This window comes from Podarcis pityusensis (assembly GCF_964106645.2).
Source record: "Podarcis pityusensis genome assembly, chromosome: 4".
NCBI classification, from domain to species: domain Eukaryota; kingdom Metazoa; phylum Chordata; class Lepidosauria; order Squamata; family Lacertidae; genus Podarcis; species Podarcis pityusensis.
In genome coordinates, this window is record NC_138027.1 from 38,750,237 (window position 1) to 38,822,325 (window position 72,089).

Genomic DNA, 72,089 nt, shown 5'->3' on the forward strand with positions numbered 1-72,089 from the left:
GTTCAGAGGGAAGGAGGGTGTGAACCAGCATCACAAAGTAATTGGAAGGTTTACCTCTTGTCACCACTGTAATATATCTTGATTGGTAGAGACCCATGTTATTTACCATGTGGCTTGCAAGCAACTTTAAAATATCCCATAGGCTACATTAGTCAGTGTCTCTGATGTATTACGCTATGCAATTCTAAGCACCCAGCCACCCAGAAGGATTGCATTAAATTAGTAGGGTTTCTCATGACTGAAAACATGCAATATCTTAAAATTCACGTGGAATTCTGTAACAAAGAAATATAGACTGCATTTAAAACTTGTGCTTCACTTTTCCCTACAGGGAGCTCTGGATAGTATGTGTGGGATTGCACTCATTTATAAAGAGCCGGTTGGAATCAGGCCAATGGCCCATCTTGTCCCCGCATCCTGTTCTCACAGTGGCCAGCCAGATGCCGGTGGGAAACCTGCAAGGAGAATTCAAGCAGAAGAGCTCTCTCCCTTCATGGAATTTCCATCAGCTGGTATTCAGAACAATTAGTGCCTCCAAGTGTGGAAGCAGAGAATTGCCATAATGGCTGGTAGCCATTGATAGCTCCCTCCTTCATGAATTGGTCTAATTCTCTTTTAAAGTCATCTCCGCTGATGGTCATCACTGCTTCTTGTGGGAGCGAACACCATAATTTAAATAATTTAATTTAAATATGCACTGCATGAAAAAGTACTTCTTGTATCTGTCCTGAATCTTCCAACAATTTTGATCTGACAATATCTCTGCCTTGAAACAAGGCCATAATTCTGTCAAACACTGTCTTGACATATTCGTCTTTTAAGCATTTCAGTTGATTATATGTGATAGGAAAGTTAAGTAAACTTTGCTATTGCATGTATATTATGGAATTACAATTCTTATTATTATTATTTACAGAAACAGAACAAAAGAAGTGAATTTCTCAAGGTTATTAAGCAAGTCAACAGATTATCATGATTTCTCTGTTAATGTTTAAATCCTTATCCACTGAAATTCAACATTAAATTATCAACTTTCCTCAGTCATTCAGCTTCTGTAAACAAATCTTTATGATGTTTGGAGTGGATCATTGTTAACACTCTTGCACCACAGAATTATGAAGTGTGGCTAGAGTTGTATAGCATGTTCTCCAATGCTTAAATTATTTCATCAAATGATCACTACTTTGTATATGAGAATAAGCTTCCAGGTATCTGCTTTTAAAACTTAAAACTTTTTTTGAACTTATCACTTAGCCAGCAGTATACATTAAATAAGAGGAGCAAGTAGGAAGGGAATACTTCAATTCAAAATATAAAGCAATTAAAGAACCAATTAGTGTATATAAATTAATAGACTCAATCCACAAATAGTTAAATAGTGAGGTTTCAATCTGACCCTACAATTAAATTACTTGATTCACATAAAGCAGAGATAGGACATTTGGCAGGCTCAGTTAACTTCAGGACTTCCAATATGTTTTATGGACTACAAACCCAGCAGTGATATAAAGGAAACTTCTAGCCAACACAAGAAGGTGAACAACTTCTGGAGCCCACCAACACTGTTCTTGTTACTCTTGAGATCTTCATGAAAAGGAATTTGCTATTGTAAACTTAAAAGGATGCCAATTGTCCTCTTTGGTTTTAGCAGATTTTCTTTTTAACCGTAATGGAAGTATTGCTTTTACTAAAGGAAATGACATTCTGCTGGAAATAAGTCATACTACTTTTACATATAGGGACAGCTGTTTTGTAAGAATAAGTTAGGAAACAGAACAAACTGGCAAACATGCTATGCTATGTTTCTTCTTTTCAAGGATTTTAAGGAAGGGCAGGAATGATATCTGCTGGGGGTAGTAAATCTAGCCCATGATATCCTCCAAATATCAATAGGCAGCAACTCCGATCGTCCCTGATCATTGATGATGCCAGCTAGAACTGATGGAAGTTGACATCTAACAACATCTGGAGGACCGTAGATTCCCCATCCCTTCCTTTTCACACCAGCGTTGTGGAAGCATGGACCATGCTGAGGGGCAGAGGAGCTGCAGCATCAGTTCCTGTCATTTTTCTCTTCATGGTAAAGGAAGAACCTGAAGACTCCCTTTTAACAAGCATTGGGTTATACCACTTGCAGGTAAACTTCTTAGGTAAAGCAAAACTTTTCAGACTGTTTATCTCGCATGTATGTTGTTCAACCTTTCCCCTTGCTTTCGTCTGACCTTCACTTCCGTTAGCTTATTAAAGATGAATTGATCTCTTCTGTATCTGACATTTTCTGAGTTTTAGGTTACTTATTGAAAAACTTCAAGTTGACTGCAAGTTCTTGAAACACAACACACCTTTGACACACCAGTTTAAGGTTACTCAGTGATGACACAGAGGGTATCTATCTATCACACTAGTGACAATACTCAAGACACTTGACAATTAAGAAACAGAAGGGGAAGGGCCATAGTTCAGGGGTAAAATAACAGAGTCTCCAGCTCATATGGAATGAGTTATGAAGCAAAATGTGCAGGTACCATTCTAAGTAATTGCATTATGAGAAATTTGCCTGCTCCTGCTTTTCAGTGATTTTACCCAGTAAAATCAGTGGGTGAAATAAAAACCTGCTATTGACCTGTGCTAAAGAGAAATTTGGAGTCATAGAATGCCCTCCAAAGGGGTCAAAAATGAACCAAGAAGCCGCGTCAGACAATGGAGAAGATCCTCCTTGATCATTTTGAGGTTAGTACATGTGTCACTTCAGATTATCTCTCTAGATTCTGACAATGGAGCACAATTCCCTGATTCATTTTGAAGTTGATTCCCCCTGCCCCAATCTTCCCTGCCAAATATGTCCTATATTTGTGGAATGCTCTCCCCAGGGAGGCTCACCTGATACCAATACTGACATATTTTTGTCAATAGACAACAATGTTCTTGTTCTTCCAAGCATATGGGCACTGATACTGTGTTGGTTTTATTCTTTTTCTGATAGATATTGGCGTTCACCCTGTTGATAGGTAGGGAAGGGTTTTCCTGTGTTGTCTTTGACTTCTGCAGGTGAACTTTTTAGTGTACTGGATTTTTTTTTCTTTTTAATTGAGTCACTTTGGGACTTCTCTGTTTTGTAAAAAGTGATGCTTAAAATAAATAGCTAGTTTCATGGAACTTATTCCTAGGAAAATGGATGGAGGATTGCAGTCAAATTTACTAAAAAAGAGGGAGGGCTAAAATTGAATGAGCTACCAACTGAAATTGAATCAGCAGTCAAAACTCTCAGATTAAAAATAAATACTCTGTCCTCATCCTAACTGAAATTCAAGATCTTTGCTTGCTTTTTCCACTGCTGGCCACTGCTGATGTAATCTGAACAAATAGTCATCTGGCACCTTGATGTAAGTATGGGTCAGATTGCTCTATGTCATCTGCCTCTGACTCCCAACATAGAATAGTATTATGTATGGAAAACAATGAGTCAACAGCACACAATAGACTATATACTATTGGAGAGTCTGCTGCCTTCTCCAAAACATGGGGCAGATAGAAATAAACTTTACAAAAATGTTGCGGCATGCCATAATGTTACTGCCACTTACAGATTAACATATGATTTCAGAGAGGGTACTACTGCAACAGTCTGAAAATGATAGGCATTCATTTTATTTATTTGACCACAGGCCATAACAATGTTTGTAAATGGACTCGTTGCGGGATTAGCAATGTGCTAATGGATTTATCATGGAGTTCTTATATCAAAAACGTTGGAGGATAACTTCTTCTAAAGCTGTTTTTAAATACAGCAAGGCAAACCCTATGAAACCAGAAGAATTACAGTAATCCTTTTAGAATTAAGTTCTTGGCCATCAAAGAATAAATATTTCAGGAAGAGGTACTGCAGTCGTCCTTGTTAAGTGTAGCATGAGTACATTGCTGGCAAACAGCCACTGCAGCGTTGGTCTAATTACAATATGCACTGCCTCCCTGGCACTGTAAAAGATGACCGACACTAAAGAGATCACGGATCACCTAAACCAATTTAGCTCGTATGTAATCTGAGAGTGAAAGTCTTTTAGGAGAATAGAGGTGTCACCTGGGGAGATGAAGAATTAGCATGGGCTTTATGATGGTTGGGAGAACCAGAGTAGAGGTGCTCGCCATGGAGGGCTAAAGTTATTCATACTTTCAGTCTCCTGATAATATCTGGCATATGTAAGAAGTAGGGTCATTGTCTTCCTGGAACGGTGGAAGAAGAAGGTGGGCATGAAATTGTAAAATACCTCAACTTTTATTTAATTGTAGGACAGAACAGCATTTACTGTTCACTCTATAAACCTGAGTACAGAAGCAGAAAAGCACAGCATGGGAGAAGAGCCTTTGCTCACGGATATAGTGCACATTGTGCATGCATAAATTTCCACATTCAGCCTTCAGTTAAAAGCTCTAAAGTCCCTCATGGAGTTTGAAGAAACTGAACAGCACTTGAACAATGATGCAGAGCTTTGGTGTATGTGAGGTTACTAACTCAGCATACCACCCCCAGCAAAATAGGCAATATACAGTAGAGAAGAATGGGTGCAGCTTTAGAAATTAAAGCAATATGCTGCAGTGGATTGAAATTGGAATTTTGTGCTGGGTCATCTCTTTTAAGTGAGAACTCATATCTCACAGCTCATGCTTTGCATGTGGAGGGTCTCAGGTTCAATCACTGCTATCTCTAATAAAAGTATCTCTGGTCATAGTCATCTGCCTGAGACCCTTGATGGCCACTGTCTAGTGCATGGGTAGGCAAACTAAGGCCCGGGGGGCAGGATCTGGCCCAACTGCCTTCTAAATACAGCCTGTGGACAGTCTGGGAATCAGTGTGTTTTTACATGAGTAGAATGTGTCCTTTTATTTAAAATGCATCTCTTCGTTATTTGTGGGGCATAGAAATTCATTCATTTTTTTTCTTTCAAAATATAGTCTGGCCCCCCACAAGGTCTGAGGGACAATGGACCGGCCCCCTGCTGAAAAAGTTTGCTCACCCCTGGTAGTCAGAGCAAACCATACTGAGCTCAGTGGCTCCATGAGCTTATTCAATATAAGCCAACCTCACATGTTTATATACTTAAGCTGAGTTAAGTTGGCTGTATTTTTCTTTCTGACCTTCTTCAAAATGTCCAAACTCGCACAGTTCTACTGATCTTCTATTTCCACAGAAAACGGATTGTAGTACTGATCTATACTGTTTCAAAAGGTGGCAGATCAAAGTATTTCTGATCATAATTTCATGGTCACAAGCTTATTTCCTATTTCACAGAGCTATTTGCCCATACTGAGTGTTACGGATCAATGTTCATGAAGGCTGATTACTTCATTCCACCAACAAGCCTTGTGCTGAATATTGGCATCCCAGCAGATCAATAAGTCAAACACTGCATGGAAATAGATTATGTAGCAAGTCTGTGCAACACAGTGCATATGGTCTACACAATGAATGAAGCCTTTTTCAGGGTCACATGCAGCCTTGAGTAAAGTCGACCTAAACTGCAGTAGGGTCACAATTATCTTTGTTTACCACTAGCATATATCTTCTGTATTCTAAGTTAGTCCATTCTGGGTATTGTCTCAGGCTGCAGTTTTTGTGTATTTCAGCTGTACTACACATAAGGCCTGAGAATTCTCCCTCACATTTGAAAAATGTGTGCTGATACAATACTTTATAAAATGGCTGGAGACATGAGACTTTGAATGGTAGAATGACAAAATGTGAAGGATATGAATTTTGATGAATGAGCAAGGAGCTTTTATATTCGTCCTCATCAAATAAAGAATATAAGAAACATTTCCAATTTCTCAGGTCATTTATGTGGACCTATTTATGTAGTGTTCTTGAATAGTGTTCTCTTTGGACAGTGTTCTCGAAGCTACCAGCATGAGTTTGAGCAGACTGCGGGAGGCAGTGGAAGACAGAAGTGCCTGGAATGCTCTGGTCTACGGGGTCACGAAGAGTCAGACATGACTAAACGACTAAACAACAGCATTTATGTAGTCTCTTGGCTCATTCATGTTGATTTCCTGTCCTTCATTTCTCCTGTTGATATTTTCCAGTCCATGTTGTTGCATGGCAAGTTGCTGCTATATTTCTTGTACATTTCATGGTTAACTTGTTTCCCTCCAATAAAGATGCAGACAGCTGAATGTTAAATACAAACATAGTAGGACAAAGGACTCAACAACTGCAAACAGAGGTTGGTGAGTAGCAAGAAGGAATTGGTGTCCTCACCATGAACCTTCAAAAAGCACATTGGTTTATGCCAAGTGAATGCAACCTAGATGTTCCAATGTTTTGCACAAATAAGAACATATACAAGTCCTAAGACACATTGCATTCGAAACACCTATTGCTAGTTGTATAAGTCCTTTTCCATTTATAGAAGCTAAGTCAAGATGAGGGACAAATCCTAAAAGTGAAAGCTCTCCCTCTCTGGGTGGGCTATCCTTTTCATTTCCTCCCACAATCAGTCAGTTACCATTTGACAAGGGCGTCTACCTGTTGGCTTTAGCAGTGTTGTACTTTTAGCTATACCACTTCCGTTGGAAAATCCTGTTTCCCATATATGTTCGAAAGATCACACAGGTTTTGTTCCAACAAGCCTTGATGAGTTCAGTGGAAACTGCATGGCCAGGTTTTCTCAGACAATCCCACAACGGCGCTAAGCATCTTTAACTCACATCTGTTTTAATCAAAGCTTCAGGTTTAAGCTTCACTTATGGATTATCTCTATGGAACAAGAAGCAAGGCCAAGGCATTAAAGTGAGATATTGTGTGAGTGTCTTGACTATCACATATTTATGCCAGCTATGAATGAACCAATTCCAAGGTGTTTACTTTGCCAATTCTCTCTCTTTAGTTAGTTTATAATGAGTCAGAGAAACAGCCAGATTGTAAATAGTCTAGCTCGAATGTGTTCAGTACTGTATTAATATGCTCTATATTGCAGATTTCACTTCATCAAAGCGTCAGTTCTATATCTCCTGTTTGTCAACAGTGTTACAGCAGCTATCTTCATATATAAAATGCATGATGATCAAGGGCTTATCTAGAGACATGGAACAATTCCACAACTGTATTGTACAATATTGCACTGTACAACTATTGTATTGTACAACTGTATTATACAATAATACAACTGTATTATTGTTGGCATGGAGACAACGGAGTGTATCTCTGGAAGTCAAACTAACTGTAGAATCACAGCACTTGCTTTGGCTGGAGAGATCGGTAACTCAGCTGTTGCACCTGTGTTGCTTTTGCTGCATTAGCAGCACCAAATTGACCTCTCTGGGGTGCAAGCCTGGGCAGTATGCACGGAGGTCCTGGACTGCCCAGACAACAAGACCCCCCTCTTGGTCTCACTGATGTGGTCCAAAAGAAAGCAAAGCAATACATTTGGCACCAGCTTGGCTGCAGGTTTCAGAGGGAGGCATGCAAACTGTTACCAAAGGCAGTTAATGATGCATTTCCCACTGTTACATCTTCCTGGGCATCAAGTCCAGTCGCTGTCTCAAGACAAAGACTGAAGTGTTCATGGCAAGTGTCTTTTCGATAAAGGGAATATTCTCCCATCCAAGTACTAACCAGGCCTGACCCTGCTTAGCTTCCGAGATCAGACGAGATCGGGCGTGTTCAGGGTAGTATGGCCGTAGACTCGATAAAGGGAATATTCACTTCATGTGGAGTACTCGGTTTCATCTCCCATGTCAGTCTGCTAAGGATCATTAGGAAGAATTCAAAAGCTGTGTTGCTTAACATAAGTGATGTTAATATGTGTTAATGCAATGCATACAGCCACATTCTTCGCAATACTTAAGAAAGAAAGAAATATAGTGGCTCTGCTCAGTGGAAGAAACAATAGGATTGTCACAACAAGTCCTATTACAGCTAGGCAGATATCCAAGGGAAGAACTTCCATAAGAGAAAACTGAATCCCACGTAACTACTGCACATTTGTTGCACTAAAAATCCCCTCCCTGCTGCAAAATCACATGCAATTAATCTTTCTTCACTGTCCTGGTCTCTTTCTCTCTGTTACACACATTCTCATAGTCACTTGGAAATCTTAGAAATGTAGGTGTGACCCTTACTAATACATTCCCATATGTGTCTAACACCTTTGTTTAACAGCCACAGACTTCCTCATGCACAGCCCTCCATGGAAGTGTGGATTTATTCTCTTATGAGCTCGTACAAAAAGCTGCAAACCGAAGTGTAAATAACATTCATCACACCAAGTCAATTGGAATGTGGTTGCTGCTGTTGTTAAGGTAGATTGGAGCTTAGGGGAAAGTGAAGGATTTCTAGAAAATAATTACCAGACTGGGTTTTTTTAAATGGTGAAGTCTGATATGAGCTCCAAGCTGGCAAAAAAATGCTCAACTTATACTGTGGTAGTGTTGTTGTTTTTAAGATAAATAACTAGGAGACCCTGATATATCCCATGAGCTTCTGGTTCTGTTTTTCATCAGAAGTACTATGCCATGTGTACCCTGCTTCCTATGCACAGAAATACAAAGCAAACACTACATTTGTTCAATCGCATAATCCAGTTGTGCAATACAGTTGGGGGGAACATTCTTATCACATAGAATGTCAGAGGCACACAAAAGATAATGCAGTCAGGAAAGGAAGAAAGGAGGCTTTCAGCAGCTGTTCTTTGAGTCTTTCCTAATTTTCTGCAAGGGAAACTGTCAAAGTAATATGCAAGTTGGTATAATATTTGACATTTCCTGGTGTCGTCCCATTGTCTGGAATGTAGTTTATGTGGTTTTACCTTTTTAAAGCCCTAATGTAATAGCGGCCAGTTTTTCAGACCTGGGCATCAATATGCATTTAGTATGTCAAAGGCTTTGTGTGCTGTCTATTTTGTCATGTGGGCCAAGTATGATCAATATGTAATTGTAAGGAAAGAGAATGGTGATTTTGGAGAAAGCTTAGAAAACTCTGAGTGGTGAAGCTGCAGTCTGCAAAGCAGATCAGGCTGAACCAAGCCATTCTCAATGGCCCACCAGCCTCTCTCTTTCTGTTACAGGGCTGGGAGGAAGGGTTATTTTCTTCCTAACCCAGTTAGGAAAAACACTCTCCCTGCAGAGATAGCAACTGCCCTCCCCATTGCAGCACTGGGCTGGGTGCAGTATGACCGCTCCCCACATCAAATGGGGGGCGTACTTTGTGTGGTCGCACGCAGCACCCTGATCCTACACGGCTCCCAGCAGTATTGCCTGGCATCCCCCCCCCCCAGGCTGGATACCTGGAGGTTCCTGCCCAACCTTGGACAGTCAGCCAATCCCGGTGGGGGAGGCGTTGCCAGCTGAGTTGACCAGGTAGGGGGTGGGACTTCCCTACCCACACAATACAGCATGGAACTTACCTGGGAGATCATAGTCGGCTCCAGAGCTCCTCCCACCCCACCCTCCCTCAGTTAAGCTTTCTTTTGCAGGTTAACTTCTTCACAAGTATGCTGGCACTGCTACATATTGGTCGCTGTTAAAGGGCCGGAAAGGAATTTTCCTGCATTGGCAGGTTTTGCCTTCTCTGTAGGAAAACGTCACAACTTTGGCAGTTTCAGGCCTTGGGTGGAATCCTTTAGTCTCTCTTCCCTAAAATGGGGGGGGGGGATGAAGCAGTGACCCATGGCCCCCCCCGATCCCGAAGTTCCCCATTAAAAGGGTTGTTCTGAGGGGAGTCATTGGACATAGGCTGAGACGTTGTCAATGGTCTCCCCTGTGTTGTGGCGAATTGGGGGGTGGGCTCTCTGCTTGAACAGACGTTCTCCAGAGCCAGTTCAATCCCCACTCAATCTGGATAACCCTGATGTTCCCCAGATCCCCGGCTGGGGACTGGGAGGGATAAACGCCCAAGGCCTAAGCCAAGGTCTCCCTACATAAAGTTGTGGCCAATTTTAATCTCATAACACAGTGTCATGTGTCTCTTTTCCACACGGGAGCCAGCCTGGGGTTGGGGGGGGGGTCTCCGCCTCTCCCCCCAACCCAGCAATGCAATAGGGATCCATGTGTTGTGTGTGTGCACACACACACGAAAGAGACAGTGAGATCACTGGGCTTGAATGCTGTGGGTGGAAACAGAGGTATCTATGGGCAAGATCTGAAACCTCTCCCCCAGTGCTGCAGCCCCAATCCAATTTGTGGATCCTATGGACTTAAGAAAAACAACTGCAGAAATCTCTTATCACAGATCTCCTGCACTTCATCACATCTATTAATGCTCCAGACAAAACACCTTAACCATCTGGAGACAAAAGATCCAGGTTCAGCCAAATAAATTTCTTTGGGTTTGATGACATGAGATTTGGATCATCACCTTTCCAGGATGAAACTCAATAAAAACCCGAGTATTTTGTAGCCTGAGATGGGGATAATCTTTTCTCACTTATTTATAAGTGCTTCAGAGTAGTGATTGCCAGCTATGAGGTTAACTGTGAAAGGTATAGTGTATTACAGGATGGGAAAATGTCACAACATTTGGTTCTAATTGAAGCTCAGCTTGGCCCACCCAAAGCTTGTTGGATTTTTTCCTCTCATCATTTGCTCATATAGTATTTAGTTTCTTCCTATAACTTGTCATTGTGTGATGATGTACTATTGCATGAACATGACCCCAGTGCAAATGCCAATTTCCGAAAGGAAGTCCAAAACATCTGTGCCCTTGTGGGAAGAGCTTCTGTGCTGTGTGCTTGTAGAAGGGGAAAACATTGTCAATATTTCACCAAATATAATGATTTAGACAAAGTACATATCTGGCTATTATGGTGTCCTCCTACCATTGTGCTTTGAAAAGCTCTATTATTCAGAGGTCATTTGTTTTATTTATTTAAAAATCTATATCCCAATCCCATTTCCCTGAGATATTAATGGCCAAGGTAACTTAAATAAAATTCTTGAGGTTTTTTTTTTGGTTTTTTTTAATGCAGGGAACATGCACCAATCTAATACAAGCCAGACCACCAGCAGCAATAAAGCAGATATACAAAGACCAGCAAGAATTAAATGCCATCAAAAGCTTTCCCTGTTCAGCTGGCATCAAAAGTGTGTTGAAGAAGGCACCAGAAAGTGCCATGGTATAAAGGTATATAATATACAACTATATAACACAGTCGCTTTTATTGTAACTCTGAAATTCCATATAGTCATTGCACCGATCCACAATTTTAATGTATTTTTTTAAAGGCACCACATATATACAAGTAGGAATGACATACCCAGAGGGCCACAGCAAAAAATACTTACCCCTGGTAGCCATCCACTCAGAATACTTAGGGCCTCAGCTGTCAAGGTCAATGTTATCAAGTACCTGCAGGGGCTCATAGCCCAGTGAGACATCTGAAGGCAGCCCTGTTTAGGGAAGCTTTTAATATCTGAAGGACTATTTTAATATTTTGTTGGAAGCTGCCCAGAGCAGATGGGGAAACCCAGCCAGATGGGTGGGGTATAAATAATAAATTATTATTATTATTGACATCCTTGAAGCTCCCTTACTCTGCTTCTCAATCTTTGTCACAATGATGGCAACATCTCCATATGAAGTAAAGTGACCTGTGCTTTGGCACATCTACCCTGTACATGCTAACCATTATCATGGCATCCCTCGAAAACTCTAGATATAGTCCCAGGGTTCCTTGGTGGTTTTCTGAGAAGAGGATGATCACCATCATTGGTTGCTCCACTGGTCCTCTTATTTGTTCACTAATCTTTTGCATTCATGCCTCAGAGATGGGGAGAGTATCTTACATATGTATGCTTAACAGCAATCCTTTTTATTGCTGCGTGTGAGTGGTTTATTTCTGAGCGTTCAGCTAATAGAATGTTTGAGATAGTGAATGATTGTTGTGGTTGCATGGAATGGATAGTGACTGAGATTGGGTACTCATGTGAATAATGTGTGTTATGTTGGTTGAATTTTACATTATGCTGCCTTCTAATTCTCTGATATATATATTTTTTTGTTACTGTTTATGCATATGGATATTGTTTATGCATTTGTTCCATTACTGTATATATAATGTATTTTTACCTATTGTAAACTGCTTCGAGTTCTTCCAACAGTAAATGATCTATAAATGCAAATAAAAAACAAATGAACAAACCAATAAAGCTGATTTTAAAATAGGTGGGCAAATAAGCATTTTTACTTCCTGGATAAATACAGATGTAGACGGAGTGGAAAATAAATGAAAGCTCACACCTGCCAAAACATCTGTCTCAGCATCTTTAAGAGAGGCTTTCTTTAAACCTGGAGAATTGTGGTTCTGGTGAATAGGATCTTTGCACAGAATTCAGGAATAAATGAGACTGCTTTGCACAGAACTAGATTTAAGGGCAGGCAGGAGTTAAAAATAAGCCAACATCTCCATTACTTTTTTAAAAGCAGAGGATGTGCTTGATGTCTAAATTTTCCTTTACTAAGCAGGAAGAAGGTAATAGTACAAAAGTTTAAAGTTTAAAGATTAGGGACCATCAGCCACTTTAGCATTTCCTGTCCCTGGGATCTGTAATCTCCCATTAATTACTAATGTGCCAGTGTGATGGCAAACAAAGGATGATGAGTGTACCAAGCTAAAAGTGAATTCCTTGAGGAGTTTGAGCCAAGGTTGATGGCTGATGCTATTATTTTATAGCAACTGCATAAGAAAGGGGGGGGGGATTCTGAAACAGAACAACACTGTTTTGCTTATTTTGAAATTTCTCTAGGTTTGGTCCTCTAGGAAGCAACAGTGCAGCAGTAGCAGATAACTGGTTCACAGGAGTGAGAAGCAAATCTTCAGGACCTAGGAGAGCTCCTATAAAGCTCAGGCTTTGCCCTGGCAATAGCCAGAGCTATTGAGTATTAAAGTTAGCCAGATCACTATCTAAGCCAGGGAGAGGGAACTTGTGGTCCTCCAGTTGCTGTTGGACTTCATCTCCCATAAATCCAGCTGGTTGTTGGAGATGAGGATATGATGTGGTCCAGCAGCACCTGTAGGGCCATAGCTTCTCCATCCCTGAACTAAGTCTTGTCATTTAACTACAAGCTATTATATAAATGAAGGCTATTAGTTCAGAGTCTTATGTTACAATGTCACTATATGACTTCTGTAAATACTTCCATCTCAGACCAGGACTTACAGGGTAATGTGGTATTTGAAGGGGTATGTCTGCTGATTTTGAAAGGGGTGAAGGCTCCATACTGAAGAGGTCTGAGTAGTGAGCTTCAGAATAGTGATGTGTGGAATCGCCCCAGTCTGAATAATTTGTGGCCTGTTGTTACCAGCACATTATTGCATTGCTTATTGGAATTTGCAGCTCACTTGTTGAGGTACATTCATTGAAGATATGTTTCATGGTGATATACAGAGAGCATCACAAAGTAGCATCATCCCACTATTGGTTGCATATTAATGGGAGTAAATTGAAAAATGCTAGATTTTGCTATCAGGATACAGCAATGTCATGCTTGAAGGGGGCTGAAAAGCAACTGAAACAAACAGCAATTCTAGTGAATTGTGTGAATACAGAGTTCTCTCACACAGAGATGAATTATATAGCAATTAGATATACTGAGGCAGACCAATGTCCTATCTACCTCAGTATTGTCTTCACTGACTGGCAGTGGCTCTACGGGGTTTTAGAAAGGGAATATTTTGTAGCTTGAGAATCTGGGGTATTGGAAGCAGCACTTGATGGAAGTTTATTAAATGATTAACTGTACAGACAGAGGGAATAGGAAGAGGGACTAGAGAATAAAGAAATGTAATACTTCATGCAAGACAGAAATAGTTTGTGGAAGTAATTGTCACAACATATGGCAATGTCTACAAAGAAAGGTGGTTTTAAAATAGATTGGAATCTAATCATTAGATAAGCTGATTAGAAGATCCTCAAGGAATCCAGTTTCAGCTTGGCACACTCATTGGCCATTATACGCACGCACACACAAAAGACATTTGAACACAATATACTTCTAATTAAATAATGCAGGGGATCAAAAAAAATGGATTGACCATCACCATATTGACTTTCTTTTGAGTTTCCTGGGGTAATCTCTTGTTCCAGACAGACCACTGGCCTAGAAGGAAGTTTGGTTTGTGGCAATTATGATGCATGATTAGAATGATCTGGTCACAATGGTGCTTTAAAATGAAGAAGTATACAAATGGAAAATATTAACACAGTCTATTGAGTTTCTGTGACAACTTACCCAACACACTGCAGACAATTTCAAAGATTATTTTAACAGTGCAATTCTATACAAGTCTAATCAGAAGAAAACCTCTTAGGGTTCAATGGGATTTACTCTGAGATATATGTAGAAAGAACTGCAGTACTTCATGCTTAAAACTAGTGATTTGTTACTCAAGTATCTGCCTAAGTTTAATATTAAGCACCGATATGAGCACGATCATTTCAAGAACGATAACCATGTAATAGTTTTCACTCAGTCCCCTGATTATTATTCTTATTTTATTCTTTGAGTAGTAAGAATTGTGGACAAATTTATTGGGTTTGCATTTGAACCTACCTGGTTTGCACTTCCATAACCAATACACGAACTAAACACAGGTGTCTTTCAAAATTTGCGAATTTTGCTATACACTTCTCTGACCAAAACAATAAGTACAAAAATGCATATATCATGGAAAAGTCTGCACGTATACTAGTAAAAGTAATGTAAAAAAAATCAATTAAAGGGACAATTGCTTGCAAATATGTGCATATTTAGCAAAGCCATTTACAAAATAGGTACAAAAATGAATATGAATTTTCCTACATACTTTTTTTTTTTTTTTAAATCACAATTTGTAGTGGAAAGTGTCTTAACTTAAGACTGGACAAATGACAGATTGAGAGAAAGTGGAACTTAAGACTGGACAAATGACAGATTGAGAGAAAGTGGAACTAGAGCCATGATTAATATGTATTTTTTTAAAAGAGAGAAAGAAAGAAAGAAAGAAAGAAAGAAAGAAAGAAAGAAAGGGCAACTTTTAGATAGTTATGTTTAAAATGTCCACCAGACAAAAATAATGAAGTCACCGCACTGCTTCTCTTTTGTTGCAGGCTGGCATCTCCCCTCCCTCTTCCTTATCTGAAGATATTCACTTCTTGTGTAATCTGTGTAAACAGGAATTAATCTCACGGAACATGCCTGGAACAAAGAGAGAGACAGACACAGACAACACGCAGGCAGAGCTGCCCTTCTTTGGAGAGACACTAATTAATAGTCTAATTACTTTCTAGCGAAAATGGTGCTCCTTTGGGGGAGGGAGGTGGCAATGAAAAGTAGAAGGTCTTGGATAATATAACAAAAGTAGGGGCAAAAGAGAGAGATTTGGCTTCTGAGGATGTTTGTAATGCATCAGTGTGCCTGGAAATTGCTGCTGATGTAACCAGGAGCTGAACCAGAGACCAGTGCCAGAGGTGGCACATTTATAATGAGACCAAATGAAGAGCCTCATTAGTCTCCCAAATGGGAACAAGCTGCCCATTCCTCCTCTCATTATCTCCCTCCCATCATTACTTGAGTGTGGGGTGGGGAGAAGCGGGAAAGCGAGTGCTATCCTGCTCAGGATGCAAGCTGATCTGCATAGACCTACTGGGAAGCCCCATCCTTCCCAAACCCGAAATGTTGCAATTTGCAAGAAGACAGGGCATCTACGGAATGCTTTATCGGGGCAAGGGAGAGGCTCTTTTCCTCCACTGTAAAGCATTCTGCTTAGCCATCACTTTTGCTCCATGTTGTTACCAGTACTCCTCTAAGCCTTTATTCCTTCCATTTTAATACAAAACAGGAACTCGCCACGGGCTTCTGAGCTGTACCGTGGAAATATAATACACAGCAAAAAAACATTCTTTAAACATTTGAGGTGTTTGCTCTTTAATTTAGATGGCTGACAAAGCGGAGAGGTGTGGGACAGGCTGCAACGTGCAGCAAAGTCACACTCGGTATGTTTTACCAAAACAGAAATGAGGCTTGACCCAGAGTGATTGGAAGGCTGCGTGCATGACCCTTGGATGTGTCAAAGCAAAATAGCACTCAATAAGCAATTGCAAGGATTTTTCCTTCTATGACTATAGACCTTCCCACAGACACACACACACACATACACACCTCAAAAGTCAAGCAGACACTCTGAACAGCAATGAACAAACTCCAAAAGAAGCCTTTTCTACAGGACACTTCCAAATTCAACCGACGAATGACTTCCTAATGAAAGATAAACAAGAAAATAATCACACAGAGACACCTTGGTTAACCATAGCTTAGTGTTGCAACACTGAGACAGACCATTGGTTCATCTATTTTAGTATTATGTTCTCAGGCTGTCAGTTACTTTCTAGCATCTCAGGTTTTCCCGTCAGCTGATATTCTGAAGGGCAGAAGATCACTGAGGTTGAATCTAAATGCTTCTTCATGAAAACGTTATGGTTCACATGGCAAACCATAGTACATTATCAAATATGTGACCTACCGCTAGGCTATGTCTGTTCCCCAGACATACTTTATTTTTTTATCTATAATTGTATATGATGTGTGTGACTACTCTATGCAGTTCAGAAACATCTTATTATTTTTTTAAGGCAAGGATAATTGCAACATATCCCATCCCACTTCCTTCAGGCCATCTGATTATGGCATGTGGGTTGGATAGCCCTTTAGCAGATTCTGCTACTACAGAGAGGAGGAAACCTAACCTGAGAATTCTTATTTTGCCATTAGGGTTTGACCACAGGCTGTCAGCCAATAGGCTTTAGAATTCAATTAACTGGTAAAGGCAGCTACAATGCATAAAAAGGCAAAAAGAAAACCTGGGTAATGGAAAGCGGAGCTTTCTCCTGTACTCTTGGCAGATGTAATTAAACTAAAAATACCACTTCCTTTGCAGAAACACGGGTGAGGAAATTGAAATTTAATTGGCAGAAGCTTTGTGACTTCTAGCAATGTCTTGATGATAGCTGAGAGGGCAATTCGCATGTTACACGCAAGACTGCCATGTTATGCAGAGTTAGGAGTATGGCTCATTGAAATCAAAGGGCCTCACTTCTGCGTTAGCGTGTTGAGAACTGCCCTGCAATTTTTGTATTTAGCAGCTGACATAAATGGCCCACTCGTGTAAGCAGAATAACACGGGAGGACATTCGTATATTTTAGCAGCAGCATCATGCCACCCAACCCATTTTGTTAGTGTTGGCCCCAGTATACATACCACAGAAAACCAGAGGTTGAGAACCTTTTTCAGTACAAGAAGGTGCTGAAGTCACAAAGCAGGGCTGGCTGGTGAAGGGTGTGTCCTGGGCAGAGGTGTGTGGCTTACAGAGTCCCAAGGACTGTTTACAGAGGCCTGGAGGGCCACAATTTATTCCCTAGGCCTAAGGTTCTCTACACCTTTGGTAAACTATAGTTAGTGGTTTACTGTGAACATACTGATCTGAACCTCTTTATTCCATATCACTAGTGCAAAGAAGACATAAACCATGATTCCTGGTTTAGCATTGTGTCTGGACCAGGGATTACAGTTTGTTTCTTTCAAACAACTCATGAACTGGAAGAAATCTTGGCTACACATCATGGTTTGTTTGGAATGAGACAAACCAGAATTCCCAGTGTGGATGTAGCAGTAAACCAGAGAACATGGTTTATTTCTTCAGTTCACTAGAAGGAAGGAGCAGAATGACCCATACTGGCACAGATGTATTCTGTTGTGAACTGCCCAGGAACCTTCAATAAAATTAAATTAATAACAACAGATTAAGATTAAGATTAAATTAATAACAACAACAATAACAACAATAACATCTACAGTAAAAATATTAACTATGGTTTACTATGACCTTTGAATGAGGTCACTGAGTTTAAAAAGTCATTGTAAAGCATCTGTAGATTACAAAATTTCTTAAGAAGTCAAAAATTGATGGAAAGCACCTTCATAGACACCAGTTAGATATTGGATGTTTATAGTATTCATGAGGATATATAAATTCGCTAGGTTTACAATAATAAAGAAATCAGGAAATACTGTATTTCTTGGCATAACTGTAAGGCTTTTATAAAAGTTCCAAACGATTTTTGCTCACTAACCACAGATATATGATATGAGCTAGAATCTTGTGAATCACAGGACTAAGTAAGTATTCTCGTCTGTGTCTTGAGGTTTGCTACTTCCCCTTATGTATACAAGTTGATTTAATATGGGTCTTGAACTATTCCTTTGTGATGTGTTTATAGCAATTAGCCCACTGCAAATCCTGGTCCAAGACCCAAGATGGCCGAATGTTGGCCTGCTGAGCTGAATTTAATGCATAACACACTTATTTGGTTTGCTCTTTCTAGGGCAGGGGTGGTTCTCAAAAAGTTGTTACAAGTCCTGTCCCTAACTATTGGCAATGCTGTGAATCCTCAATTTGTCATCCTACATGAAGCCCAAATTCTCCTCACTTCTACTATTATACATGCAAACGTAGATTTTTCCCCCCAGTCCATTTTTTCCTGCACAATGAACTATATGTTGTTTTTGCGCTGTTCTTCATGCTCCCTCAATCTGGGCTTGGAGTGGATAGACATTTATTCGTCAATATTTGCTTATCTTTTGGAGTCTTTTAAGGCAGGCTTCTCAGCTCTACTGGCACCAGTGTACTGACAGAGCATTGATCAAGTCAGCATCCTTTCAAATGTGTCATCAAGAAAGACAAGAGCATCTGAATGCTATGGGGGGTGGGGAAACAAACCTATTCCTGGAGGAGGAAAAAATATTGCACTGGGTATTATGTACCTATAAGATAAATGGAAGGAACAACAATGGGCATGTTGAGTTTGACACCCTGACTGTCAATCGTAGTTGCATAGTTTTTGTGCTGTTGTTTTTGAAAAAGAATCCACAAAACTTTCTGGTTCAGTTTCACTGCACAGAGCCGAGCAGTTCCCATTAAAATGAACAAAAGACCAATTCCTAGTTGCTGCTGAAAGGACACTAAGAAGGAAGGTTTTTAAAAATCCAGGAGTGTGCTTATTTTATTGAATCTTAGAGTCTTAAGAGATGGAACGGACCCCAAGGGTCATCTAGTCCAACCCCCTGCAATGCAGGAATCTCAAATAAGCATCCATGACAGATGACCATCCAACCTCTGTTTAAAAACCTCCAAGGAAGGAGAGTCTGCCACCTCTCATGGAAACCTGTTCCACTGCTGAATAGCTCTTACTGTCAGAAAGTTTTTCTGAATGTTTAGTTGGAATCTCCTTTCTTGCAACTTGAAGCCATTGGTTCAAGTCCTACCCTCCAGAGCAGGAGAAAACAAGCCTGCTCCTTCCTCCAAGTGACAGCCCTTAAGATATTTGAACATGGCTATCATAACTCCTTTCAGTCTCCTCTTTTCCAGGCATACTCAGCTCCTTCAAGCACTCCACATAAGGCTTAGTTTCCAGACCCTTGATCATCTTGGTTACCCTCCTCTGCACATGCTTCAGCTTGTCAACATCCATTAATGAGTACAGTGGTACTTCAGGTTAAGAACTTAATTCGTTCCAGAGGTCTGTTCTTAACCTGAAACTGTTCTTAACCTGAAGCACCACTTTAGCTAATGGGGCCTCCTGCTGCCGCCACGCTCCTGGAGCACAATTTCTGTTCTCATCCTGAAGCAAAGTTCTTAACCCGAGGTAATATTTCTGGGCTAGCGGAGTCTGTAACCTGAAGCGTATGTAACCTGAAGTGTATGTAACCTGAGGTACCACTGTACTCTTTGGGTTTGGTCAGTCAACCAGCTACAAATCCACCTAACAGTTACCTTGTGGAACCTACATTTGACCAGCTTCCTCATGACAGTATCATGGGAGACTTTGTCAATACACTATGTCCACAGCATTTCCCTGATCCCTCAAGTTTGTAATTCCATCAAAAAAGGAAATCAGATTGGTCTGGCATGATTTTTTTTTTTTTTAAGGAACCCATGCTGGGTCTTAGTAATCACAGCATCCTTTTCTAAATGTTCACAGACCGATTGTTGAATTATCTGTTCTACGACCTTTCCGGGAATCAATGACAAGCTCACTGGATGGTAGTTACTTGGACCAACATTTGCCTGCCTCTAGTCTGTAGGGACCTCACCTGTTCTCCAAGAATTCTCAAAAATAATAGACAAAGGATCTGAAATTACATCTGCAAGCTTCTTTAGTACCCTTGGATGCAGCTCACTAGGCCCTGGTGTAGTTAGGTGTTCCCCTACCACCTCTTTTCCTATCTTGGGCTGCAGCTCCCTCCTTACATCATTTATTCTGTTATCACCAGGCTGGGCATCACTTTATTTTGGGTGAATGTTCCCCATGCAGAGGACCTACCACTTGTTTGTTCTTCCTCTTACTTCAGACATAGCCGAATAAACCTTTTTATTATTTTTAACCTATCTTACAAGCCTGAGCTCATTCTGAACTTTAGCCACCCAGCAATTGTTGCCTACTCATGTATACTCCTCTTTTGTGATTTCCCCTTTCTTCCATTCCTTATACATGTGCTTATTAACTCTCAGCTCATCTGTAAGCTCCTTATGCAGCCACACTGGTTTCCTTAGATGCTTCCCACTCTTCTTTCTTGTTATTATTGTCTGCATTTGGGCCTTCAATATTTCTCCTTTTAGAAACTCCCATCCTTCTTGGACTCCCTTCTCATTGAGTATTTCTGACCATGGGATCACAACCAATAGCTCCTTCAGCTTTTCAAAATTAGCCTTCTTAAAGTTCAGAGTGTGTGTCTGACTACACTCAGCTTTCCCTTGCTTATGTATCCTGAAACCCAGGAGAACATGACCATTTTCTGAGCACTTCCACTTCATCAATCAGTTCCTCCCTATTGGTGAGGACCAGGTCCAAGATAGATGATCCCCTTGTTGGTTCTTCCACCTTCTGGGAAATGAAACTGGCAGTGAGGCAATGGAGGAATTTGTCAGACTTCCCAACAGATATCGGGGAAGTTGAAGTCCCCCATGATTACTATTTCTCTCCTTTTTGAATGTTTGGTAATCTGCTCTAGTAAGGCATCATTCAAGACTTCAGTCTGGCTTGGCAGTCTATAGCAGACACCCACTGTAAGGTCAACCTTTTTCCAAAGCAATCTGTTGTATTACATATGAAGAAATAGAGCAATTCTGCAGCCTTCACAAACAGCCAAAAGCAGCAGGTAGAGCATTGTTAGAGCAAAGGTTTGTGGAGTTCATTAGAGAGAATTCTCTTTGTACATAAAAGGCCCCTTGGTCCGCTTTCTTGCCTGAAAAACTGATTACCCATTTTTGCACAAAGTATATTTCTCTCAATGGCATCAATCTCTGTCAACCCTTTTATACATCTGAAAAGTATTCCGTAAGCCACCAAGCGACGGCATGGGTTAAAGGGCTGAGCTATACAGAGGTATTGGGATGGAAAGATTGTGTAAACACTGCACTGAGCAGTGTATTCTTAAAGGGGTGCCCAAGAACCCCTCACTTCAAAAGAGTTCAGTCTCATAACCAGGCTCATTATGCTGCAGAGTTCTAAACCTATATTCTGATAAGTGGAAAGTCGCCCTACTAAGTGATCAGCAGTCCAAATTTAGCAAGTTCAAAGCACACAACCAAAGGGATATGATTACAAGGTGATCTTGGAAGGCTTTTTAAAGGGCTGCTTGTCTGGTGTTATCATTAGAAGTCACTGCTATAAAATAATAATTCCTAATTTGTATGTATATGCCTATTACGTCTCCAATCATACTATCCAAACTGGTACACCAGTGATTTATATTGTATCTATTAACTCACCTGGTGCCAATGATCTCGTATGCCAAAGAGGTTTCAATGACCACAGTGGTACACAAGTGTGGGTTGAGAGTGATCATGTCTATTAGGGCTGATATAAGTCAATTCCCAAAGCATTTTATGGTGATACATTCAAGAGGCCTCCATTGAAGCTTCTTTTTATTTTATTTTTTATTTTTTTACAAGATGGTCTTCAATGATGTTTCCAGGGTAACTGACAAGGATACTGTACACAGAAAGGCAAAAATGTCTCATCATTAAAACAGCAGCAACAACAACCTGTTATGGCAACATCTCTAGTGTGGTACCCACAGAGTCCTCAAGGACCCGTCTCCTTCCCTCCCCCTGCTGAAACTAGGCTTGAAAGAAACTAGACATATGTGAACAATTTTGCTCTTGAAGTGTTCGACAAATATGTCATAATATGCTTCTGAGAACTCTTTCATATCTTCTGCGGGTCAAATTTGGGCATGCCCCGAAATCACTCAGTAAAGCTGCACTGTATGACACTTAAGCAATGCAGTTTATTTACTTATTTAAATCACAGTTTCCCTGCTTTTTTCCTCCCAAAAGGCTCTCAGAATGGCTAACAAATGTCCTTGATAAGAGAGTCCTGCTCTCAGGCTATAACATAAAAAGACATGTCAAAAAGGGGAAATGAAATGGGAGAGGGAAGAGGAAATAAGCCAACTCAGATACAAGTTATTTCATTGCAAGTTCTTCTAATGCAGGGGTGGAGAACGTTTCTAGCTAATGGGATGGATCTTAAAGTCCCCTCCCCTTGTGACCAATTTCGATAACTTTGACCTAATGTCAAAGTAGTGTCAGGTGATACTGTGCTCTGAAGCCCCTGTCAGAACTTCAAATCCTCTGTTGTGATGCTTCAAAGTGCAGCATAGTCCTTTGTAAACATTGCTCTTTAAATTTGAAGGCCCTGTGGTGCTCCTTAAAACTAAAAAAAAAAAAAAAAAAAAGGCACCTGGGTTATTTGAGAAAGAGCTTTCGGACAGCCCAGGGCTGCTCTTTGAACCTGTATCCCTTCTCTTCCTTTCTGAGCTACTTTTGCCTGATGCCCAACTCTCCTGCTGCCTGCTGCCCCATCCCCAGTCAGTCCAGATCGTTCTGGACCATCCAACCTGACCCATAGCAATCTGTGGCTGTCTGAACCCAACTCAACTGATGCCCCACTCTCTTCAGATAGGCCTGATTTGTGGGTTGGCTGAATGCAGTGATTAGCCCTGCTGAAATAGCATCATACATAGAGCTGTCCTACTTTTTTGTTCTGGAAATTCCCAGACTGTTTGGATGAATAAGGTTCCAGCATTTCAACTTGTTATTGAGCACATACTCCCCACGTCATCGCTAACCTCTCCAGCCTCTCCCTCTTTTGCCAGCATTCCTTTTTGGACAGAGTTCATGCAGCACATAACCTAGCGAAAGCCTTTTAATGCTAGTCAACTCCAATCTAGAAATAAAATCCAGGCATCTCATTTTTCAGCAATACATAACATTAACCCCATGGCTATGTGTAATTTATTTAGCAGCAATCCTGAAAGCAACCCAGTCTTAGGCCAATTTAAAAAAAAAAAAAAAAAAAAAACCAAATAGCCAAGTTCAGAAAAGGCAGACGGGCATGTGACCCTTTCAAAGGCACACAACACCCCCCCCCGCCAAAAAAACCTGCTGCCTATTTTTATCATGTAATTTATTTATCCAGTTAAGCTCATCACCGATGAAGTATTTGATAAGGGTAAAGAGGTTGTTGTTGAACACTTGACTGAGGCACAAAGAGGGCAAACGATTTGCTCAAGGTCATTCAGTGAGTCATAAGCTCCGCCAGGATTATGATCAGTGGTAGATTTCTTAAACAATCAATAGGACAGAGGCAGCTGCCTTATGTTTATATCAGACTCTGTCTCTATATAGCTCACCATTGTCTACTCCAAGGCAGTCAACATGGTGCCTTCTGAATGGTGTCGGACCTCACCCCTTGGCAGTGTGGCCAGAGGTCAGGGATGATGGGAGTTGTAGTCTGTCAACATCTGGAAAACCTCATGATGACTGCCCTGGTCTACTCTGTCAGCAGTTCTCCAAACTCTCAGGCAGATGGTTTTCACAACAGCAGCTACTTGATCCTTTAAATAAAAAATGTGGAGATAACAGGGATTTGGATACATATTCCAGAAATGAGTCCAATGAGGTTCAGTGGTTTAAAGCAGTGGTTCCTAATTAGCTAAGTACTGAAAACCCCCTGTTTTTCAAAAGCCAAGATAGTGGACCCCCTACTTTTGAAAACCTTGATATCTCTATGGTAGTTTTTGTTTTGTGAATGGTGCCACAGATCCCCTGGGTGGGTTATGTGGACCCCCTGGGGTCCATGGACCACCAATTGGGAATCACTAGATTAAAGAATAAGAAAAATCCATGGAAGATGGTATCTGAAGAAGTGTGCATGCACACGAAAACTCATACCAATAACAAACTTAGTTGGTCTCTAAGGTTCTACTGGAAGGATTTTTTTTAAATTTTCGACCATGAAAGATGGGTTTGTTTTATCCTACTAGCCACAATGGTTACACTTTACCTCCACTGTCAGAGGTTGGGTGCCTCTGAATACCAGTTGCTCAGAATCATAAATAGGTAGAGTGCTATTGTGTTTATGTCCTGCTTGGCTTCCCACAGGCATCTGGTTGGCCACTGTGGGAACAAGATGCTGGACTAGATGGGCCATTGGCCTGATTCAGCAGGCTCTTCTTATGGACTTACGTTATGGCAAAGACTGAAAGAAGACCATAGCCCCCATCCAATCGTATATAGCAACCACATCAGACAGTATGTACTACTGGATGATACTATCTGGTATTGGAAGGAAGCTTCTATTGCACCACTTGCAATTTACATCCGAGCACACGTTTAACTTAGCTTGATACTAACCTAGGGACCATCACTCGATCTTGTGCCAGCAAGTTCTATAAGTTAATTAAGTGGGAATGGTGGTCAGGGGTTTAGCAAAGCAACACTGGCCTCTGAGTTCTCTCCGACCTCTTCTCCTGACTTGGATTTTACAACCGCTGGAGTAAGCTATTTACTTTAGTTTTGCCTTTTGCTAGACAAGTAATTGCTGGACTCTCCACTGGTGTGATGCCAGATTTTAATTAAGTTTGACGAAGGAGGATTGCTTTGGATTGATCTGGGTGGTGCCAAACTTGTGTGCTTCATAGAACAACGATCCTTCAGACCTGCACCGCCGGCACGAAGAGAAACTCCCCTGTTTAAGGTTTCTTATTGCTAAATGATTTTCTCTTCTGGGGGACACTCGGACAATTGACTGAGAATTGTAAGTAAGCAACGAACTTTACCTTATTTTTTCTTCGCTCACCACTCCCCTGCCTCCTGCAATACTCTCTAAGGTGCATTAAGATAATTCCAATTATTGCGGATATTTCTCCTAATCTCCACTATGGGCCATGGCAAGCGGCCAAGGGACCTGGATGAGGCAATGCCTCCCCCGAGGCCCAAACAGTCTAAGATTGATTCTTTCTTTCTTAACTGTAGCAGAAATAACGAGGAAGACAGCTACACGGTTGAAACTCACAATCGTTTTAATCCTTTAATTGACCTCGCACCCGATATAGAAGTGGAGGGGGTGAACTCAAAGGCAACGAATAATGCTAATGATAATGACAAAGAAGTGAGAGTCACCTCGAAGGGGGAGTCCGAGTTGGCCCTGGGCGATGGTTTGGGATTCGATCATTTCCAATTAATAACCAGGACCCTGCGCTGCATCTTTAAGAGCATAAATGGGATCTCCATGCAGGTGAATAATCTCCACCAAAAGCTTGAGGCCCATTTGCTGGAGCTGCAGCACAACCTCACTCTGCCTCCGAGGGATTTAAAGGGACAGTGGTGTACCTCCCCTGTTAGACATGAAAGTGGTACTGGTGTTCACCTCTTAAAAACTCAACTGGACTTTCAATCTCTGATCTTACAACCAAACAAAATATGTCTAACTATACGCAGCAGTGACCCCAGGTCCCCAAGGTGGAATAATCCGAGAGAGGTCAAAGATCATCTAAGGCAACTCCTTCAGATTTGGCCTCCGCTAATAGATCTCAGTACAGTGAAACTTTTATACTACCACCATCGGTTCCAAAAAGTACTGCTCTCCTTCCAGTCACCAAAAATTCCCTCCATACTGGTTAGGCGTAAAGCGTTTTTGGCCACCTGGGGCATCTTCCCAACGAGAGTCTTTAATGACACCAGGATTAAACCTCTTTTCCGTAGCATCGTACAAAAAGGTGTCCGCTCGCCAGACAGGCGCGACATAGTCTTGAAACTCAAGCTGTCCACCCAGGAACCTCACCCTCCCTCTCAGCCCAAGCTTCCTGGTTTATCTACCCCAGCAACAGAGAAGCATGACCAAAGCGGGCCCAGTCATCTGGCTGCCTCAGAGGAGAGGGACCTTATTTCATCCTATGGCGAGTTGCCATTAGTAGAACAGCAGGAAGTTATAAACAGGCTTGATACACTCAAGCAGCAACTTACACATGTACTTCAAGAGAAAATCTCCTCAAAACCTGGTCATAGCAACCTATTAAATCAAAGTGCCAATCACTGGGACTCCAATAACGGATGATATGGCAGTCTGCCTGGCGGAAGCTCCTCATACACCGTCGCAACGCAGACCCCCTTCACCTCTACTAATAGATCTGCAATCAACTACCTCGTCCTCCGCCTTAAAGAGCAATACGCCAAACACCCCTCATCCTGGTAATCTGTCAATGTCCTATTCTTCTATGCCTGACCTGGAGTCCTCATCCAGTGCGGTCCAGGCAGATGACTGTATATCCTCGTCCTTTGCCAGTCAACCTCTTTTGGTAGAACCTCATGTATCCGTAACCTCTTCAAGCCAATATATAAACGTTAAGGAAGCCACTGCGCAAAGAGACAGCTCAGGCTTTATTGAAGACCCTGCTGGCCACATCAATCAAATTACCACCCCTTCGATACCTTCGGCTGTATCACGCCTGGCGCTGTCTCAGACCCTTGGCAATGCTTCTTCCACCAGCAACCAGAGTAACTGACTAGCACATAGTCCCTCCTCAAACTGCTTCAATGTGCTATCCTGGAATGTGGCGGGATGGACGTCCAAACAGGATGGCGGGGATATGATAGAGTTTTTAGCGAAATTCCAGATTATGGGTATACAAGAGACCTGGTGCTTAGAATCGTCACCCCCCCTTCCCTACTGGGCTATGACGCCTTTGTGATTCCTGCGACCAAAACACATTTGTATGGGCGCCCTAGTGGAGGCCTGGTAACATTTGTTTCGCAGGAGCTTCAACTTAATATCTCTCCTCTCTTTTGGTTAGAGAGTAATTGTATTCAAACTTTGCACATCACTAACAGCCCGGTTGGGGACTTCATATGTGTTAACTTGTACAATCCATCTACCTACTCCTCTTCCCATACAAATCAGTTTTGGGAGGATTTAAGATTTATCCTTGATAAATCTGTGGCTGAATTCCCAAAGTCAGAGATCCTCATAATGGGGGACTTTAATGCCAGAATCGGAGCAGATATAAGCTCATTCACCGATAAGTCGCAACTATTCATAGAAGAGGAGTGGTTTCCTACGTGGAATTCACATGACAAGACCATTAATAGGGCTGGCATCATACTGCTGGAGTTTACCATTAACTGCGGGCTGCACAGCTTGCATGGTACACCCAAAGACTGGTCCGGGGGATGCTATACTTTTCTAGGATCTAGAGGGGCAAGCGTTATAGATTATATCTGGTCCTCCTCGGCACTTAATGATAAGGCATATTGTTTCAATGTGTTCAACAGAACCGAAAGTGACCACCTTCCTATTGCCATCTCCTTCCACCACACACAGCTGGGGCTTCCCAGCTCACCCCACCTCCAGGATTCACTGACCTTAGCCCCCGGTCGTAAGAAGTGGGATATCTATCTGGAGCAAGACATAAAAGTCCTCCTAAATTCCCCTGAGATCCTAGCCCTGAAAGCTCAGCTGGTAACAATGAATGTGAATCATTTCTCAAGTTTCCAACAAATTCTAGCCTACTTGCTCCCAACACTTACGAAACCCTCCCATGCGATTCTAACCTGGAAGAATCAAACTTGGTTCGACCAAGAATGCAAACAGTGCAGAAGTAGGCTTAGATTTCTTCAGTCTGATATGAAATCAGACAGCACCCAGAGCAAAATCAGGGAGTTAGCCCAATTCCGTTCTTACTACAAGAAGTTGCTCCAACATAAGAAATTGCTCTTTGCGAAAGAACGCTGGACGGCATTGTCAGTGGCCATTAAAACCCGTGACGACAAGAAATTCTGGAATTTAATTAATGCAGGTTTAAGACCCCCCTCATTCATCGTTAATAACATCACAGCAGCCAGTTGGCACTCTCACTTTGCTCAGCTGTATTCCGCCCCAGATTCCGACGTAAACGCAGTTTCCACTCTTCCTGCATCTGCCTTGCCCACCTGGGAGCCAGTCTACCCAGAGAGATGTGTACAACTAATTAGCATGCTATCAGGGGATAAATCCCCGGGGGAGGATATGATTCCACCCAAGGTATTCTTATTGAACCAGACGTGGTGGGCCCCTATTTTTGCATCTCTCTTTACCACTATTAATGCTACTCTTAAGATCCCGCCTAATTGGAAACAGAGCATAGTCATCCCAATACATAAAAAGGGGGACCCACAAGATCCGCGTAACTATCGACCTATCAGCCTGCTAGACATATCATACAAGGTTTACTCTAGATTCTTGCTAGAGAAATTAATCGAGTGGGCAGAAGAAACAAAGCTATTCCACCCGGAACAGGCTGGCTTCCGTAAAGGTCACAGCACATCTGGCCAATGTCTTGTTCTATTTACCCTGATTGATAAATACCTAAACAGGTTCAACTGCAAACTACACGCAGCTTTTGTGGACCTGACCTCCGCTTTTGACTCCATTCCCAGAGATAGGCTATGGCAGAAGCTTAGTTACACCAACATAGATAAGAGACTCCTCCTCCTTCTTATGGAAATTCATAATGACATATCGGCCAGAGTAAAATTCGGCCCTCTGGGAGCTCTTTCTGATTCTTTCCCTCTGAATAAAGGGGTCAAACAGGGCTGCCTCTTGGCCCCTTTTCTATTCAATTTCTATATCAACGACATCGTTACAACTATGCAGGCCCTAAATCAATCTGCCCCCTCTTTACAACAGCTCAAGATCCCCATATTACTCTATGCGGACGACATGGTGATACTGTCTTTAACCAAGCAGGGCTTAAACAACATGCTCAGAGGGCTCATGACATATTGTGATACCAATTCCCTCAAAATCAATTTCGCCAAAACCAAAATTCTTACTTTTGGCACGAAAACTCGGAAGTCATTCTGGAATTTTGAGGGCCACTCTATTGAATATTGCTCAGCATTCAAGTATTTGGGAATCACTTTTCAGCATGGGCTTAGCTGGTCAGCTCACCTAAATATGACCATCCTGGCTGCCCGTAGAACCATCAAAGCCTTGGAGAAATTCTTCTATGCAAAAGGCGGCCAGTTGGTTCCACCAATCAGAAAAGCATTTATCAGCAAAGTCCTCCCGATGTTACTGTATGGGGTTGAAATCTGGGGGTGGAATTTAAAAACACTACAACGGCTGGAGATTCTACAAAACTCTTTTGCACGAAAGATATTGGGTCTCCCCAAGGGCTCGGTTGCTGCACAGTTAAGAACAGAACTGGGCCTCCCCTCCATTGTTGCGAGAGCCCACATTAGAATTATTAGTTTTTATTGCAAATTAATCAATGCCCCAGGTTCCCTACTAGCCAGGCAAGCCTTTTTAACTTGTTCTCATTCCAACAAATGGTCCAAGGCCATGGAGACTATTACTGCACGCTACTCCCTCCCAGATCTCGACACGCTGTCATCTTGGGACCAACATAAAATCCGGGCCTGGATTCTTACAAGAGATGAGGCCATGGACCGGGCACAGTCCACCTCAGCTCGCCTCTCCATGTGGCTCCCTAAAGTGAAAGTGGTAAGATCACTTGCCAACTACTTGATAGACCTGACGGAGCCCAATTTGAGAAGAGCGTTTACAATGGCCCGTTTCCATTCTATACCCACGGCCTTCCTGCAGGGGATCTACTCTAAGACCCCTATTACTCAGCGTCTATGTCCATGCACAATGAATGAAGTAGAGGACTTCATACATTTCTTTTTCTACTGCCCTATTTATGACCCAATAAGACCTAAGCTCCTCCTCTTGATCCCGTCCTCCATTTCATCTAAGGAAGACTGTTTGAAAGCACTTCTTGTGGACGCAAATCCCCAAATTTCACGTGGGGTGGCAATCTTCATAGTGCAGGCTCTGAAACTCAGGGCTACTCTGACAGGGTAGTGTGTCCTAGTCCTGGACCTGTTTTAATTCTTTTATTACCTTTTTAACTCAATGTGCTGAGCCTATTTTGGGGCCATTTTATGCTTTATTTATATTCGCATACTAGTTTTTTTGGCGCTGGCAACTAAATCTCTGTATTATTGTCTTAGGGTATTTTAAATGTCATTACGCCAGCAATATCGCTTTGAATTTTGCTTGGTTGCTTGTCTCCAACATTTTTGTATTGTCTTATTTTGCTATGGCTGTATGCTAATGCAATTAAATTAAATGAATGAATGAATGAATGTACTACTTAGCTATGCTTCTTCTTTCAAGCCCTGCCTTAACCTGACAAGCCAACCCAAAAGGCACCTTTCTACAACATGGATTAAATGATGGCTGGACTATAGCACCTTTACATTTTTAACATGAAATTGTTGAAGCCAAACGTTTTCACCTAAAGTGACAAATGTCATTTCTTTCCATAAGTCTAGCTACTTAGTCTGCTGCAGCAAAAACAGCAAATAATTTTTGTGGCACCTTAAAAGACTAACAAATTTGTTTTGGCACATAAACTTTTGTGGACCAGAGGCCACTTAATTGGATGCACAATGTATTATCCTCAGTTGGCAGGTGGGTGTAGGAAGAGAAAAAGCAACGTTAGCAATGAGGTCAGAAGGAAACGAAGGGTGAGAATAATACAGATGGTGATAATTGCGTTAAAGCTTAAATGTATGCAAAATAGTTCCAGTGACCATTCACAAAGCAGTGTCGATAATAACACAAACAACCTAACATTGGCAAACTAATTAACACCATTAGTTTGGTTTTCATATATACTTCATGGAAGCACCTGAACAGAACAGAACGAAAGTCTTCTGTTGAGTTTGTATCAGGCAGATTGGGTATGAATGGAGGGGATGAAAATCAGTGTTGTGTGTTTTTCACACATAAGACCTCAGGTTCAGTCACTAGCCTTGTCAGGTAGCGATAGACAAGTCTGTCAATTTTAGTTCTCCAAGTTTCTAATTTTTCACATCTTCAATTCACTTCACATTTCTGCAGCAATTTTTGATTTAAAAAATATTGTGAAAATTATTCAGCATTTTAGTGAAATATTATTTTAATAAACATATTTTTGTATGTGGTTTTGACTAATGTACAGCTTTTAGGAAGCAATTTTCCTTAATATAATGCCTTTTGGTATGTTTTTTTCACTAATATGTATTTATATTATTATTCTTTATTTATACTAATATTTATGCACACTTTAACCTAGTATATGCAAAAGGAATATTGCACATGTGATATATTATTTGACAAGCCTTTAACCCAACCTTCACCAGCCTGCTGCCCACAAGCTGGCTGGGGCCTAGTGGGAGAAGTAGTCCAGATGTAGCTTGGAGGGCACCAGGTTAGCAAACACTGCTTTATCCAATACAAGCAAACTGGAGGCTGGAACATTCATTCTGTCAGTCTGCTACTCATTTCCACTTGTGGTGTAGGACTTCACTGGACACAGACTCCCAAATGAAATGCCAAGATTCCTAAACTCTGTCAATGATTGGCTTCCCTCTGAATATTCATGATAATAATGTTATGGTACAATTTTGAAGCATGAACACAGTCTGTCTCTCAGATAACCACAACCGAGGATCTTTCCAAGAAGGCGTATTGAGAACCATGAAGGCCCAGAAGGCCTTGATTCCATTTGCACTGATGTTGCATGCAGTTATTATTTTGAACAGAAATGTTAGTGTCTAATGTCTTCTATAATTATGATGTTACCACTTAGCCCTTCTTTTCCCTTAGGCAGAAACACTCTTTATGACAATTTGTCATAAAGTATTGTGGTTCAGTTGTCCCTTCTCTCCTATCTTTCCTATGATGAATAGGAGTACGAGAGCACATGTCCACTTGCAACCAGACAACACTGATAATCTGCAAACTTGGAAATCATGCACTCGGCACTCATAAGGACACAAGAAAAGCCCTTCAGGAGAAGGCCAAATGCTTATCTAGTCCGGCATCCTGTTCTCACAGCGGTGGAGTCAGATGCCTACACGAAGGCCACAGCCAGGTTATGAGTATGAGGCAGGTAATATCTACATTGTAAACCCCTCTCACATGTTACAGCCACTGATCATTTCTCACTCGCTGCCTTCTGAGTACCCTATAAGAGGTCCCTGTTTATTCCATAGCTTTGTTTAAATAGTATAGCACATTGACAATAGTTGGACAACACAAAGGTATGATGTAAAGGCCCATGAAGCTGGTTTCACTTCCCCAGTGTTTAATGCACCACTCACACAGAAGGTTGGAGGACATATTTCTGGGTAGGAAGTAGTCAGAGCTTCCAAAAACCATTAAAATTTAATTTGTTTGGAGGGGAGGGGCATATGAAACACAGGAGATTAAGTTCCATTTTAAGTCCTGACCTTTCATATTTAGTCATTCTTCCCGTTTAATTTAGGTTCATGAAGTACATATTTCATATGGCTCTGGTTATTATTACATACTCCTTATTTTATTAATGCTAGTTATGCACGTATAACAGAGGATATCACTTTCTTTACTGCTGTGTGAAATAGCATCCTGTATCAGTCAGGAAGTACATAAGCAGTGAAGTATTCTATATGGGGACTAAAAAGCAGGATATCAAAAAGATGCTGTTTAAAAAATTTTCCTGGCAGAGGAAGGCAAACAATTTGGCAAAGGATGACTTTCTTCTTAAAAGAAGCATCATGCTCACTGCAAAGGACCTCAGATTCGATCACCATCCTGCTCATTTGGATGTCTTCTGTCGACTCACCTCCGAGCAGAGGACGGTGCCTTTAAAAACTTTTATTTCGTGCCAGCGCTTTTGTTAGTGCTTATGATCCTCCTTTCCAAGTGCTTTTGCTTCTAACAAGTTCCCAAATCAATGTTTTCATTACTTGGTTTATTTTTCCCTTGGACTTCTAGCATTACTTATTAAGACTGCAATCCATAAACTGCTTCCTATGGAGCAGCTGCTGAGGTTTAGATGGAACTATTAGGGAAGAAATAGATTCAGGATCCCAACTAGGAATGAACAATGCCAAAATAGCATCTGGGCAAAAAAAAATTTTTTTAAGTATATGAAAGTGTAGGGAAATAGATGCCCAAGTGAGTTTATTTCTTATTTCCCATTCTTACACATACTATTAGAATGAGCAATGATAAAACAATGGATGTAAAGCTTTTTCATTTATACATGTGTAGGTATAAAACATTTATTTGTTTTTTCAGCTCCCAACATTCTTCAATAATTAGGCATAATTGACACATGCACACTCTGGCTTTTATCCAGCCAAACTCCTACTGAAATCGATAGGACTTAAGTTAGCTATGATTGCCTTGCATCATTGATTTTAATGGGACTTAACACAATGATTGTGCGTGCAGCAATCTTTTCTTCCAGGGTAGGGGGTGGGGAAGAGGGAAAAGGAGCCACAATTTGGATTTCCACCATAGAGCTGCTGGCGACTGACCTCAGGAAGGGCAGTTGCAGCAGGAGGCTTGGAGGCGCCTCGGGAGCGACGCCCGACCATGTCTGTGGCGGTGGTGCTCCCCGCCAAAGGAAGCGGGGAGTGCCTGGGCAACTGCACTTCGAAGCAGTTCTGCACTCTGCTGGGGAGGCCACTCATTAGCTACATGGTGTGAGCCATGGAAAAATATATAGCCACCGCCGCCTCATCTTCCCTCACACAGGGAAAAGAACATTTTTGCTTGAGCGGCGCTGGCCTGACTTAGCATGGTCAATGGCTTTTCCCTTCACCCACGCATGCATACACGCTCTCCAGGGCTGACAGGAATGGCACTCTTACCTCACCCCCCCCCCCACCTTAAGAGAGAAATAATAACTGTCAATGCGTAAAACGCAAAGGAAGCAGCGTGGGTGTATGAGGGAAGGCCCCCCCCCCAAAAAAATCAACGTTAGGGTTGGTCCCAATAAGGATTTTTGCCAAAAAATGTGGGTCATAATCATGGCATCATATAGTCTGGCCCCCCACAAGGTCTGAGGGACAGTGGACCAGCCCCTCGCTGAAGAAGTTTGCTGACCCCTGAATTAAAGCAAACAGAAATTACACACAGAATCTTTGGAACTATAGTTTGCAGAGCTAACATTTCCATCACCCTTAACAAAACTACAGTTCCCAGGATTATTTGGAGTATGTGCTTCAAATGTATGGCCATGGTGAACTGCCAGGGGCTTACTCAAATCTAGGGTGGTTTCTGTCTCACTTTTCTAACATGCTTGAAGCAAAGGCTCAAATTGCCCATGGAGTGTGATGATGTCATTGCTCTACAGTGATGCCAAGACTCTACTCATTAAGGAAATATCTGTCTAGGGGGTCAGAAATCCAATGGAAATTTAGACTTAACTTCTAGCTTGTACATTTATATGTGCATTTAGGCTAGATCACACAGGTGATTCTTGGTATTTGCTGCTGCAAAACCAAGCTGTTGGAAATATATCCTCATGGAATTCTAAGATAAGAATCTCATCTGCTGTTTATAGCCTCCAGGTGTTAGCTATGAAAGCTCAATCATTGTTAATAACAATAACTAATACCTTCCCACTATAATCAAGCTTGTAACAGAGTGATAGAGAAGCAGTTTTCGGATTCCTCAGTATCATTATCTGAATAAGCACATACATAGTTTCTATTTAACAAAATCAGTGATGGAGGGTTATGCGACATCTAAGATGATGGCCCTGTTACTGGATTAGTTCAGAGATAAACAAAAACAAGGTGAAACCATTTTAAAACATCCCATTGAAGCTTTGATCTCCTGTTAAAGAGATAATTTCTTAGAGCTATTTTGGCAGAGAGAGAATATATGGTGAGAATTGCCTTACTGCAATCTGTTCACACCTGAGGTCTTAACACATTCTAGAGCCCTAAAAACTGTTTTCTCATTTTCAACTCTTAGAGCACTTTGCAGTCCCAGTGATGAATCAATTAAGGGTCAGACTCTATACGGTATCTTCTGGAGATAAATTTTAATCCACCAAAGACTACCCAACATTATCACTACCCCAAAAATCACTAACTGCAATAACCAATTATGGCAGGACTCGAAGTGATCCATTTTAAATCTGCATCTAAATCTTGGGGGAGGGAGCAAAATGTTCACAAGAATTGTTCAAATACAGTAGTCTCCTGGAGGCATGGAAACGTAAAAAGTAAGAAAGAAAAACTCCTAGTTTTTGTTTTGAAGGAAATCAATTCTATGGGCATGCTTGATCAATTCACCTCCATCCCTTTAGTACTTCCCTTTCTCTGTTCTGTTTTAATCAATTCCCTCTCTTTTCTGAATAGTTTCATAAGGTACTGGCAGCTCCAGCTTCACTTGTCACAATAATTTGGCACTCCAAAAGGGACAATTTCTCTTGTAAGGAATACCTGAACTCTTGGATTTCCAAATCCAGTGATCTCCCATGCTTGACCACCCAGAGCGGCAACATCATCATGCAGCAGTCTCTGTTTTTGTCCCAGAACTACAATATTTGGTCCAGCCTCAAGCTTGGCAACGGAAGACTGTCAACCCACAGAATAATAAAAAAAGTAAAGTTGGAAGTGGTCCTGATGGTAATCTAGTCCAACCCCTCTGCAATGCAAGAATTACAACTAAAGGCTGCTTGACAGATGACTACCCAGACTCTGCTTAAAAATCTCCAATGAAGGAGAGTCCAAAGTTTAATACAAGTAATTCCAGCTCAGTGTGTTTCACTGCTGCATGTTAGAGCTTCATTCTGTGCTGACTATGTTGTCCCAGCCTAGCAAGGACTAACCTTTGTAAAGTGAGCTCAGTCACAGACATGTTTAAGTTGGTCCCATTAGGGTTGTATCTTTATACAAGCTGTAGGATTGTATCCTACTGCAAATCTTGGTGGGTATGCCATAAATTTATTGAAGGCAGAATAGTCCCACAGCTATTAGTCTGGCTTCCTCAAAAATAAGTGGTTTGAAAATTATATCCCGGCAAAATATAATCTGAAAAAATTAATGTATTATCAATACAGATATATTCTCTGAAAAGACAAAGAAAAAAGTCCTTTAAAATGATACAAAGTAATGAGACACAGGCTTAGCTGTCTTGCTGAAACATATTGGCTACTAATAAGCAACAATCTGTTCTTTCCTTGCAATATTATCTGCCTTCAATAATGACAAACATGAAGGTATGCCCAATGACACTGCTGTTGAATGCTGAATTTTTCCATTCATCATCTAACACCTCTGGAAAAGATTGGTTTCAATGCCTTACAAAATGACTGTTATGGTAATTTCCTCAGTTTTCCCATGTGTAGAAAAAGTTATTATAATATTGCTGTCCTAGAGGACTAAGGATTTGCTAATAATAATAGCCCCAATAAAACTTGTATTTGCTCAGAGGCAACACATGGTATCATTACAGAGGATGTATGGATTAACATTTAGTTGCTAAAGTGCGAGCATCACACACAGAGGGATATATTGTTGCTTTTTGTTAAGGGGGGGGGGTAAAAGGAGATTCATAATAAAATTAACAGCAAAAGGTTAATGAATGGTTTTTATAGCTCATTCGTGTGCAGTTCTTTGTCTTCTAAAATGAGTGTTACTGGGATTCAACACATTTCTTAAAGCTGCAAGAGCTGAGCTGAAATTATCTCCACTCCAATTTGGCATCCCATTCATGGGAGGTGAAATTGGAGGCTATTTTGGCAACTTTGGGAAAGAGTTTCAGGTGCGGGGCTGACTTAACAACTGTCTCATAGCTACAGCTGCTCATCTTGTTGCCTGGATTTCTACCATTTTCCTTACCTAATGCCCAAGCAAGTGCCACTACTGTCCCCTATTTTGCAGGAAGGATTGTAGTGCATACTGGAAGTTTAAATTTCTACAAGGAATGTGGATTAAAATGCTTGCCCCCCCCCCCCCGGCACAACAAATCCACTTTTTAACCAAAATTGCCCTTTTGCAGTAAGGAAAGTGATGGGGAGATGCACTATAAAGTGTGAGATGAATGAATAATTAATGGAAAGGCAAATAACCATCAATCACAGAAGCAAATCAGGGTGAATGCAGGATGACTGCTCATTGTCCTCTAGAATGTATACTCAATAAAGTATAGCTTAACCTCCATATATGCTTTGTGCAAGCAAATCAGGATAAATAATAAACAGGTCATGTAGGGGAGCCCTACATCTTCAAAAGCTTTGCGCGTGGAGAGAAAACGAGTTATGATCACTCCAGAATGACTTAATTTGTGTTTGTGTACCAGAAAAGTGAATGTTTCTATGGGATCTTTTTTCTATTTTTATTCATTTAGCATTTAATTTATATGCTTAAAAGAGTTTCCCTTCTATATTATTTACTTGTTATAATTTCTGGCTATATTATTACATGAATGGATGAAACTAAAGATGGGAACTATTCTGGTAAAGTGTCCCATCTTGGGTGGCACATTTTGAAGTACCACCGAAGCAGCACATTGCCAATCGTTTTACTTATTATTGTAATACTTGTACCACCATGGGTATTGTTATTTGGATTTTTGGCACCCTGAACCCTTGGGCTTGCCCTGTTCTGTTCGCTCGTTTCTTGCACTTAAGGAGTGGTTGTCATGTTCTGAGCTGAGGAGATTTTTAAAAAACGAATCCCAACATTGAAACCAGAAGCACACTTAGCTAGTTGTGCTGCATCAGGGGATCTCCTCTCAATTCAGCAGCCAGAGTGCTCTTTCTAGCATTGCTGCTTCCCTTTGCGACGCATAGCAGATCTGAGGGTGGTTGTAATATAACGGTCTGTGGCGGCAAGTTCGGCTGTGGGATGTGTAAAGATGTCTTTCTTCCATGCCACTTATGTCATACCTGTGAATGTTCCTAATCAGTTGCTCTATTCACACTGTCTTTAGGTCAGCTCTTGAAAAATTGAGATATCCGGCAGCTGTCTCACTTGAAAGTGGGAGCCGCAGCTTACCTTTGGCCTCTCCTTATAGTGTCTGGACAAACAGAGGCTCTGGCAGACGTAAAACACACAGAGAGAGCAGCAACATCTGAATGCTGTTTCCTGTCCATTGTTCCCCATTTTACTCTTGGCATGAGTTGCTTTAACCTTCACCTGGTTCTTTAAAGGCATTACTTTATGAGGATTATTGAGAGTTAGTCTTAGTGGTTTCAAACAGCTACTGAACTACACCTTTTGTATGCACACAGGTTCATATGAGCTCAGCATTTCCTCAAGGCCACAATAATTGCTGGTTTGACTAATTGACATTCTGGTATATAGCCGACGGCACTTAAGACTTCATTTCTTGTTGCAAGCCCCCCTTCTAAAAAACAATGACAACTCCCCAAATTGCATACAAAATAGGACACAGAACCATAAAACTTGACTGGCAGATGCATGACAAACACAACTGTCCATGGCACTTTTAACAAAAGGTCAGCCATTGGGGTTGGTAGAAGCCTACTAGAACTCTGAGCTGTAGGAGCTTCCTCTGGTCCCTTTTACTTACTTTACTGTCAAAAGCAGCTGAATGATCTTATTTCCCTCACACACCCCTCCATTTGATCATCTACCACAGTGGTGGCCAAACTTGGCCCACCAGCTGTTTTGGGACTACAGTTCCCATCATCCCTGACCACTGGTCCTGTTAGGTAGGTATGATGGGAGTTGTAGTCCCAAAACAGCTGGATGACCAAGTTTGGCCACCACTGATCTATCAAGTACCAGAGTATTCATTTGTTCCTATGCTAAATATGCAATGCAGTGCAGTAAAACACTTCAGAATTAGTTGTGATGAGAACTTCACAATGCATGATGCTGCCACCCATCCCACAAACAATACAAGTATGGAATTTAAAAACAAAAATCTCACAGGGATTTATCTATCCATTCAGACAACTATATTTTGGAAACAGACAAACAGTGTGCTATATGGAAGAAGAAAAAGCCTAATTTTCTGTTTACTGCAGTTCTTGTACAGGTTAATGCGAATCATCTGATGTCCTTTAACAGAACTGAATTATAGTGAGCATTATGACATCAAGGGGTGGGAGACATCTGTTAAACTGCAAGGTTTTAAAATCCACCTGCTTAGCAGAAGTACAAGCCATTTTGTTTTACAGTGTATTTCCCAAGTGTTTGTCAGATCCGTTATGAAAACCAGACCTCAACCATGCTGCCTATATAAAGAGAATTAGCCAAGGACCTGTTGCCTTGGTTCTGCCATTCAAGTGACTCGGCTTTCTAAAACTGATTTGCTTGACTCCAATGTGCTTTGATCTAGCACTGATGTCTAAAGTAGGATCTCCATCATTCATTGCTGTATACACATTATTTCACATTGTATGAGGCTTAATTCCACAATGGTAGAATAATTTTATTTTTAGTTAGACAATTTATAAACCGCTAGCTCAAAAAACAAAGCAAAAAAACAACCCCTCTCCTAGTGATGTCAAAGTTAAATTATATAGAAAGCATGACTAAAACCCATGAATCGATTAAAAACAAATACATGTAAAACCTTCATTAAAACAAAGACAAGCTCAATAAAATGTTTAAAACAAATATAACGAAACCATGTGTCTGGCTAGGCCTGCCAAAACACAGAATTTTTTATCTGGTGTTTAAAATAGACTAGTAAAAGTGCCTGCTTAATGCGAATGGGCAGGGCATTCCAATGCACAGGTGCTGCCATTCTAAAGGAATGACTCCTTGCAAATGTGGAATGGACTTGTTAAAGTTCAAGTACAAAGTGAAAGGGGCTAAGGCAATCTGTTAAGCAAACTGGTTCCAAACTCTGAAGGCTTTATGTATCAGCAGTAATGCCTTGAACAAATAAGCAGGCAGTGCAGTTCTCTGAGCATAGGTGTGATATGTTTGACAGATCCTGCAGGGGTGAATTGCTGCCACCCATTCAAATTTTACCATATGGTGATCAGAGCATTACACAGTAGTGCACTGCATGCACACAAACACACCTTTCATTCATGCCTCACATTACTCAGGGCAAAGATGACATCAAAGATATGCATTTGTTTGATATGTTGGCCCAAGAAACATTTGCAACACTGTTCCATAATTGCCACGAAGGTCTTGAAGTCCTAAACTAGCTCCATAGCAGTCTTTGGTGAAAATCACCCAGTAAGTGCTATACAACCCAAGCAACGGAAAAATTGCCTTAGAATACAGGGTGCCCCAAAAGTAGGTAGGTATACAGTTGGATCAAAGTGGCGGTTAAATTTCAGGCTGGCAGTTGGAAAGAATAGTGGAATCAGATAAAAGGATTGTTTTTCTTTTCTGATATTGTGAATGATGACAGCAAACTTGAGTCAAGAGCAAAGAAAGTGGATTTTAAAGCAGCCATCCTGTATATACAGAAACTTTACCGTTTCCTTTGACGTAAAATTGAGATCAGTCCTGCAACAATTGGACTCCTCAGCGTCTTTGGTGGAAGGTACTGTCTTGCCAAAAGCAAGGTGGCACTTTTAAAATGAGGTTCAGAAGCAATTCAAAATACACAAGTGAGTGAGCAGTTTAAAGATTTATTCTAAAACAGCAAGCAATGTATACATACCAAGCAAGCACTTCAATTTGCCACTTGGAAGCCCTCAAGAAGTGGCAATGTGACTCTCCCAGGTAGCCTCAGTTTGCACGGCCCTGCGGCCAATGAGTCTGTGCACAAACTCTGCGCAAACCATCCAATTTTATAGATAGCCTGTGTGGCTTGCCAGACTGGCTACATGCAGATCATCCATTAGCCACCCACTCCCAATGCCTCACTTTCTCAAAACAATGTCCAACTTCAAAAAAGGTACCCAGCAATATCCTCCACAACTGATTAAGGCAGCTGTGGGGGGCCTTCACCTCCTCCCAACGTTCTCAGGACGTTAAAGAGTGTTCTCACACTATCAAAAAACAAGAGTGAGGGAGGGGGAAGAAACAGAGGCAGGAAGGGCTCCATGTCATATTACTAACACCTGGATACATTTCGTCTTCCGGGTGCATTTCCCATACAGGTACTGTCCAATACAGATTGTTGCTTGTCTCCTGCTCACATGAAAAAAGTGGTGCTAGTATTAGGATAAGGGTAGCAGTCATACCAGCAGGAGAGAAAGGGATCCTTTGGATAAGCCGGGCATCAGGTTGAGCTGAGTTACTGGGGTTGTGAGGCATGGTTGCCTGAAGAGCAGGGATGTAGAGATAATAAAAAATAATAATAATTCAATATTTATACCCTGCCTCTATGACCGGGTTACCCCAGCCACTCTAGTGACTTTTACCTCCTATAGCCTTGCACTTTCTACAGTATTCGGTGTACAGAACACAATGGACTTCTCAGCATGACGCAAGACTAAAGTCACCAGCCTGGAAATACATTATTCATTTAAATTACAAGTCAGGTCAAAAATTTGAACCAAATATGCATCGAGGGCAAATGCTGCACCTGGCTGGCAGCCCTCCCTGTCCAAATCTGAAAGCATTCAGTTTACAATGCCTTTGGCTGTCTCTTTCTCAGCTCCAGGTTTAGCTGGTGTGCCAGTCAGGTGTGAGAAGAAGCTCATTATCCTTAGGGATGGCAGGGAAAAAATGGCTCAGTTCACCGTTTAATGCATGTCTACCCAATTTGCATTTTCCGAAATGAATAGCTTTAGAGCAGTGTCGCACCACTTTAAACATTAAAGATGACGAGAGTTGTTAGGAGACCCCCTATTTCCCCCACAGAGCTACAATTTCCTCAGCTCCCAGAATTCCTTGGAGGAAGCCACGACTGTTTAAAGTGGTACCATAGCACTTTAAATGTATGGTGTGTACGTGGCCTAGGCCCCACCGCCTCTGCTTTTCTTATCAACCTTTCTACCCTTTACCTTTTCTACCCACTCCCTGCTGTTTTGCTTCTCAATAGCACACAAATAATTTCACAAAAGACATCTTTATTAGAAGAACCAAGGTAGGTCTTCTCGGGAGTCCTGCTGTCTGGATATTATCCGCGACTGCTAGCAACCAGAGTAGAAAGTAAAAACTAAGCAAAAGCAACTGCCTTGCCCCTTTGTGACCACATCAAAAGAACTATGCAGTTTAGTAAATCCCCAATTGCCAACAACAGATACTCCCCATGATATCATCGGCTGCCTCCTCTCCCCAGGAGAAGTGACAGAACTGTAAGTTTATACCTGCCTATGTGCTTTGCACATCAACTGCTTTGAGGGTCACATCTCACAAATCATCAGTGTGAGCTCACTTTAGCTTTTGTTCTAATGGCTTGATATCTTGAAATTCTTTAATGCACACATCAGACATGTGAGAATTAATGCCTCTTACGGGCAAGGTATGACACATATGGATGTCACTCCAAGGCAATGGCTTTCTTTCTTTTGGAAGTTTTCCAGCGCCTTCTTAAGAATTTGTATACTCTTGAGGGTTGCCACCTTTCCTTTCCTTTCCTTTTTAACTGACCCCTGTGTGTTTTAGCAGTTTGATCAGGGGATATTAAAAAGCAATAAATGCTTCTTCCCATGATGTAAAAAGAAACGTGCCAATTTCTGCCAGTCAAATTGCTGCTAGAAGCACAGGAAAAGGCAAGGCCAGCTGTCATTTTGTTTCAGGTCAGTTGGCAACCCTACCACTCCAATATGTAATAAGACCCAGCCTGACCCAAACTTGCTGATCTGTAGAAGTGGGTTACTTGGACAAGCATAAAGCTTTCCCAAATGTTTATTTCAATGGCTCTGGCCCTGGTATGCATTAGGAATGCAGCCTATCTAAAACTTTACACAATGGGGACAAAGTACATTGGTTTACTCTTCCATTAGGATTTGTTCAAGTATAATTCTGTATGCTTTCATATCCTTGTTTCTGAGAACTTTTGTGGAAACATAAGAGACACATTTTCAAGAAGAGAAATGAGGATGGGAAAAATGGGAGGTAGAGGGCCCATCCATGTGAGGTATATCTGGCTTCTTCCATGGCCTTACAGGCCTCACATATTTTCAGTTTTATATATGAGCTTTCACATGAAGCAAAAGGCACTTCCAGAAACATAGTGGAATACAGCACAAGTTTAGCACTCATTTCTATGTTATTGGTTCCAGAAACAATCTGTTTACGAGTAACATGTAAATGAGCACTAAAGTTGTGCTAGATATAAATGTTGAGAAAATGGAATAAACTGCCATGTGAATGCAGCTTCCCTCTACTTTTAATTGATGGTTGGAGGAGGAGCTTTGGGAGTGCTTTCAAACTGCTAGGTTGGCAGGAGCTGGGACAGAGCAACGGGAGCTCACAGCGTCGCGGAGATTTGAACCACCGACCTTCCAATCGGCAAGCCCAAGAGGCTCAGTGGTTTAGACCACAGAGCCACCCACGTCCCTATGGCATGGGAGCTATTGCAGCAGATCTCCCCTTTGCACTGTTACTGTAGGGTAGAAGTACCAGGTCACTCAAGAGAGGAATCCATGACCTTGACCAGATTCCTTCCTGCACCAGCGCTACCCTAGTTTCCAGGAGGGCTTTATACTTTTATCAAAAGTAGCCCCACTCCTCCCATATCACCTTAAAGCAGCACAAGCTTAAGACCCTTTGCAGAGGCTCCCACAGCACTAAGGTAAGATCAGAAAACAGTCGTGATCTAATAAAAATCAAAAATGACATTTTACAGTATTAAAGGCCATGAGATTCCGAATGCCAGCTCTGTGCCTATGTTATTTACATAAGTGTTCTTCTGACATCCAGAAATTCACGCGGGTGAAATCTTTCCTACATGATGCTGCTATTATCAGAAGCCTGCACCTGTTGAATTTCTGACCTTCTTGTGACTTTTTAAAAGCTCAGATTTTTCAAAGGTTTTAAGGGAGGGGAAAGGTGGCAACTTAATTTCAGGATAATGCTTTTGTGCCCGTAATCTTCACTTATAATAATGAAAAGGGGAGCTGTTTTATGATGGCAGAAATGGGGTTAATCGGCATCTTGTAATTCCCCTCTCTTACAGTACATATGGTCTCTCAAAATCAAAGTGCAGGGACGTCATGAAGTTTGGAAAACGATAAAACCACAAGTCATTTTTAACTAATTCCTTCATGCCCATGTTACTGATTTTTACAAGGTATAGCTTAAAAACACATGTGGTTTCATTTAAGCATGTGTTGGAGCTTCTAGGTAATTTTTTAAAAACAGTACCAAGAGGTCAAGGTTCAAAGTATATTAGTACTAAAGTATTTTAGCTCCTTTTTGTTGCTCAGTATTCAGGTCCATTGCATGACGTTTTGCGGAGAGTAACACCTAAATGCTAAATGGAAGTCGGACGTTAATACGGTTAAATGCCTAATTTGCTGAACATGAAAAGTTGGCAGAGGGATGGGGAAGACCTGAATTGTGCTTGACAGACACTCTTGGGGTATGTCCCAAAGCCATGTGCATACCAGCACTTCTAGTTCTATGAAATGTTATTTCACGCTGCTGGGTTTTTTAATGATATCTGCCATCATGTTGCTTTTATCTTTATTGTAGAATTCGTTTCACCACTTACATCCATATACAGGGCCGTCTTTACCCGGGGGTGCAAGGGGTGGTGCCACCTGGGCGCTGAATTCTGGGTGGGGGGGACGCCAAATGTACAGTGGTACCTCGGGTTACATACGCTTCAGGTTACGTACGCTTCAGGTTACAGACTCTGCTAACCCAGAAATAGTACCTCGGGTTAAGAACTTGGCTTCAGGATGAGAACAGAAATCGTGCAGGAGGCCCCATTAGCTAAAGTGGTGCTTCAGGTTAAGAACAGTTTCAGGTTAAGAACAGACCTTCAGAACAAATTAAGTACTTAACCCGAGGTATCACTGTATACCTCCTGTATACCTCCTGTATACCGGTCCCTCTTGATCAGCGGCAGTGAAAAGCCATGGAGCGAAAGTCCCCGTCCCCATCCTCCATCACTCTGTTACTCCATTGCATCAAATATTCCTGATGAGTCAGGAAACAAAAGCAGTTTTTTTCCACTGTGTCGTTGTTACAGGTAAACAATTCCCACACCCAAAAAGTCAACAACTTTGGCTTCCCCCCTCCCAAAAAAAGCTCAATAAAAGTTAATTTGGGGGCGCTGGGCAGATCTTTTCTCCCCGGCTGCACATATGCTAAAGACCGCCCTGTCCATATTCTTAACTTGTTGGCACACAGTCCACAAAGTGGCTTGTAAAGAGTCTAAATAAATAAATATACCAAGGTGAGTATGCTAAAGAAACGGAAGGGCTTATAGGTAGGAGCATACCTGGTCCCCAGTGCCTCACATTCAGTTGTATGGGATGAATCAACAAGATGGTTTTTGAGGAGTAAAACATGCCTCATTGGAATACTTTGTCACAGTAGGCCTGCTGGTCACCACCTGAGTACAGTCGCACCTTGGTTCTCAAACAGAATGCCTTTGACTCCTGGAACCGTTCGAAAACTAAGGCGTGGCTTCCAATTGGCTGCAGGAGCGTCCTACAGCCAATTGGAAGCCGTGCCAGACGTTCGGCTTCTGAAAATCATTTGAAAACTGGAACACTCACTTCCAGGTTTTGATCGTTTGGGAGTTGATTTGTTTGGGAGCCAAAGCATTTGAGATCCAAGGTATGACCGTACACACTTTTTATTTATGATGACTTCAAAGCAGTCCTATATGGCTTTACATTTAAAAAACAACAACCCAAAGGGGTTTGCAAAAATAAAACACAATGCAACAATAATACCTAAATTATTCATCCATAATTTGCACTACATCCATAATTTGCACTACATTAGAGTAAAGATCCCAAACTGTATAAAGGCCCCCAATCCCATTTCCTATTGGACACCTTAAATTGTCTGCTTTTCTATCACTCGACCCAGCTCATGGAAATATCAGACAAAAGAGCCCTGCTGGATCAAACCAAAGGCCCATTTAGTCCAGGATCCTGTTCTCATAGTGGCCAATAAGATACATATGGGAAGCCCACCAACAGAACCTGAGTGAAACAGAACTAATCCCACTTGTGTTCCCCACCAACTGCTATTCAGAAGCATACTGGATGTAGAACATAGGCATGATGACTAGCAGATACTGATAGCCTTATTGTCCATTAATTTATCTTCTCCTCTATTAAAGTCCTCCAAATTGATGGCTATTGATACATCTTGTGGTACCAAATTCCATAGCTTTAACTATGCAGTGTGAATAACCACTTTGGAGGGGTTATATTATGGTAATGGAACATCTCATGAAGTGTACCTATTTTAGTAGCCAGGGAAGTTCAAGTAGGGCATTATTGTAGAATATTACAAGGGCATTTACATTTATTTACAGAAATTACTTTCGGAATATACACCTGAACACTTTTGCAGAGACGAAAGGCACAGGGTAGAAATTGCTACCCGTGTGGAATATGGCAACTTGCCTCTTTCCATTACCTGAAATTTGCAAGAAGAGGAAAATATAGCAGGGTGGTTTAAGAATCAGTTGTGTGAAATTGTGCAATTATATTATATTCCCTCTTGGCTATGATGTTTCTCATTGCCTTATAGCTTGTGCAGTAGTTCACCCAAATGAGCCTTTACATTATGCTTATTCTCATCTCTGTTGTTACAAATCAGGAATAATTGCAATGAATTCAAAAGTGCGGATGTATTTAACGAAATGTTCAAATATTGGAATAAGAATGACTTGCACACAGCTCTTCGTCATATTTATTCCCGTGCTCTGCGTACCTGATGTATCCCAAGAAGATGGAATTAAACCGACAGTGAAGTAGACTATTAGCGGGGCTGGGGGCAGGGAGAGAAGTGGAATGCCCCTGATAAACACATGCCCTTGTTCATTTCTAATAATTCCAGCCGCTGATGAATTCTATTGCCTGGGGATTTGGCTATGTAAATCCGTCTGCCTAAAGCTGCACAGATTTTTTTTTTTTTATGAGAGCAGACCATGTCTTTTGTGTCGCCAGACGCAATAGTCACTAGGTCTTGTGACCTTACTCTATAGAGATTGGGGTTTTTAAAAAATGAAATGGGAGACACACACACACACAATGCACAGTGGGATATAAATGAGACCCTGGACACTGTTAAAGCAATCGGGAAGCCTATAAGAATAACAATACTTTTTAATATATATTTTAAAAAACCTGCCAATGGGGATGAAATGGGGGTGGAGGATGAAGATGAATAGATTAAGCATGGGTACCAATAGTAAAGGAATGAGTGTTCCGAATGATGTTTGCATTTGTTCAACAAAGAGCCAGGGGTGCAGGGCTACCAGAAGGTTGCTGGGAATCAAAGCAGAAAGTCGAGGAAGGTCAAAGCAGTTTACTGGCGGATTGCTCAAAGGATTACAGCAATAGGAGCCCCCGAGAAGTTCTCTGGTGCAATCCCCACTGAGACATAAGGAAGTTACACAAGCTTTCATTCATTAAATGGGGCTTGCTCTGGAGACGCATGCATCCATCTCAGCATAACCCATAACAACTGAGCAGCTATTCATAAGCGTGTGTTTTTCTTCATTTGGAATGCAATATATAGAATCAATAGCTCACGGCTTTCTTTTAATTGTTTTCTCAGTTCTCCCACCTCTCTGAAATATATTTTTTTTAAAGAAGACTAGATTCAGGTTCTCAAACTTATCATGTTAATTATAGGTTGAAGATTTCTACCCCAACTTTGAACATGAACTTTATTACATGAAAGGTACTCTTGGGATGCGGGTGGCACTGTGGTCTAAACCACTGAGCCTCTTGGGCTTGCCGATCAGAAGGTTGGCAGTTTGAATCCCCGCGAGGGGTGAGCTCCTGTTGCTCGGTCCCAGCTCCTGCCAACCTAGCAGTTCGAAAGCATGTCAAAGTGCAAGTAGATAAATAGGTACCACTCTGGTGGGAAGGCAAACGGCATTTCCATGCGCTGCTCTGATTCAGTGTTCCATTGCGCCAGAAGCGGCTTAGTCATGCTGGCCACATGAACCGGAAAAACTGTCTGCGGACAAATGCCGGCTCCCTTGGCCTGTAAAGTGAGATGAGCGCCACAACACCAGAGTCGTCCGTGACTGGACTTAACTGTCAGGAGTCCTTTTCCTTTTACCTTTTTTATGTTTTCAAAGAGAGATCATGCATGAAAATGATCGCAGGTTTGGGTGTATTTTCACTGGAAACAAGCAATTAGATGAAAAGAAATGATCACCATGGGATCTACTTCCTGGTAATGGTCTTTAGATTGGGAGCAGATTAAAGAAAAACTGTTTTTGATTTCCATCAGTACTGGTGTTTTTCTGCTACATTTTTATTAGAGGATTGACCATTCAAGATAACACTTGTTTTTGCACAAAACACTGGTTTATAAAGAAATAGTTTTCTCCACTTTAATGTCAGGAAACTTAGAGAAATGCCCCATTCAAACCACCAGTGCACTGAGAAATCTTTGGAAATCCACTTTAAACAATGTGATGGGACCAGCTTTCCTTTAAAAAACCGAAACCAAAAATCCTATTTATAGCAATGTTTGCTGAAGTGATGCTGATATTTACCTTGTCACGCTCAGTCATCAGTGTAAATATATGAACGGTGCCTCATTCCTATTTTGTCTTGCATGATTTATGATGTTACTGCAACAGCAATATTAGAGCTTTAAATACCACAACAATATTTAGGATGAAAATAGACACTAATCATGGTTTGAAAAGGTTGAACACTGTGATTCATGTGATTCACTGAAAATAGCAATTTGTATTCTCAAACATTCACATTTGGAATCCTTGTCTCATTAATTGCCAACATTAAGCTTGGTAACATTAGTAAAAGTCAATCGGAGTGACTGGCATTATACAGAAACAGAACACATCGCAAATGGGAACGCATTTCAGTGCTCGGATCGAACATGTAGTAGAGATCATTGAAATAATTTTTCTTTTAGCATGCAGTTCATTATTTATCTGATAAGGTGACAAAGAATCCAGTGTCCACAGTCCAAAACAGTTATGTGTGTTTAAGCCCATTAATATCTAGCATAATTAATTCTGTCTTGAATTATGGCCCAATACATTTTTCATCTTAATTGTTTTCCTGGTGAATATGAAAAAATAAGCCCAGAAAGAGAAACTCAGTTATTAATTTACCTGTTTTATTAAAACTCTCGAGCCCTATTAAATCTCTTGGCTTCCACACAGCAAGAATCCTGTTTTCTTAGTGTCAAGAGGCTCTGACCTGCTGCCATCTTTGTAGGCTTTCCTCTATGCTGTCCACATGGCGAACAGGGGAGGAGAAAATCAGGCTCTGTGACTGGCACTGTAGCCATGTTGTAGCAGCGGTCAGCAAACTTTTTCAGCAGGGGGCCGTTCCACTGTCCCTCAGAGCCTGTGGGGGGCCAGACTATATTTTTTCGGGGGGGGGGGTGAATGTATTCCTATGCCCCACAAATAACCCAGAGATGCATTTTAAATAAAAGCACACATTCTACTCATGTAAAAGCATGCTGATTCCCATACCATCCGCGGGCCGGATTTAGAAGGCGATTGGGCTGGATCCAGCCCCCGGGCCTTAGTTTGCCTACCCATGTAATGTAGCCCTTTGCCAACCCCTGAGCCTGGCTGGTCACAGCCAGTCATGGGTTCTGTCTGCCTGTCAGAAGTGGGGCTTGGGTGTGGACCAGAAGGAAACCTTCCACCCTACCACTCACTTGTACTCTATAATTCAGGGCCTGGGGCCACAGACTTCAGCAGTGTTGTTGCTAACATCCCCATTTACTCTTCCTACAGCAAGAATATTCTTGCTATGGACTGTGGTTCAGAAGGGTTTTCTCTCACCACCACAGTTGGCTGAAGACCATATAAGGTTTCTTCCTTATATGACAATTGTGTGAAAATTTTATATGGAAGTAGTAGTGGTATTGGCAGGATCCACAATCCAATAGAGGACCTGGATGGACTGCCGATGCCATCCAAAACCCCTTGTTCTGTTTAATCTTTCTTGATTAGCCAGTAATTTTAATGATTATTTTATATTGGTTTTATGCTGTTTTCTGTTTTTATATATGGTTGTATACCACCATGATATTTTATATGAGTGTGCGGTATATAAATAAAATAAATAAATTTGTTTGCAGCTTTAAATGTGTTGTATGGTGTAATGCTTATAATTTGTCAGCAGGTGGTGCTACAGTTGCTGACTGGTGAATTACTGCAACAGTTTCTTTGAACAAATATGAAGCCTCCCTCTGAAAATCAGCCAACCCATCATTCATTTCCTATAGCAGAGGGGCAGAAACCAGTGGCACTGTCAGGCTAGGAATTTTGAGCCCCATAAGCAGGGCTGGCAGTAGGGCAGACTTTCCACATTTTGAAGAAAATGAAGTACAATACATATTGTGAACTATGGTGTGAGTGTTCTGTAAGAACGTTCCATCCAGAATGTAAAATTTCATAACCACACCACTGGCAGAAACCATTCATTTCTGGGTAGGGGACATGCAAGAAAATAGCCACAGAGGAAGCCTCAGGAGATCAACAGTGAGAAAACCTTCAGGAAAGATAATTACTTCAGAAACATTCTGAAAAGTATTTTTAATACGTTCAAAGGCTCAAAGAACTATGTGAGATAGAGATAAGGGAATCGTGTGCCTGCAGATCTTTGTTTGGGCTCACTTTAAGTCCAGAGTTATTTATAGTTCTATTTGGACTACTTTACCTACATAGCTATTGCTGAAGTTGCTGCCCAACTAGCTAAAAAGTATTTTGAAAACTACAGTGGTACCTCGGGTTACAGACCACATTAGCTAAAGTGGTACCTTAGGTTAAGAACAGTTTCAGGTTAATAATGGACCTCCAGAACGAATTAAGTTCTGAACCCAAGGTACCACTGTATACTTTAAATGAACTTACCTGCTAGATGACGTTATAGGTATTTCTTACCCATGCTTGTTGACAGAAGTAGCTTGCTGGGTAGGGTGGAACTACTCTGCTAGCTTTCCAGAAGATGGGTTGCTGTTGTTTACCTTATAGAAGGTATTGCAGTGTGAAATTATGGTTAGAAATCAGGACAGAGGCACTGCCATTATAATCATCCCCTCTGCTCAACAGTTGTGGAGGGGAGAGGGCAGTCCTGTTGAGGGGGATGAGGCTCCAAAACCAGAGGATTGAGAGTGAGGCTCTACACCGTGCAAGATCAGAGGGGAATAAGGCTTTGCAGTTTGATTTCCTACATGAAAGTAACTTGCTGAGCATGGCCAGCAGCACTGGAGGAAGGAGGCGAAGGGAGGCAGAGTCAGGGTGCTTGCTCCCTGTGAGCTGGCTGCCTATTCTATGGACATTTCAAGTTTTACAGCAATAGTGAGCTGGTGAGAAAGGCATATGGAACGGAAGCACAAAACTCATGCAACTTTCTGTGTTAAGGAAGCTGCGAACAGATTATTTCTGGAATCATAAAACACAGAAACAAGAGCTCAACATGCACTATATTCCATTTGTTTACCGCAAGTGGCTTTTACATCATGGGAAAGCTCAAACACAATACACAAAATAACAGGGAATCATTGGACAAATGGAATAAACTGTTGTGTGAATGCAGGCTTGGTCAGTTTATAGAATGTTTGCAAGCAAACTGGTTCTTCCCAATAAATAAAAACAATTAAACACCAACAGGTTCATACCTTTATGGACTGATATACAAAATAGGAACCTTTGTAAGTCTTGTTACACTATGTTAAATGAACATGGCAAAAAGGCAGAGGCAAGGAAATGTGGTCCATGAATTAATTTCGAAAGTGTATAAAATGCCATTTAAGGATTATAACAGAAACCTTTCTTTCATGGCTTATGAGCCTGTCAGTATGGAATAGGACCATGGTATGTTTGTCAAAATATCATGCTTTGGTTCCTGGTTAGGGCCAACATGCCCTTGAGAACAGTCAAATTCCACACGCACGCACACACACAGCCGATTAATTTTTTTTATACCTGCTCTTTATCGCAGCCAATTTCTCCCATTTCAGGCATTTCAAAAATAGTTTCCATGCTGTCAGAAAGATAACAAATCCTTTCATTTTTAGTAATTTCCCCCTTCAAAGTTAAATATAACAGAGTAGGCTTTTCTGCCCACATCCCTGCTGGTTGTAAACAGTTTCGCAGCACTGTTGCTTAGCAGCTCAACAATGCTTAACTCGTATGTCCCATTCTGGGAACTACTTAGGATTAAATAAAGAGTCATTTACACCACCAGCTTGGTTAATGAAATCCCTGATCACGTGGGGTCCCTGTGGTGTACAGTAGAGTCTTTCAGAGAATCCTTATGCCCACCCAGCAGTGGGCAGCAGGGCAGCATTGCACATCAGTTGCTGTCACTTACCAAGTGGAAAGGTGCAAGGGGGTTCAGTGTGGCACTGGCAAGAGTATCAGTCACCATGCTGAGCTCCTCACCCCTCCTTCTCTTGGTACATAGCAGCAAAGATGGAAAGATGGGTAGCTATATTCATTTTCATTACGGATTACAATCACAGAATTTAAATGCTCTGCTTTACTAAGTTTTGCTTTTTAAAAAGCTCTGCTCCTCTACCGGCTTTGCTGGTTAATTGCTGCTAGGCTCCATTCTAGGTACTGGTTCTGACTTCTAAATCTCAAATGGTTTGCAATGAGACCATCTCAGGAATGATGTTCCACCAGATAAGTCTGCCTCAGAACTTCAGGCTCATTTGAGAGACTTTCCTTTGAGTTCCTATTCTGTAACACAGGGGATTATATGGGAGAGAATCCTTTTAACAAGGGGTGCCCAGGATCTGAAACACCTTCCCTAGGTAAATATGCCTATTTCTTATGCAGGCATTGAAAACAATTTATGCCTGCCATTTAAAGATGCTATGGGTATATTCTGCTTCCCATGCCCTGCTTAAGGCTGAATTTTCTCTTGTTTCTATCACATTGATATTTATGTAATGACAACTGCAAAAGAGAACCTAAAGACCCTCATAGTTGTTTGGGGACCATTTTAGTGGTTCTTGGTAGTTCCACTGCCCTCAGAAAATCAGGGAGGGGGCAGCCTGTGAGCATTTTCTCTGACACCCCACATTTGTCACCTTTCTTATTTAGCATTCATCATGTGCTAAAGACACACCTCTTTATCCTGGCCTTTAACAGCACACACACACACACACACACACACACACACACACACAGCAAAGAAATGTAACACCTGCCTTGTGTTACTTTGGGCAGGGAGGAACATGGTATCAATCTATTAATAATAACCTATAGTAATTCAAATAAGTATACTCGAAGAACTCGAGTATTGTAGAATTTGAACTGATAAATGAATCATTAGGCATGGCAGATTCAAGCATCTTAGAAAATGTTGTCCTTGGCCCTGAGTGGGTCCCCCATGCACCCTCGTGTTTCAACCTTGGCCAGTTCACATCTGGTCGTCCCACTCACTTCATTGTTTTAACACTCTACACAGTATTTCATCTCGTTAGTTCAGTCATACAGATGCTGACCTTGACAGGTGGAATAATTTTAGCATAGATAATCTGCTCAAGGTTTTGTAGTAAAAGGCATCTGGTTTTCCAGAATAGGCCGTGCTCTCAGTTTTTAGAACTGATTTGCCCTTGAAGGTGTATTTGACTTTCACTTGCTTTTTTCTGATTTATCAGGGTGAAAACATCCTGCTTTAACAGCAACAACAGATCAAGTTAACACTATACAATGGATGGGGAACTTATGGCCAGTGTGGTGTAGTGGTTAAGAGCAGTAGTCTCGTAATCTGGGGGACCAGGTTCGCGTCTCCGCTCCTCCACATGCAGCTGCTGGGTGACCTTGGGCCAGTCACACTTCTTTGAAGTCTCTCAGCCCCACTCACCTCACAGAGTGTTTGTTGTGGGGGAGGAAGGGAAAGGAGATTGTTAGCCGCTTTGAGACTCCTTTGCATAGTGATAAAGCGGGATATCAAATCCAAACTCTTCCTCTTCTTCTTCTTCCATGTATTGCTGCACTGCAACTCTCATCATCTATTGACCATTCTGGCTGGGGCTGAGTTGGAATCTAGCAACACCTGGAGGGCTTCCCCTGCACTAGACTGCAAACAACAAGTCTTGGTGGCCGCAGGTGCACTTGGGTGACCATGAGCAAATCACTTATATTTCCATTCAGCCCAGTAAAGCAGTTGACAATGGCTATTCAAAAGACTTTTGTAGGTCATACTCTCACCAAGTAAATGGGCATAGGATTACAGCATAAGTGATTTTCTTCTTCTCACACCATAAGTACGCATGCCATCCAAATCTGTTATCGAACCCCTCTATGTCTAACAATTCCTTATTTTCTAATTTTATCCATTCTTTCAACCAGCAAAGGCATGATGCCTCATAATATAATTTCAAGTCAGGCAGGGCGAAGCCTCCTCTTTCTCTCACATCTGTTAGTAACTTAAATTGGATTCTCACCTTTTGGCCCTGCCAAATATATCTTGAAATCGCTCTTTGCCATTCTTTGAAAATCCTGTTCCCCTTAATTATGGGGATAGCCTGAAATAAGAATAACATCCTTGGAAGCACATTCATCTTAATTGTAGATATTCTGCCCCAAAAGGACAGTTTCATTCTTCCCCACACCTCCAGGTCCTTTCTTATTCCATACCGGTTCATAGTTGTTCTTAAATAAGTCTATATTTTTAGAGGTTAACCATATTCCTAAATATTTCACCTTTTTAACCACCTCTATCTCTGTTTGCTGTTGCATTATTTCTATTACACTTTGGTCCATGTTCTTCGCGATCATTTTCGTTTTCTTCTTGTTTAGTCTAAAACCTGCCACTCCTCCAAACTGTTCAATTTCCTCCAATACTTCTTCTCCTCATTCCCAGGAAAGAAGCTGTTAGTTCTCAAAGAGAGGAAGAGTTGGAAATCGGCCCAAGCATTGCCAGGCAACTAGCAGATAAGCCAGAGTCTGTGTTTTTTTGGGAGTGGGGAGGGGACGGGCCAGCCATTCAGTCCCCGTACTAGGGGGCTGGAGAAGCTCAGAGAACAACATAAGGGAAGGAGAAGAAAGGTGGGATTTTGGAGTTCTTCCTGTTGAGAGAGGGACGATGAGTCAGACTGAGCAACTACTGTTAATGAGAGCACACAGGAGGCTGTGCTCTGGATGTGTTTTTTCTTGTAAATAAACTTGCATAAAACTGATGGAGAGAATGTTATATGCAGTTTCCGTTTACTGCATTTGAATTTTGGAATAATAATGTAAAAAGTTGCTTCTTTCACGTGACAAACAGGTGGCACCACCTACTAGATGGACAGAGGTGGGTTAAGGAGTAGCCAGGAGGCCTGGGCCTTTGGGGAGGCACAGAGCGTGGCACCAAAAGACGCATGGCACCACTGCAAGTGCCAGCCCTGGCCAATCCCTGAGACATTCTGGAATCAAATCAAAAATCAGGGTAGCTTTTGTAATTCCAGGATTGCACCATTAAAATACGGTTGATTGGAGAATATTCTATTGATTTGCATTATGTGACTGTCTGGAGGGAGTCTGTTAGTCTTTCTGCTTCCAGCATTCGCTGGAAGTAAAAGCTGGCTGCATATGAGGGGGGGGGGGAGAGAGAGAGAGAGAGAGAGCTATGGGTCCCTTAAGAATAGTAACATGTCATTGACACAATACAGTTGTACCTCAGGTTACATACACTTCAGGTTACATACGCTTCAGGTTACGGACTCCGCTAACCCAGAAATATTACCTCGGGTTAAGAACTTTGCTTCAGGATGAGAACAGAAATCATGCTCTGGCGGCGTAGCGGCAGCAGGAGGCCCCATTAGCTAAAGTGGTGCTTCAGGTTAAGAACAGTTTCAGGTCAAGAACGGACCTCCGGAACGAATTAAGTACTTAACCCGAGGTACCACTGTAATAGCACAATCACAAAGATGATTAGTTTGGACCAGTACCAAATAACCAGTCTACTTCCTTTAGACAAAACTATTTTAATACCTCGGCCTGGCATAAATGTTGCTACTCCCATATGCGCACCACCTTCCTAAGGGGTGGTGAATACTGAGCCCACAGGTCAACATCAGGGGTTCCAATTTGGCCTGTGTGGCTTTTTTTTAATGAAACCAGGCCCACCTGTCAATCAGGTTGTCCCACTTTGATGGGCAGGTGATGCTGGATGATGGGCGGGTCTGATGGGTACAGTCGATCTCTACAAAAGGCAAGATTGAAACCCATTGCCCACCAGCTGGTCACTGGGGTTCAATCCTGCACACAGCAGTTTCAGGTGGGAGTTGCTCTTCCTGCTCAGGTTTGTTTGTACTGGTTCAGCCTCTCTTACTTTTAGCACAACAACATCTCACAGGATTCCAGGACTGAAAACCCACCCTCCCATTCTCTCTGCAAGCAGCTTCAGCATTGATTGATCTAGAAATTCTAGATGCCTTTTCCCCATTCATGGGGAGGCAGACTAAAAGCAGGCATCCCCATTCCATTTTGTGGTCCTGTCCCTTTTCTGCTCTGATGCAGCAGCCATTTTGTGTCAAGCCATAATCTCACAGCAACCATTTTGTGACTAGCACCCATGGTACTTTTTCAAAATTCCAGATGTGCCCACTATACCAAAGGGCTGGCAACCCCTGTGGAGCCACTCACAAGGACTAAGGGAACAAGGCATCACTGTCTGCTCTTCCCAGCAGTCACCTCTAAAGAAAGGCAGTGGGTTTTTATTTTAAGATTCCACCGACTTCCTCTTTAAAGCACAGGTTACTGCTGACCTTGTCAGTTTATGCCATACTGCATTTCAACTACCCTTTGTGTATGAAAATGTCTTCCTGAATTGCGTATTGGCTAATCCTTACTTCTACAGCTTCCGCACTAGCATCTTGCTTCTGAATTAGTTACTATCATTTAGGCTGACCTTTTCAATCTCTGTGTCCTTCCTTCCTGCAACACAGAAAACTGGAATTGCATGCTATAGCTGTGGTTTTCATCCTACAAGCATCTTAAGTCCTAATGATAGCACTTCTGCTTATTTATTTACCATACTCCAATGCTCCATGGCATGTTGGCTGCTGGGCAATTGTTCTTTCCCAAACACTCGGGATGCTAATTGGTTTGGCACCAGCACTGTGAGGCCGAGACGGAAGTTGGCTAGGTGTTAAATATATCTTTATTGTAGAGTTAAAAGCTACCTATTACATTATTATGGATGATCATTTCCAGCTAACTGTGGCTGCTTCTAAGCAGTAAAGTGCTCCCTCTGGATTATGTACTTTAACCCATGTTCAGCATAATGTTTCCTACACCTTCAGCAGCTCTCCGAGAAAAAGAGATTCAACAGGTACAGTACTTCCCAGCATTGCATAATCATCATGAGACAAGTGGCATCTGTCTTTTTTTCCTGCCTATCCTGCAGCTACAAGAACATTTCAGGGGGCAGTAAGTAACCTGTAGTTTAACCTTTTTCTTTAAAGGCAGCATAAGCCCATTGCCTTTCTTTTGCAATATTTCCCATGGATTTCCCGAGAGACAGATTATAATCATAGGCTCCAAATATATGAAGAAACAATTTCTTTCGTTTTGCATAGTCACACTTTCTTTAAAGCAATACATTTGTGGATGCACATTGCCAGAGTAAAAATGTTGGGCATGAATGAGCACGAGGAACTGGTGAAATTTAATCCAAGACAAGAGATTTCAGAGAGCATAAAGCAAGTCTGGTTCGTTTAAGCCAGCTGTGTGACAACACGTATTCGCTTACTGAAACCTTTGTCTGGCATCGCAAAATTGGCTTTCTTAAAGAAATGTAAAACCCGAACTTCTCAGGATGTCAAAGACTGCAGAGAATGTCACATCATACACTGTCTGATTTCCTGTAGAATGCAATAGCAATTCTATTTGTGAATTGCCACACAGGATCCCACATACAGGATCTCAGTTATTTCCTATACTGTGGCTTACTAGGGAGGGAGGGAGGGAGGTGAGAGATGATGGTAAGGTCACTGTGGCGCAAATGCCTTGCCAGTAATGCCAGATTGGCTCCACTGGTGCATTTTCACTGTGCTGATCACAACACTGCCTCTCTCACACACCCCTTTCCTCCCAGTAATCTGCATTAACTCCCAATAGGTAAAGGTAAAGGGACCCCTGACCATTAGGTCCAGTCATGACGGACTCTGGGGTTGCGGCGCTCATCTCGCTTTATTGGCTGAGGGAGCCAGCATACAGCTTCCGGGTCATGTGGCCAGCATGACTAAGCCGCTTCTGGCGAACCAGAGCAGTGCACGGAAACGCCGTTTACCTTCCCGCCAGAGCCGTACCTATTTATCTACTTGCACTTTGACGTGCTTTCGAACTGCTAGGTTGGCAGGAGCTGGGACCGAGCAATGGGAGCTCACCCCGTCGCGGGGATTCAAACCACCAACCTTTTGATCGGCAAGTTCTAGGCTCTGTGGTTTAACCCACAGCGCCACCCGTGTCCCTCAACTCCCAATAAGGGCTGCATAAAACTATTACCGGGTAGCTGTTCCATATAGGAAACAGTCACCTCTGCTTAGAAATATCAGTGCCCAAGTATGAAAAGTATACAAGTGTATCAGGTTCATACCTTAAAAAAAATCATTGGTGACCAATCTTAATAGCTGCACATCTATAGATATACTGACAGCCCCACCTAAACTAGATCCATGAAGCATGGGTGTCTTTTGAAATTGTTGGATGTGCTAAGTAAGGTGGCTGGAAGTAGTCATTTTCAATAAAATTCAATGACATGCAAGAAAGAGAATCTGTTGAAGAAATGAATGCACACCATAAGACATTGCACATATGTTAACTTTTGGAATGGCACACTAAAATTTAAAAGACTGGTGCAGATAGGTGGTTAGAAGGTGTAAAGTTCTGCTAGGAAATAAAGCACAAAAAGACATTCAAGCATGTAATGAGAAAATAGCATATGCCTTACCTTTAAAAACACTGGAAATATAAAACAAACACAGATCCTAATAGCATAGCAACATTTCTATATGTCAAGGTGCAAAACAAAACAGCTTGTCAACCATTTGCATTTATCTATCAACATATCCGAGCAAAAGGATTCACAATGCAGCAGAAGCCAAGACAGCTCTCTGTGCAACTTGAAGTGCATCTCATTTCTTACACAGTGTAAATCAGGAATGGGATTATTATTATTAAAAATTTCTATATTGCCCTTCACCCTAGGATCACAGGGCAGTTTACAATATAAAAATATATACCATAGTAACAAAAACAATGCATCCAAACACACAGCTTAAAAGGCCATAATTAGCCAAATACCTGGGAGAAGAGGAATGTTTTTGCCTGGAACCTAAAGATATAAAGATGGCGCCTGGGAGAACATTCCACAAATGGGGAGCCACCACAGAAGAAGATTTCTCAACCGGCCTCAACCACTTTGGCAAGTGGTCAGGGATGATGGACGTTGCAGTCCAACAACATCTGGAGGTCTGCAGGTTCCCCATCCTGTATGTAAGCTTTTTTGATAGATAGGGATGTGCACTTTAAGGCTTTTTTCTTTCTTCTTTCTTTTTTTCTTTGTTTCTGGCAGCCCTGCATCTGTTTAGTTTCCCACTCATTAGTGCATCATTTGTTTTTATTGTTCATTCCTGAGTAACATGCTTGCTTCACTCGTCGTTTTGCATACATTCTCTGTGAAGTCCCTTTCCAAGTTCCCATTGAACACACAATGTTATATTTTCTTTCAGTGCTGGCACACCACAGGCACTGCTACGTACTTCATTGCACAACCTATATCCATACACACCTTGAAGCATAGGTAAAGGTAAAGGGACCCCTGACCATTAGGTCCAGTCGTGGCCAACTCTGGGGTTGCGGCGCTCATCTCGCTTTACTGGCTGAGGGAGCCAGCATACAGCTTCCGGGTCATGTGGCCAGCATGACTAAGCTGCTTCTGGCAAACCAGAGCAGCACACGGAAACGCCATTTACCTTCCCGCCAGAGCGGTACCTATTTATCTACTTGCACTTTGACGTGCTTTCGAACTGCTAGGTTGGCAGGAGCAGGGACTGAACAATGGGAGCTGACCCTGTCATGGGGATTCGAACCGCCGACCTTCTGATCGGCAAGTCCTAGGCTCTGTGGTTTAACCCACAGCGCCACCTACGTCCCACACCTTGAAGCAAGGTTCTGTTTCTAGTTTGCTTAGAATATCAAGTGTCTCCCTTGTGACGAAGTTTTGTTGATAGATGTTTGGCTACTTAAGCAAAGAATTTGGCAGTCTGAATGTCTGTTGGACTTGAGCCCCCTCCCACTGTGTATCCATATTCTCATCAAGGACTTTTTCACCTTTGAACACCGTTGCTTCTGGGTAATGAAAGAATATCATAAACACAATTTTCCTGGCTGCCAAGATAAGGATGCTGGAGAAGTGTTAACATGATGGATACACAGTACATGAGATTATGCCAATGATTAGGTTTTGCTTTGGAGGATAAACACCACTCTGTATTCAGACATGATCTGAACTCTGACCTTAGTGCCTGGTACTCAGTAACTGGCAGGACTGAATAAAATGAATTGCATTTAATAAAAATAAAAATAAAAATAAAAATAAAAATAAATACTCATATTTATGTATATCATCGATCAATATTAAAGTTGAATATACTATGAAAAATGCTTAAATGTCCAGTCTTAAGTGTTAACATTTAAGTATTTAAGTTTTATACAATAACATTATTTAACCTCTTGTATAAATAATATTGACATTTAAAAATACAGTGTTTTAATAAAATCTTCCATGATATTGTGGAGAAACTAGTAAAATGTGTGCTGGACAAAGTAATTATTGGGTAGATTTGAAGCTGGTTGCCTGACTGAACCCAAAGAGTGATCACTAATGGCTCCTTATCAACTTCGAGAAAATTGACAAGTTGATTGCCACAGGGTTCTTTCCTGGGCCTGTTGTTGTTTACTGTTTTTATAAATACTTTGGATGAAGTTCACTGGGCCTTTTCCTACATGTGTGTGCATCCTAACCATGCTGCAATCCTAATAATGTCTACTCAGAAATAAACTCTGTTGAATTCAGTTGGGTTTACTACCAGGCGAGTGGGATTAGAGTTGCAGCTAATGTTGTTAAGACTATAATTTAGAAGTTCTGTTCCTGATTTAAAGAGTGGAGAACATTCAGCATTTAGAAAAGTTTAGATAAAATAAAAAGATAAGAATATAATAAAAAGATACGGAATAAAAAGATAAGAAATAAAATAAAAAGATAAGAAATAAATTTGTTTTGCTGAAACTTGGTTTCATAACTGCTTACCACTAACTGACAATCATAGAAATATATCTGCCCGTAACAATGCTACAATGCACAATTCTTTCTGTAGAATTATAGATTTTTGCCAATAATCATGATTTAAGAAAAATAATATATGTAAGCATAAAGATAGAATAGAGCCAATAAATAACAAAGAGATTTCCTGCAACCCTTAATTATAATAGTTTTTTTTTTAAAAAAAAAATATATAGTAAAACACATCCTAAGCAAGATACAGTCATACATTGGTTGTTGAACAGAATCCGTTCTAGAAGTCTGTTTGACTTCCAAAACGTTCGCAAACAAAGGCATGGCTTCTGATTGGCTGATTGGCTCCGGAAACAATGCCAACAGCCAAAACAGATGTTCGGCTTCCAAAAAATGTTTGCAAACTGGAACACTTACTTCCATGTTTGTGGAGTTCAGGAGCCAAAACGTCCGAGTACCAAGGCGTTTGACAACCAAGGTACAATTGTATTTGAAAAATACATAGGTGGCAATCTAGCAGGAAGCAATGCTTACAAGTAATAAGCATCACCTTGACTTTTTTTTAAAGATCCCAGTGTATTTAATTTGAGCAACCCAGCATAAGATAAGAATTTGGTATTATATAGGTAACAAAATATTTACTATGGAATCTTGCTTTCTATTAAAACTTTTTCCAGGAGTTTATTCTGAATCCCACTCTGCACTATAAATTAATTCTCAGTGCATGACTATTTTGTAACATTGGTTTATCTAAATGTTCCCTAGAATTTTGCATAGCAAAATGTATTAAGAGGATTATCTCTTTTCCTTGGAATAAGCTCAGTGTCTTTAGGGGGGAATCAATAATTAGTTTACAGGCTGTATAAACTATAGCACCTCCTAACTGTTTTAAAAAGTTAACTTTTTCAAAGACTCACTAAGAAGAGGCATGATGGAGGAGACTCTTGAGAGTCCCATGGGCTGCAAGAAGATCAAACCTATCCATTCTTAAGGAAATCAGCCCTGAGTGCTCACTGGAAGGACAGATCCTGAAGCTGAGGCTCCAATACTTTGGCCACCTCATGAGAAGAAAAGACTCCCTGGAAAAGACCCTGATGTTGGGAAAGATGGAGGGCACACAGAGAAGGGGACGACAGAGAATGAGATGGTTGGACAGTGTTCTTGAAGTTACTAACATGAGTTTGACCAAACTGTGGGGGGCAGTGGAAGACAGGAGTGCCTGGCGTGCTCTGGTCCATGGGGTCACGAAGAGTCAGACACGACTAAACAACTAAACAACAACAAGAAGAGGCAATAAGGAGTTGTCATGGGATAGCCAGATGTAAAAGAACCTAGGGATCCTGAGCCTTTAATATGTGTACAGAAGAGCGAATCTGAGCTGATACAGCAGGCCTGGGGAACCTTTGGTCTGACAGATGTGTTGGGACTCCACAGTTCCATCACCCCTGAGCTTTGACCATGCTAGCTGGGACTGATGGGGAGTTGGAATCCAACAATATATGTGGGGCAAAATGTCCCACAGCCCTGACTTATAGTTTGTATGATAAACTTATGACTGCAAAAATTCCCTCATGTACGCAAGTATTAAAGGAGCAGGAGCCCTGTCCTAGTTTCACCTGGCCATCCCAATTTGACTATCTATTATGGTAAAGGATACTTTATTTCATGCAGCTGATGAATGCTTAGGCTTCTACAGCCTATGATACTTCCTTTATTCAAAAGCCAATTCACCATGCAAGTATTCAAAGATAACGCAAGCGGAAGACAGATCAACAGAAAGTTAGTTCACATCTAACACCAAACCATGATTTGGTGCTACAGGAACAAGGCCCATGCATCCTTCCCTTACGTTTTCCCATAATATGCCCTGCTTGGTTACATCTTGCTTTATTGGAAACAATGGTTTGCTGTTACTTTTAGCAAACTATGGTTTGCACTTGACTTCCATGAAAACATAGTTTGAACCTGTTTTGCAATCACATTTTGGGGAGTAAATTGTATTGTTTGCAATGGTAAACTATGGTTTTCTACAAACCAGGAAGTAGCTATTCAAGTAGAGCACTGGTGATGTGGAAAACCTGAACCCCAAGATTAGTATTATATTTGAGCCAACCCAGTCATACTAAACTAGGAAGGAAGTTGATGAACATGCATTCAAGTACAAAAACATGCATCAAACTAGTTCCACCACGGAATTAACAGCCTGATAGGGAGGGTGTGGATGGGAAGCCCCTTCTACACACATGCCTATTTGTGTACTTCTACCATGTTTCATCAGGTATGCAGAATTAAGCAACTTCACCAGATTTTGCCTTCAACATTCATGCCCACACCCCGAGGTTATTCTTGATTCATATGTGCATATGATTCTGCCCTAAAGTAGTGGTGGGATGGGGAGAGAAAAGCTTGAAATAGGTGGCTTTGTTTGACTACTGATTTCCAGTCCTTCCATCAAGGTCTGTTCACACAGGCTTTCCCTGAAGGAATGAGCTAGCATTGTTGATGTCTTAATCTGACCTACTGATTTGTGATGTATTTTGTATTACTGTGATTTTATTGTTTACTCTATACTGTGTTCAATGCCATGATATATATTTTTTCTTAATGATGGCAATGTAGACTCTCTCTCTCCCCTGCCCCCCATTAATTTGTATTTTCTCAATGTAATGAAAAGTAACTTCTGATGTGTGGTATCAATCAGTTATTTCTTTTACCAAGCATTCTAGATATATCATGACATTGTACTAAACCACAAAGATCCTGCAACTCCAACAAGCTTAGCTAGGCAATTGTTATACATTGGAGGACCTTAGCCTTCCTTAATTGGAAAGAAATGCTTCTAAAATACAGATTTGTGGAAATCTCTCTCTTTCCAGGGCAGGAAGGAGTGAGGCAAATTGTTTTGTGAGCTAACCTAGTGATACTGGATCTCTATCCTGAGAATAACTTGGTAAAACTATATGTATTGACTTAACACCTTTAGACCTCTTTAAAATAATCCTCCTATATTAATTTTTAAGAGCTACTCAGGCAGAAAATCACGTTTCTGCTCAAATCCTAATTAAAGACCCAGACTTGCATGTAACTGCTGGGAAGCCAGAAAAGTCAAATGGAGAGTTTGACAAGACTGTGCATGCTTTAAGCGATGAATGTTCCCCTAAATAAATCTTCTTGTCCCAGAAAAAAAAGGTAGAGGAATCTACTTTAGAAATGAAGGATACTGCAAGGAGTAATATTTCAAGCTTGTGCAAGTCAACCTACAATTAAATCCAGTGGTTTTAATATGGCTTGCTACCAGTTTGTACCAGTATATGTGTAGGATTGCAGTAGTACTGTGGCAAAACCTGTGCCCTGCTTTCTCAAAAATTTTCTCCCTGGAAAAGACTTCCAATATTTTCCCTCATTTGCAGGGTGATTTAGAATTTCTTTAGAATTGTGGTGGGTGTGGGGTTGAGCTTCTTTTGTTGGAAGATGATCAAGGATGGCTTGTGGTTTTCTTCCTGTTAAACTTTCTCTGAAGTTCTACAGTCTCCCCAGATGCCTCTGCTTCTTGGTTTGAAATGTCCCATGGGAGGAGTTTTCTCATGACATCTTCCCTTCGTGCAAGAAGCCAGGAAGCCTGACTACCAAGTGCGTGGGATTGGCTGGTTTTGTTTTTAAGGGAAATCCCTTTGACTTTTTTATTTTATTTTAAAGACTTCATTTTTAAAAAAGCAATGAGCAGCTGTCAGGTGCACAATAGAGAGCCTCCTTGCCTTCCCACACTTACAGGAAATCTCAGCCAAGGCTGTCATGGGTATTTCAGGAAGTGTGGGCACCTGAGAAGGCTTTGGAAAGTAAACCACAAGAGAGATTACTTGTGTTCTTACTTTACTTCTGCTAAAGTTGTTTTATTTTCTCTGGTGCTGACAGTTTTCACTGCCAGTTCATGTATCCACCACAAATAGATTTAGTGGTGTTCATGTTTGTATATTTAAACATCTGAAAATTAAGTCCACCATCCTGAAGCCAAGAAACCATGCTGAATCCTGCCTTAGGAGGCCAATCTGCCTATTTGTACATAGACACAACTGTTTCCTGTTTTTCTCATTCTTGAAGATTGACAGATAATGGCATATCGTTGGCTTTCAGGGGCTTGGACTGTTTTGCTTTAGAAAAAAGAATTTTCTAGAATTCTTAGAATGATTCCTGGTAGGCTTCCGCAGCTGTCTTTGCCTCGTGAAGCTGCTTCTCCAAGCACAGCAGTTCCTCTCAGGAATGTGTTGCACAGCACGTCAAGACCTGGAAATATGTTGCCTGTGTAATGTCAAGACCTGACTCAATCAGCACTTTCCGTTTTAGTAGAAAGCAGTGGGATCAAAGGCGCCAGGGTGCTGAGCCCTGATGCCTTCTGCTCTCAAACAACCTGCCATCTACATAAATTAGACTGGTTTCATCTTTCTTCCTGCATTAGCCGATGCAAATCCTAAACTGCTGGGCCTACATTTCTCGGTGAAAAGTGCAGAAGGAGATGATGTGTGAATTTCCACTATTTGCCTGTACCTTGTGTATTAAGCTGTCAGTGAGCATCTAAATCACTTCCTTTTCTGTCACTCCACCCTCAGACCACATCCTTGGAGACACAACACTATTCAGAAACAACCTTCAGAAAAGACACCCTTTAAAATGATATGTAAATCCCACGATTCATCATGCGCTGTGTAGTACAGGTTTAATTCTTCCTGCTAGGCCTCAATCTGCTGAAACATTACTCTGATATACAGTACAAAGGAGGTAACAAAGATGTCCATATCAAGCCATTGTGAGCTAGTGGCAGGGAGAGAAATCGGTGAAGCCACGAGGACAATAGCTGCGGTTTAAACAGGCTGCAGAAATTTGCTAAGATGCAGACAAAAGGCCTATGCTGAAAAGCGGCTGCTGTGGCATTCCTTGGGCTCCATTATATTACCTCAACAATCCTCACTCAGAGAGTGGATTTGCATCTCTAATAGAGTTCAGGGTCTGTTTGTGAAAGGCTTTCGCTGGACCTGACCCCATCTCTCAAGATCACATTGATACCCAGCGCCTTGTCTATGCCCTGCCCTGCACCACAGAGAGCAGTATCATGGGAAAATGCACGAACTTAAAAGGAAGCAAAGTAAGGCAAGAGGAAGGAGAGGGAGGGAGGGAGGGGAATTAAAGGCTTGAGGCAGTTTTGGTGGTACTTAGCAGTGAAAATTACTTTGGCAAATAATAGAACCTACTGCTGGTAATTACTGCTAACAAGCTTCTCCCAACCCAAATGTGACACTTGGACTGATATGAGAAAAAGCTGGTATAGGCCAAGCTTATTAAGACTTAAAGAAAAGAGTCTTCTCTCCTCTAAAAATACAACCTTGCCATTTGTTATCACTGTTCGTAACACCCAGTGATAGTCACTTCTCCAAAATTCAAATGCAGGCAATCTTTTCTAATTGATATATCAACACAGATTCCACACGCCCTTTCAGCTATCTTGTTATTTTAGTTTATTTTCACAATGAGAAGCGCCATTCAGAGGCATTTCATCCTCAGTGTTGTTGTATAAAAGATTAAGTCTGCTTTGGTCACATTTTGGAAACCCTAAAAATATGTCAATATAATCAAGTTCAGCAAACGCAGAACAGCTTGGCCAGTTCAGAATTGCTGAACATCTATGGATGCTGTGCCGCTATGACAGATTTCTGAAAACAGTGCCTATACAGCCATAACTTGGTTCTCGAACAGAATGCGTTCCGGGAGTCCATTCGACTCCTGAAACTGTTTGAAAACCAAGGTGTGGCTTCCAGCTGCAGGAGCGTCTGGCAGCCAATTGGAAACCGCAGAAGCCGTGCCGAAAGTTCAGCTTCCAAAAATCTTTGAAAACTGGAACACTCACTTCCGGGTTTCGATCTTTCAGGAGCCAGTTTGTTCGGGAACACAAGGTGTTTGAGATCCAAGGTATGACTGTACTTTAAAAATAAAAAGTATATCCAGAAAAGTGGATGGCACACACATTTTTACTTTCTAGCTGTTTTTCAGCATGGAAAAAGAGCTTTAAGTGTATGACTTCCCAACAGTACATTTTTAAGCAGAGGTGTATGGCCATGTCTTTGTGAGCTGGATAAGAACATAAGAAGAGCATAGTGAATCAGGCCAAAGCTCCACCTAGTCCACTATCCTGCTCTCACAGGGGCCAACACAATGCCTATGGGAAGCCCAAAAGCAGAACCTGAGCACAAGAGTGTCCCTCCCCCACTACAGCTCCTTTTCAGCCACTAGTATATTGCCTCTGATCATGGAGACAGCCATTGTGCCTAGTAGCCACTGATAGCCCTCTGCTCCATGAATTTGTCTGAGCGTCTTTTAAACTCATCCAAGTGGGTGTCCGCCAATGCCTCTTGCAGGAGCAAATTCCATAGTTTTATCTATGTGCAGAATGGATCAAACCTACAAGGAAAGTTCTTGGTGAGCAATTGGAAGGGAATGAGAATGGTAAGGAGGAAGAAAATAGAGGAAGGGAGAGAGAAGGCTCGTTGATGGGAAAAGACTGAACGAGAAAGAATGCCTACCAGTGTGTTGCTGTGTTAAGTCATACTTCTCATCTGATAGCATGCATCAGCTGGAAAACTCATCTGGAGGTACTTGACTATGATTTGTACTTTGGGTTTCTAAATTGAAAGAGATTGTAATTCTGCTGTTCAGTCTGTGGCCATTAGAGCTGGAAAGGTTAAATGAATAGTGATAGTATGGGGATTTCATCCAAGTAAGAGACTCCCATCTAGAGTTCATGAGCCATATGCAACTAAATTGTTGCTTGAGTGGAAGCTGGCTGAAGGATTTCCATGAGCGCAAAGGGACTTTCCCCACATGTGCCCTGAGGCACCCCCACTTCTGCTCTGGAGGGTTGAGGGGAATTGCCAGAACAGATTTAGAGGGCACTCTTGGGGAGGAGAGGGGGAGAAGGAAAATTCTTGCACTGATGGGACTTTAGCCTTAGCTCTATACTGCATACAACCCCATATTCCTTCTTCTGCAATACATTTGTGGCCATTCAGGCAGCAAGTTCCTAGGTTTTAACTTCAGAAACTGCAAACTTCATAGCATAAGAAGATGTGGGTTGGATCAGACCAAATAGGCATCCATTCCAACTCCGTTCCCACAGTGGCCAATCAGATGCCTATGGGAAGCACCGCTTGAGAGTCCCAGCAAATGTGGGATGGTTCATTCATGACTTTGTTTTGTTGCCTGCATCTCCTCTTGCCTCTTCCAAACTCTGTGGGACAGAGGAGATGGTAGCAGCTGCTTAATCCAGCCTGAAAATAAAAAGGTAAACCTGGGGGTGGCAACAACATTGACGGGATGGTATGCCGGAGCACCTGTTTGGTTATCCATCAGCTGACATTGCAGGAAGGGCAACTGCATGAACTTGAGTGGGTTTGTGGAGCAGGAACACATGCTAGATTAGCTTTGCAAATGGATATATAGCTTTTCAGTGGTTTGAGATCCAATATGTTAGAAAATACAGCGGTTCTTGTGAGGCTGTATTCCTCTCCAATCTATTTTTAACTTGATTTTTCTCTGCATTGGCAGAGAAATTGACTGCTTAGCTAGCCCAAAGGTTTTCACTGATTTGAGAAACATCCTGCACTGCGAAGCAGATTGATATAGAAAATATTCAAAATAGGTATGCATTGTATCCCTTGAATGTCAGAAATCAGGGGAGGAGTTCATTGTTGTGTTAGCTCAAGCAATCAGTCAGCGCAAGCATTTACAGCTGCCTGACAGAACAATCTCTCCTACTACCCTCTCCCTATGTGATGTTTTGAGAGTTCTCTTGATCCCCCAGAGCCAACTTGGGGGGCTGTGGTGGTGCATGGGGGGGGGGGAGAAAGTCCTGTTGTGCTAGCTGTAGCCCTTGGCTCTTGTTAGCTCAACTACTTAATTGAATCTAGTCCATAGTCATTATTTCCAGGAGATCTACATAAACTATTTCCATGGTGCTTCCACTAGCAACCTTGACCAACAACACCAGACACTGTAATCACCATCACTGTTGTACAGTAGTGAGCATGTTTCATTCAGATGTACGAGATTTAATTTCAAACACCATTTTCCAAAAAGCTCTCTCTTTGGAATGCCCCTCATGAAGTTTAACAGTATAACAGAATATACTGTTATACAGAAGTATAACAGAATATACAGTATATACAGAAGTATAACGGAAATGTTATAGTGTCAGTCACAGTCAGTGCTATTTTTCTAGACAAAGTGGAGCCAGAGCTCACCTTGTTCTCTTAGAATGGCAATGGCACCCACCTAAGAGGTGTTGGAGCTGAGCTCCAGTGAACTCCAGCTTGGGGGGGGGAGCCCTGGTCACAGTGGAGACTTGTTCCTTAGGCAAAATGGGACATCCCAGCAACCTCAGTCTACCCCTAGCCAATTTCCATCTTCCTAACTTCTTATTTACAACTAGGAAGTGGATCTGCCTATTAGCTTCCTCCTTAGTCTTAGTGTTGGCCTTCTACAACTCAACAGGGAGGAGGAGGAAACTAGAATTGATTGGCTCTGGCTTCGCCTGCTATTGGTCTCTGTGTCTTGTGGGCTTCCTATAGGCATCTGGTTGGTCAAACTGTGAGAACAGAATGTTGGACTAGATGGGCCACTGACCAGATCAAGCAAGTTTTTCTTAGCTCTTGCACCCTACCAATCCTAATTGGCATCAGCCATCACTAGTCAGTCTTTCTGTACAAAGCTGAATGAGATTTGTAAGCTTTGAGAATCTGGAAATCACAAACCACCAAGTGTAATTCTTTAGGTCAAACAGTAATGAAAAGGCAACACTTTTTAATGAGATCTTTAAAAAAAATCAGCTAAATAGAAATCATTGCTATAACACTTTAGTTGTACTCTCCACCTCAAAACATTCTATATTTAAAAAATATTAAGTTCAAATCTGGGTCTATAGTCACAGAAGAAGCAGAAGAAAGGATGGGGAAATGGAAATGCTATCTCCAGTAAAAAAATAAAAGACCCTTAAAACAGTCTGGCTTCTATGTTCCATCTATTTATATATTGTTTATTATATATTGTTTATTATATTGTTTGTAGTTTTGCTGTTCACCACTTAGAAACTTCGGTCATTAAACAGTATATAAACAGAAGACATAATAAATGATAATACTTTTTAAATAATAATTTGTATTATACTTTTCAAAGGAAAAAACCTCAATGCAGATTACAACATATAAATCAAAACAATCCTAAAAATCGCCATTTTTTTTAAAAAAAATAAAATCTAACCAACAGGTAATAACATACAAGCAACCCAAACCCTTTGTGGAGAGAGCCAAAATCAACCTTTCTTGCAATAAAGTAAAAGTCAGTCCCCACCCCCTCTGCTTCAATTACTTTCTTATCTGTAAATCCCAAGGCTATAGACAGAGTAAGGCAAGGAAGTGTGATTTAGACTTCATAATGTGATAACCAACTCTAAATTAGTATTCTGTGCTTGAGAAGTCAAAAATATTTTTTGAAGAGAGAGAGAATATACTGTTGTAGTACATGCCACCCCAAACTCCGAGGGGTGCAAGATTCCAGGGGTTCCAGGTGCTTACCCAAGGTTCATGTCTCCTTTGGAATATGGGACAGTCAAGATTGTGGTGTCTTTAGGATATGGTTTATTTACACATATATACAACTTGAGCTTGCAATGGAGGGGTTCACAGCATTAACACCCCAAAGGGTGTTTATAGGCACAGCCTTAGATTCAAACAGAAATCTCTCTCTCTCTCTCTCTCTCTCTCTCTCTCTCTCTCTCTCTCTCTCCAGTCTGCCACTTTTCTTCTAGATTCTAGCTCATATCACGCAAGCCTCTCAAGCCTTTTGCTTTCTTACTACCAGCCAGTTGAGGGAGGGTGGAGGGGGCCCACCCATTTGGCACCTGGCACAGATCCACTTTTGTTTCCCCTTAATGGCTTTTAAAATGTGTTTGTGGGATGGCGTTACTGGGTTGTGTTTGCTTCTGTTTTATTATGTATTTCGTATTCTCATTTTGTATTTTTATGCTGTGAACCACCCTGTGATCTTTGGGTGAAGAGCAGTTTACATTACAAATTTAATAAATCCCAGTTCATGGATAGCTGAGTGGGTTAGAGCATGGTGCTAATAATACCAAGGTTGCAGGTTTGAGCCTTGTAAGGGACAACTGCATATTCTTGCATTGCAGGGGTTTGGACTAGATCAGGCACATCCAATAGGTAGATCATGATCTACCAGTAGATCACTGGACATCTGTGGTAGATCACTGGTAGATCACTGACTCCCTCCAAAGAAGCTCAACAACTTTGCCTCCCCCCAAAAAGTTCAACAACTTTGACCTGAACCCCCCAAAAGGGGGTGGATCACTGCCAGTTTTTAACTCTGTGAGTAGATTGCAGTCTCTTGGGAGTTGGCCACTCCTGGACTAGATGATCTGCAGGATCCCTTCCAACTCTACAATTCTATGATTATAATAATAACTGATATATAAAGAAAACTCATATTTAAGAAGATATACAACACGGGTGGTGCTGTGGGTTAAACCACAGAGCCTAGGACTTGCCGATCAGAAGGTCGGCAGTTCGA